This window comes from Taurulus bubalis (genome assembly GCF_910589615.1).
Source record: "Taurulus bubalis genome assembly, chromosome: 14".
NCBI lineage: Eukaryota > Metazoa > Chordata > Actinopteri > Perciformes > Cottidae > Taurulus > Taurulus bubalis.
In genome coordinates this window covers 5,532,217-5,604,305 of record NC_136602.1, presented here as the reverse complement: position 1 = coordinate 5,604,305, position 72,089 = coordinate 5,532,217, and the positions used below count along the sequence as shown (strand labels likewise).

Here is a 72,089-nt window from a genome sequence, read left to right as displayed (position 1 = left end):
GCTGTGGCTTAGTTGGTTAAAGTGCCTGTCTAGTAGACAGGAGATCCTGGGTTCAACTCCAAGCAGCACCTCAATCTGCAGATTGTGTATTTAAATGTAAAGGTTTCATAGGTATGGAATAGAAAAGACCTTAACATGTCTGATAAGAGCTTTTGCAGAGGCTCTTTGTCTTCGTTAGTTGAAGTGCCTAATTTGTAAAGAGGACATCATTGTTTCAAACCCCTGCAGTTCATCCTATGGAGATTGTAGTCTTCTATTTAATGATTTCATATTTTTGGAAAAGAACACAGCTTAAAAATGTGTGAAAAAGGACAGTTCAGAGGCACTGTGGCTTAGTTGGTCAAAGTGCCTGTTTTGTAAACGGGAGATCCTGGGTTCAACTCCCAGAAAATACCTGAAAAATGTGATTAAAATAGAAAAAGAGAGGTGCTGTGGCTTAGTTGGTTAAAGTGCCTGTCTAGCAAACAGGAGATCCTGGGTTCAACTCCCAGCAGCACCTCAATCTGCAGATTGTGTATTTAAATGTAAAGGTTTCATAGGTATGGAATAGAAAAGACCTTAACATGTCTGATAAGAGCTTTTGCAGAGGCTCTTTGTCTTCGTTAGTTGAAGTGCCTAATTTGTAAAGAGGACATCATTGTTTCAAACCCCTGCAGTTCATCCTATGGAGATTGTAGTCTTCTATTTAATGATTTCATATTTTTGGAAAAGAACACAGCTTAAAAATGTGTGAAAAAGGACGTTTCAGAGGCGCTGTGGCTTAGTTGGTCAAAGTGCCTGTTTTGTAAACGGGAGATCCTGGGTTCAACTCCCAGCAGCACCTCAATCTGCAGATTATTTATTTAAATGTAAAGGTTTCATAGGTATGGAATAGAAAAGACCTTAACATGTCTGATAAGAGCTTTTGCAGAGGCTCTTTGTCTTCGTTAGTTGAAGTGCCTAATTTGTAAAGAGGACATCATTGTTTCAAATCCCAGCAGTGCATCCTCAGGAGATTGTAGTCTTCTATTTAGTGATTTAATATTTTTGGCAACGAACACAGCTTAAAATATTGTGAAAAAGGACATTTCAGAGGCACTGTGGCTTAGTTGGTCAAAGTGCCTGTTTTGTAAACGGGAGATCCTGGGTTCAACTCCCAGCGGTGCCTTTTGAAGGACATAGGAGACTTCTCTTTTATGCTTTAGTAGTTGTGGCAAAGAAAATACCTGAAAAATGTGATTAAAATAGAAAAAGAGAGGTGCTGTGGCTTAGTTGGTTAAAGTGCCTGTCTAGTAAACAGGAGATCCTGGGTTCAACTCCCAGCAGCACCTCAATCTGCAGATTATTTATTTAAATGTAAAGGTTTCATAGGTATGGAATAGAAAAGACCTTAACATGTCTGATAAGAGCTTTTGCAGAGGCTCTTTGTCTTCGTTAGTTGAAGTGCCTAATTTGTAAAGAGGACATCATTGTTTCAAACCCCTGCAGTTCATCCTATGGAGATTGCAGTCTTCTATTTAATGATTTCATATTTTTGGAAAAGAACACAGCTTAAAAATGTGTGAAAAAGGACAGTTCAGAGGCACTGTGGCTTAGTTGGTCAAAGTGCCTGTTTCGTAAACGGGAGATCCTGGGTTCAACTCCCAGCGGTGCCTTTTGAAGGACATAGGAGACTTCTCTTTTATGCTTTAGTAGTTGTGGCAAAGAAAATACCTGAAAAATGTGATTAAAATAGAAAAAGAGAGGTGCTGTGGCTTAGTTGGTTAAAGTGCCTGTCTTGTAAACAGATCAACAGATCCTGGGTTCAACTCCCAGCAGCACCTCAATCTGCAGATTGTGTATTTAAATGTAAAGGTTTCATAGGTATGGAATAGAAAAGACCTTAACATGTCTGATAAGAGCTTTTGCAGAGGCTCTTTGTCTTCGTTAGTTGAAGTGCCTAATTTGTAAAGAGGACATCATTGTTTCAAACCCCTGCAGTTCATCCTATGGAGATTGTAGTCTTCTATTTAATGATTTCATATTTTTGGAAAAGAACACAGCTTAAAAATGTGTGAAAAAGGACGTTTCAGAGGCGCTGTGGCTTAGTTGGTCAAAGTGCCTGTCTAGTAAACAGGAGATCCTGGGTTCAACTCCCAGCAGCACCTCAATCTGCAGATTATTTATTTAAATGTAAAGGTTTCATAGGTATAGAATAGAAAAGACCTAAACATGTCTGATAAGAGCTTTTGCAGAGGCTCTTTGTCTTCGTTAGTTGAAGTGCCTAATTTGTAAAGAGGACATCATTGTTTCAAATCCCAGCAGTGCATCCTCAGGAGATTGTAGTCTTCTATTTAGTGATTTAATATTTTTGGCAACGAACACAGCTTAAAATATTGTGAAAAAGGGCATTTCAGAGGCACTGTGGCTTAGTTGGTCAAAGTGCCTGTTTCGTAAACGGGAGATCCTGGGTTCAACTCCCAGCGGTGCCTTTTGAAGGACATAGGAGACTTCTCTTTTATGCTTTAGTAGTTGTGGCAAAGAAAATACCTGAAAAATGTGATTAAAATAGAAAAAGAGAGGTGCTGTGGCTTAGTTGGTTAAAGTGCCTGTCTAGTAAACAGGAGATCCTGCGTTCAACTCCCAGCAGCACCTCAATCTGCAGATTATTTATTTAAATGTAAAGGTTTCATAGGTATGGAATAGAAAAGACCTTAACATGTCTGATAAGAGCTTTTACAGAGGCTCTTTGTCTGAGTTAGTTGAAGTGCCTAATTTGTACACAGGACATCATTGTTTCAAATCCCAGCAGTGCATCCTCAGGAGATTGCAGTCTTCTATTTAATGATTTCATATTTTTGGAAAAGAACACAGCTTAAAAATGTGTGAAAAAGGACGTTTCAGAGGCGCTGTGGCTTAGTTGGTCAAAGTGCCTGTCTAGTAAACAGGAGATCCTGGGTTCAACTCCCAGCAGCACCTCAATCTGCAGATTATTTATTTAAATGTAAAGGTTTCATAGGTATGGAATAGAAAAGACCTTAACATGTCTGATAAGAGCTTTTGCAGAGGCTCTTTGTCTTCGTTTGTTGAAGTGCCTAATTTGTAAAGAGGACATCATTGTTTCAAATCCCAGCAGTGCATCCTCAGGAGATTGTAGTCTTCTATTTAGTGATTTAATATTTTTGGCAACGAACACAGCTTAAAATATTGTGAAAAAGGGCATTTCAGAGGCACTGTGGCTTAGTTGGTCAAAGTGCCTGTTTCGTAAACAGGAGATCCTGGGTTCAACTCCCAGCGGTGCCTTTTGAAGGACATAGGAGACTTCCCTTTTCTGCTTTAGTAGTTGTGGCAAAGAATATACCTGAAAAATGTGATTAAAATAGAAAAAGAGAGGTGCTGTGGCTTAGTTGGTTAAAGTGCCTGTCTAGTAAACAGGAGATCCTGGGTTCAACTCCCAGCAGCACCTCAATCTGCAGATTGTTTATTTAAATGTAAAGGTTTCATAGGTATGGAATAGAAAAGACCTTAACATGTCTGATAAGAGCTTCTACAGAGGCTTTTTGTCTTAGTTAAGAGTTAGTTGAAGTGCCTAATTTGTAAACAGGACATCATTGTTTCAAATCCCAGCAGTGCATCCTCAGGAGATTGTAGTCTTCTATTTAATGATTTCATATTTTTGGCAAAGGACACACCTTAAAATATTGTGAAACAGGACATTTCAGAGGCGCTGTGGCTTAGTTGGTCAAAGTGCCTGTTTCGTAAACAGGAGATCCTGGGTTCAACTCCCAGCAGCACCTCAATCTGCAGATTGTTTATTTAAATGTAAAGGTTTCATAGGTATGGAATAGAAAAGACCTTAACATGTCTGATAAGAGCTTTTGCAGAGGCTCTTTGTCTTCGTTAGTTGAAGTGCCTAATTTGTAAACAGGACATCATTGTTTCAAATCCCAGCAGTGCATCCTCAGGAGATTGTAGTCTTCTATTTAGTGATTTAATATTTTTGGCAACGAACACAGCTTAAAATATTGTGAAAAAGGACATTTCAGAGGCACTGTGGCTTAGTTGGTCAAAGTGCCTGTTTCGTAAACAGGAGATCCTGGGTTCAACTCCCAGCGGTGCCTTTTGAAGGACATAGGAGACTTCTCTTTTATGCTTTAGTAGTTGTGGCAAAGAAAACACCTGAAATATGTGATTAAAAAAGAAAAAGAGAGGTGCTGTGGCTTAGTTGGTTAAAGTGCCTGTCTAGTAAACAGGAGATCCTGGGTTCAACTCCCAGCAGCACCTCAATCTGCAGATTTTTTATTTAAATGTAAAGGTTTCATAGGTATGGAATAGAAAAGACCTTAACATGTCTGATAAGAGCTTTTGCAGAGGCTCTTTGTCTGAGTTAGTTGAAGTGCCTAATTTGTACACAGGACATCATTGTTTCAAATCCCAGCAGTGCATCCTCAGGAGATTGCAGTCTTCTATATAATGATTTCATATTTTTGGCAAAGGACACAGCTTAAAATATTGTGAAACAGGACATTTCAGAGGTGCTGTGGCTTAGTTGGTCAAAGTGCCTGTTTAGTAAACGGGAGATCCTGGGTTCAACTCCCAGCGGTGCCTTTTGAAGGACATAGGAGACTTCTCTTTTATGCTTTAGTAGTTGTGGCAAAGAAAATACCTGAAAAATGTGATTAAAATAGAAAAAGAGAGGTGCTGTGGCTTAGTTGGTTAAAGTGCCTGTCTTGTAAACAGATCAACAGATCCTGGGTTCAACTCCCAGCAGCACCTCAATCTGCAGATTGTGTATTTAAATGTAAAGGTTTCATAGGTATGGAATAGAAAAGACCTTAACATGTCTGATAAGAGCTTTTGCAGAGGCTCTTTGTCTTCGTTAGTTGAAGTGCCTAATTTGTAAAGAGGACATCATTGTTTCAAACCCCTGCAGTTCATCCTATGGAGATTGTAGTCTTCTATTTAATGATTTCATATTTTTGGAAAAGAACACAGCTTAAAAATGTGTGAAAAAGGACGTTTCAGAGGCGCTGTGGCTTAGTTGGTCAAAGTGCCTGTCTAGTAAACAGGAGATCCTGGGTTCAACTCCCAGCAGCACCTCAATCTGCAGATTATTTATTTAAATGTAAAGGTTTCATAGGTATAGAATAGAAAAGACCTAAACATGTCTGATAAGAGCTTTTGCAGAGGCTCTTTGTCTTCGTTAGTTGAAGTGCCTAATTTGTAAAGAGGACATCATTGTTTCAAATCCCAGCAGTGCATCCTCAGGAGATTGTAGTCTTCTATTTAGTGATTTAATATTTTTGGCAACGAACACAGCTTAAAATATTGTGAAAAAGGGCATTTCAGAGGCACTGTGGCTTAGTTGGTCAAAGTGCCTGTTTCGTAAACGGGAGATCCTGGGTTCAACTCCCAGCGGTGCCTTTTGAAGGACATAGGAGACTTCTCTTTTATGCTTTAGTAGTTGTGGCAAAGAAAATACCTGAAAAATGTGATTAAAATAGAAAAAGAGAGGTGCTGTGGCTTAGTTGGTTAAAGTGCCTGTCTAGTAAACAGGAGATCCTGCGTTCAACTCCCAGCAGCACCTCAATCTGCAGATTATTTATTTAAATGTAAAGGTTTCATAGGTATGGAATAGAAAAGACCTTAACATGTCTGATAAGAGCTTTTACAGAGGCTCTTTGTCTGAGTTAGTTGAAGTGCCTAATTTGTACACAGGACATCATTGTTTCAAATCCCAGCAGTGCATCCTCAGGAGATTGCAGTCTTCTATTTAATGATTTCATATTTTTGGAAAAGAACACAGCTTAAAAATGTGTGAAAAAGGACGTTTCAGAGGCGCTGTGGCTTAGTTGGTCAAAGTGCCTGTTTAGTAAACAGGAGATCCTGGGTTCAACTCCCAGCAGCACCTCAATCTGCAGATTATTTATTTAAATGTAAAGGTTTCATAGGTATGGAATAGAAAAGACCTTAACATGTCTGATAAGAGCTTTTGCAGAGGCTCTTTGTCTTCGTTTGTTGAAGTGCCTAATTTGTAAAGAGGACATCATTGTTTCAAATCCCAGCAGTGCATCCTCAGGAGATTGTAGTCTTCTATTTAGTGATTTAATATTTTTGGCAACGAACACAGCTTAAAATATTGTGAAAAAGGGCATTTCAGAGGCACTGTGGCTTAGTTGGTCAAAGTGCCTGTTTCGTAAACAGGAGATCCTGGGTTCAACTCCCAGCGGTGCCTTTTGAAGGACATAGGAGACTTCCCTTTTCTGCTTTAGTAGTTGTGGCAAAGAATATACCTGAAAAATGTGATTAAAATAGAAAAAGAGAGGTGCTGTGGCTTAGTTGGTTAAAGTGCCTGTCTAGTAAACAGGAGATCCTGGGTTCAACATGTCTGATAAGAGCTTTTGCAGAGGCTCTTTGTCTTCGTTAGTTGAAGTGCCTAATTTGTAAAGAGGACATCATTGTTTCAAACCCCTGCAGTTCATCCTATGGAGATTGTAGTCTTCTATTTAATGATTTCATATTTTTGGAAAAGAACACAGCTTAAAAATGTGTGAAAAAGGACGTTTCAGAGGCGCTGTGGCTTAGTTGGTCAAAGTGCCTGTCTAGTAAACAGGAGATCCTGGGTTCAACTCCCAGCAGCACCTCAATCTGCAGATTATTTATTTAAATGTAAAGGTTTCATAGGTATGGAATAGAAAAGACCTTAACATGTCTGATAAGAGCTTTTGCAGAGGCTCTTTGTCTTCGTTAGTTGAAGTGCCTAATTTGTAAAGAGGACATCATTGTTTCAAACCCCTGCAGTTCATCCTATGGAGATTGCAGTCTTCTATTTAATGATTTCATATTTTTGGAAAAGAACACAGCTTAAAAATGTGTGAAAAAGGACAGTTCAGTGGCACTGTGGCTTAGTTGGTCAAAGTGCCTGTTTCGTAAACGGGAGATCCTGGGTTCAACTCCCAGCGGTGCCTTTTGAAGGACATAGGAGACTTCTCTTTTATGCTTTAGTAGTTGTGGCAAAGAAAATACCTGAAAAATGTGATTAAAATAGAAAAAGAGAGGTGCTGTGGCTTAGTTGGTTAAAGTGCCTGTCTTGTAAACAGGAGATCCTGGGTTCAACTCCCAGCAGCACCTCAATCTGCAGATTGTGTATTTAAATGTAAAGGTTTCATAGGTATGGAATAGAAAAGACCTTAACATGTCTGATAAGAGCTTTTGCAGAGGCTCTTTGTCTTCGTTTGTTGAAGTGCCTAATTTGTAAAGAGGACATCATTGTTTCAAATCCCAGCAGTGCATCCTCAGGAGATTGTAGTCTTCTATTTAGTGATTTAATATTTTTGGCAACGAACACAGCTTAAAATATTGTGAAAAAGGGCATTTCAGAGGCACTGTGGCTTAGTTGGTCAAAGTGCCTGTTTCGTAAACAGGAGATCCTGGGTTCAACTCCCAGCGGTGCCTTTTGAAGGACATAGGAGACTTCCCTTTTCTGCTTTAGTAGTTGTGGCAAAGAATATACCTGAAAAATGTGATTAAAATAGAAAAAGAGAGGTGCTGTGGCTTAGTTGGTTAAAGTGCCTGTCTAGTAAACAGGAGATCCTGGGTTCAACTCCCAGCAGCACCTCAATCTGCAGATTGTTTATTTAAATGTAAAGGTTTCATAGGTATGGAATAGAAAAGACCTTAACATGTCTGATAAGAGCTTCTACAGAGGCTTTTTGTCTTAGTTAAGAGTTAGTTGAAGTGCCTAATTTGTAAACAGGACATCATTGTTTCAAATCCCAGCAGTGCATCCTCAGGAGATTGTAGTCTTCTATTTAATGATTTCATATTTTTGGCAAAGGACACACCTTAAAATATTGTGAAACAGGACATTTCAGAGGCGCTGTGGCTTAGTTGGTCAAAGTGCCTGTTTCGTAAACAGGAGATCCTGGGTTCAACTCCCAGCAGCACCTCAATCTGCAGATTGTTTATTTAAATGTAAAGGTTTCATAGGTATGGAATAGAAAAGACCTTAACATGTCTGATAAGAGCTTTTGCAGAGGCTCTTTGTCTTCGTTAGTTGAAGTGCCTAATTTGTAAAGAGGACATCATTGTTTCAAACCCCTGCAGTTCATCCTATGGAGATTGTAGTCTTCTATTTAATGATTTCATATTTTTGGAAAAGAACACAGCTTAAAAATGTGTGAAAAAGGACGTTTCAGAGGCGCTGTGGCTTAGTTGGTCAAAGTGCCTGTCTAGTAAACAGGAGATCCTGGGTTCAACTCCCAGCAGCACCTCAATCTGCAGATTATTTATTTAAATGTAAAGGTTTCATAGGTATGGAATAGAAAAGACCTTAACATGTCTGATAAGAGCTTTTGCAGAGGCTCTTTGTCTTCGTTAGTTGAAGTGCCTAATTTGTAAAGAGGACATCATTGTTTCAAATCCCAGCAGTGCATCCTCAGGAGATTGTAGTCTTCTATTTAGTGATTAAATATTTTTGGCAACGAACACAGCTTAAAATATTGTGAAAAAGGGCATTTCAGAGGCACTGTGGCTTAGTTGGTCAAAGTGCCTGTTTCGTAAACAGGAGATCCTGGGTTCAACTCCCAGCGGTGCCTTTTGAAGGACATAGGAGACTTCCCTTTTCTGCTTTAGTAGTTGTGGCAAAGAATATACCTGAAAAATGTGATTAAAATAGAAAAAGAGAGGTGCTGTGGCTTAGTTGGTTAAAGTGCCTGTCTAGTAAACAGGAGATCCTGGGTTCAACTCCCAGCAGCACCTCAATCTGCAGATTGTTTATTTAAATGTAAAGGTTTCATAGGTATGGAATAGAAAAGACCTTAACATGTCTGATAAGAGCTTCTACAGAGGCTTTTTGTCTTAGTTAAGAGTTAGTTGAAGTGCCTAATTTGTAAACAGGACATCATTGTTTCAAATCCCAGCAGTGCATCCTCAGGAGATTGTAGTCTTCTATTTAATGATTTCATATTTTTGGCAAAGGACACACCTTAAAATATTGTGAAACAGGACATTTCAGAGGCGCTGTGGCTTAGTTGGTCAAAGTGCCTGTTTCGTAAACAGGAGATCCTGGGTTCAACTCCCAGCAGCACCTCAATCTGCAGATTGTTTATTTAAATGTAAAGGTTTCATAGGTATGGAATAGAAAAGACCTTAACATGTCTGATAAGAGCTTTTGCAGAGGCTCTTTGTCTTCGTTAGTTGAAGTGCCTAATTTGTAAAGAGGACATCATTGTTTCAAACCCCTGCAGTTCATCCTATGGAGATTGTAGTCTTCTATTTAATGATTTCATATTTTTGGAAAAGAACACAGCTTAAAAATGTGTGAAAAAGGACGTTTCAGAGGCGCTGTGGCTTAGTTGGTCAAAGTGCCTGTCTAGTAAACAGGAGATCCTGGGTTCAACTCCCAGCAGCACCTCAATCTGCAGATTATTTATTTAAATGTAAAGGTTTCATAGGTATGGAATAGAAAAGACCTTAACATGTCTGATAAGAGCTTTTGCAGAGGCTCTTTGTCTTCGTTAGTTGAAGTGCCTAATTTGTAAAGAGGACATCATTGTTTCAAACCCCTGCAGTTCATCCTATGGAGATTGCAGTCTTCTATTTAATGATTTCATATTTTTGGAAAAGAACACAGCTTAAAAATGTGTGAAAAAGGACAGTTCAGTGGCACTGTGGCTTAGTTGGTCAAAGTGCCTGTTTCGAAAACGGGAGATCCTGGGTTCAACTCCCAGCGGTGCCTTTTGAAGGACATAGGAGACTTCTCTTTTATGCTTTAGTAGTTGTGGCAAAGAAAATACCTGAAAAATGTGATTAAAATAGAAAAAGAGAGGTGCTGTGGCTTAGTTGGTTAAAGTGCCTGTCTTGTAAACAGGAGATCCTGGGTTCAACTCCCAGCAGCACCTCAATCTGCAGATTGTGTATTTAAATGTAAAGGTTTCATAGGTATGGAATAGAAAAGACCTTAACATGTCTGATAAGAGCTTCTACAGAGGCTTTTTGTCTTAGTTAAGAGTTAGTTGAAGTGCCTAATTTGTAAACAGGACATCATTGTTTCAAATCCCAGCAGTGCATCCTCAGGAGATTGTAGTCTTCTATTTAATGATTTCATATTTTTGGCAAAGGACACACCTTAAAATATTGTGAAACAGGACATTTCAGAGGCGCTGTGGCTTAGTTGGTCAAAGTGCCTGTTTCGTAAACAGGAGATCCTGGGTTCAACTCCCAGCAGCACCTCAATCTGCAGATTGTTTATTTAAATGTAAAGGTTTCATAGGTATGGAATAGAAAAGACCTTAACATGTCTGATAAGAGCTTTTGCAGAGGCTCTTTGTCTTCGTTAGTTGAAGTGCCTAATTTGTAAAGAGGACATCATTGTTTCAAACCCCTGCAGTTCATCCTATGGAGATTGTAGTCTTCTATTTAATGATTTCATATTTTTGGAAAAGAACACAGCTTAAAAATGTGTGAAAAAGGACGTTTCAGAGGCGCTGTGGCTTAGTTGGTCAAAGTGCCTGTCTAGTAAACAGGAGATCCTGGGTTCAACTCCCAGCAGCACCTCAATCTGCAGATTATTTATTTAAATGTAAAGGTTTCATAGGTATGGAATAGAAAAGACCTTAACATGTCTGATAAGAGCTTTTGCAGAGGCTCTTTGTCTTCGTTAGTTGAAGTGCCTAATTTGTAAAGAGGACATCATTGTTTCAAACCCCTGCAGTTCATCCTATGGAGATTGCAGTCTTCTATTTAATGATTTCATATTTTTGGAAAAGAACACAGCTTAAAAATGTGTGAAAAAGGACAGTTCAGTGGCACTGTGGCTTAGTTGGTCAAAGTGCCTGTTTCGTAAACGGGAGATCCTGGGTTCAACTCCCAGCGGTGCCTTTTGAAGGACATAGGAGACTTCTCTTTTATGCTTTAGTAGTTGTGGCAAAGAAAACACCTGAAATATGTGATTAAAAAAGAAAAAGAGAGGTGCTGTGGCTTAGTTGGTTAAAGTGCCTGTCTAGTAAACAGGAGATCCTGGGTTCAACTCCCAGCAGCACCTCAATCTGCAGATTGTTTATTTAAATGTAAAGGTTTCATAGGTATGGAATAGAAAAGACCTTAACATGTCTGATAAGAGCTTTTGCAGAGGCTCTTTGTCTGAGTTAGTTGAAGTGCCTAATTTGTACACAGGACATCATTGTTTCAAATCCCAGCAGTGCATCCTCAAGAGATTGCAGTCTTCTATATAATGATTTCATATTTTTGGCAAAGGACACAGCTTAAAATATTGTGAAACAGGACATTTCAGAGGTGCTGTGGCTTAGTTGGTCAAAGTGCCTGTTTAGTAAACGGGAGATCCTGGGTTCAACTCCCAGCGGTGCCTTTTGAAGGACATAGGAGACTTCCCTTTTCTGCTTTAGTAGTTGTGGCAAAGAATATACCTGAAAAATGTGATTAAAATAGAAAAGAGAGGTACTGTGGCTTAGTTGGTTAAAGTGCCTGTCTAGTAAACAGGAGATCCTGGGTTCAACTCCCAGCAGCACCTCAATCTGCAGATTGTCTATTTAAATGTAAAGGTTTCATAGGTATGGAATAGAAAATACCTTAACATGTCTGATAAGAGCTTTTGCAGAGGCTCTTTGTCTTCGTTAGTTAAAGTGCCTAATTTGTAAAGAGGACATCATTGTTTCAAACCCCTGCAGTTCATCCTATGGAGATTGTAGTCTTCTATTTAATGATTTCATATTTTTGGAAAAGAACACAGCTTAAAAATGTGTGAAAAAGGACGTTTCAGAGGCGCTGTGGCTTAGTTGGTCAAAGTGCCTGTCTAGTAAACAGGAGATCCTGGGTTCAACTCCCAGCAGCACCTCAATCTGCAGATTATTTATTTAAATGTAAAGGTTTCATAGGTATAGAATAGAAAAGACCTTAACATGTCTGATAAGAGCTTTTGCAGAGGCTCTTTGTCTTCGTTAGTTGAAGTGCCTAATTTGTAAAGAGGACATCATTGTTTCAAATCCCAGCAGTGCATCCTCAGGAGATTGTAGTCTTCTATTTAGTGATTTAATATTTTTGGCAACGAACACAGCTTAAAATATTGTGAAAAAGGACATTTCAGAGGCACTGTGGCTTAGTTGGTCAAAGTGCCTGTTTCGTAAACAGGAGATCCTGGGTTCAACTCCCAGCGGTGCCTTTTGAAGGACATAGGAGACTTCTCTTTTATGCTTTAGTAGTTGTGGCAAAGAAAATACCTGAAATATGTGATTAAAAAAGAAAAAGAGAGGTGCTGTGGCTTAGTTGGTTAAAGTGCCTGTCTAGTAAACAGGAGATCCTGGGTTCAACTCCCAGCAGCACCTCAATCTGCAGATTGTTTATTTAAATGTAAAGGTTTCATAGGTATGGAATAGAAAAGACCTTAACATGTCTGATAAGAGCTTTTACAGAGGCTCTTTGTCTGAGTTAGTTGAAGTGCCTAATTTGTACACAGGACATCATTGTTTCAAATCCCAGCAGTGCATCCTCAGGAGATTGCAGTCTTCTATTTAATGATTTCATATTTTTGGAAAAGAACACAGCTTAAAAATGTGTGAAAAAGGACGTTTCAGAGGCGCTGTGGCTTAGTTGGTCAAAGTGCCTGTCTAGTAAACAGGAGATCCTGGGTTCAACTCCCAGCAGCACCTCAATCTGCAGATTATTTATTTAAATGTAAAGGTTTCATAGGTATGGAATAGAAAAGACCTTAACATGTCTGATAAGAGCTTTTGCAGAGGCTCTTTGTCTTCGTTTGTTGAAGTGCCTAATTTGTAAAGAGGACATCATTGTTTCAAATCCCAGCAGTGCATCCTCAGGAGATTGTAGTCTTCTATTTAGTGATTTAATATTTTTGGCAACGAACACAGCTTAAAATATTGTGAAAAAGGGCATTTCAGAGGCACTGTGGCTTAGTTGGTCAAAGTGCCTGTTTCGTAAACAGGAGATCCTGGGTTCAACTCCCAGCGGTGCCTTTTGAAGGACATAGGAGACTTCCCTTTTCTGCTTTAGTAGTTGTGGCAAAGAAAATACCTGAAATATGTGATTAAAAAAGAAAAAGAGAGGTGCTGTGGCTTAGTTGGTTAAAGTGCCTGTCTAGTAAACAGGAGATCCTGGGTTCAACTCCCAGCAGCACCTCAATCTGCAGATTGTTTATTTAAATGTAAAGGTTTCATAGGTATGGAATAGAAAAGACCTTAACATGTCTGATAAGAGCTTCTACAGAGGCTTTTTGTCTTAGTTAAGAGTTAGTTGAAGTGCCTAATTTGTAAACAGGACATCATTGTTTCAAATCCCAGCAGTGCATCCTCAGGAGATTGTAGTCTTCTATTTAATGATTTCATATTTTTGGCAAAGGACACACCTTAAAATATTGTGAAACAGGACATTTCAGAGGCGCTGTGGCTTAGTTGGTCAAAGTGCCTGTTTCGTAAACAGGAGATCCTGGGTTCAACTCCCAGCAGCACCTCAATCTGCAGATTGTTTATTTAAATGTAAAGGTTTCATAGGTATGGAATAGAAAAGACCTTAACATGTCTGATAAGAGCTTTTGCAGAGGCTCTTTGTCTTCGTTAGTTGAAGTGCCTAATTTGTAAAGAGGACATCATTGTTTCAAACCCCTGCAGTTCATCCTATGGAGATTGTAGTCTTCTATTTAATGATTTCATATTTTTGGAAAAGAACACAGCTTAAAAATGTGTGAAAAAGGACGTTTCAGAGGCGCTGTGGCTTAGTTGGTCAAAGTGCCTGTCTAGTAAACAGGAGATCCTGGGTTCAACTCCCAGCAGCACCTCAATCTGCAGATTATTTATTTAAATGTAAAGGTTTCATAGGTATGGAATAGAAAAGACCTTAACATGTCTGATAAGAGCTTTTGCAGAGGCTCTTTGTCTTCGTTAGTTGAAGTGCCTAATTTGTAAAGAGGACATCATTGTTTCAAACCCCTGCAGTTCATCCTATGGAGATTGCAGTCTTCTATTTAATGATTTCATATTTTTGGAAAAGAACACAGCTTAAAAATGTGTGAAAAAGGACAGTTCAGTGGCACTGTGGCTTAGTTGGTCAAAGTGCCTGTTTCGAAAACGGGAGATCCTGGGTTCAACTCCCAGCGGTGCCTTTTGAAGGACATAGGAGACTTCTCTTTTATGCTTTAGTAGTTGTGGCAAAGAAAATACCTGAAAAATGTGATTAAAATAGAAAAAGAGAGGTGCTGTGGCTTAGTTGGTTAAAGTGCCTGTCTTGTAAACAGGAGATCCTGGGTTCAACTCCCAGCAGCACCTCAATCTGCAGATTGTGTATTTAAATGTAAAGGTTTCATAGGTATGGAATAGAAAAGACCTTAACATGTCTGATAAGAGCTTCTACAGAGGCTTTTTGTCTTAGTTAAGAGTTAGTTGAAGTGCCTAATTTGTAAACAGGACATCATTGTTTCAAATCCCAGCAGTGCATCCTCAGGAGATTGTAGTCTTCTATTTAATGATTTCATATTTTTGGCAAAGGACACACCTTAAAATATTGTGAAACAGGACATTTCAGAGGCGCTGTGGCTTAGTTGGTCAAAGTGCCTGTTTCGTAAACAGGAGATCCTGGGTTCAACTCCCAGCAGCACCTCAATCTGCAGATTGTTTATTTAAATGTAAAGGTTTCATAGGTATGGAATAGAAAAGACCTTAACATGTCTGATAAGAGCTTTTGCAGAGGCTCTTTGTCTTCGTTAGTTGAAGTGCCTAATTTGTAAAGAGGACATCATTGTTTCAAACCCCTGCAGTTCATCCTATGGAGATTGTAGTCTTCTATTTAATGATTTCATATTTTTGGAAAAGAACACAGCTTAAAAATGTGTGAAAAAGGACGTTTCAGAGGCGCTGTGGCTTAGTTGGTCAAAGTGCCTGTCTAGTAAACAGGAGATCCTGGGTTCAACTCCCAGCAGCACCTCAATCTGCAGATTATTTATTTAAATGTAAAGGTTTCATAGGTATGGAATAGAAAAGACCTTAACATGTCTGATAAGAGCTTTTGCAGAGGCTCTTTGTCTTCGTTAGTTGAAGTGCCTAATTTGTAAAGAGGACATCATTGTTTCAAACCCCTGCAGTTCATCCTATGGAGATTGCAGTCTTCTATTTAATGATTTCATATTTTTGGAAAAGAACACAGCTTAAAAATGTGTGAAAAAGGACAGTTCAGTGGCACTGTGGCTTAGTTGGTCAAAGTGCCTGTTTCGTAAACGGGAGATCCTGGGTTCAACTCCCAGCGGTGCCTTTTGAAGGACATAGGAGACTTCTCTTTTATGCTTTAGTAGTTGTGGCAAAGAAAACACCTGAAATATGTGATTAAAAAAGAAAAAGAGAGGTGCTGTGGCTTAGTTGGTTAAAGTGCCTGTCTAGTAAACAGGAGATCCTGGGTTCAACTCCCAGCAGCACCTCAATCTGCAGATTGTTTATTTAAATGTAAAGGTTTCATAGGTATGGAATAGAAAAGACCTTAACATGTCTGATAAGAGCTTTTGCAGAGGCTCTTTGTCTGAGTTAGTTGAAGTGCCTAATTTGTACACAGGACATCATTGTTTCAAATCCCAGCAGTGCATCCTCAAGAGATTGCAGTCTTCTATATAATGATTTCATATTTTTGGCAAAGGACACAGCTTAAAATATTGTGAAACAGGACATTTCAGAGGTGCTGTGGCTTAGTTGGTCAAAGTGCCTGTTTAGTAAACGGGAGATCCTGGGTTCAACTCCCAGCGGTGCCTTTTGAAGGACATAGGAGACTTCCCTTTTCTGCTTTAGTAGTTGTGGCAAAGAATATACCTGAAAAATGTGATTAAAATAGAAAAGAGAGGTACTGTGGCTTAGTTGGTTAAAGTGCCTGTCTAGTAAACAGGAGATCCTGGGTTCAACTCCCAGCAGCACCTCAATCTGCAGATTGTCTATTTAAATGTAAAGGTTTCATAGGTATGGAATAGAAAATACCTTAACATGTCTGATAAGAGCTTTTGCAGAGGCTCTTTGTCTTCGTTAGTTAAAGTGCCTAATTTGTAAAGAGGACATCATTGTTTCAAACCCCTGCAGTTCATCCTATGGAGATTGTAGTCTTCTATTTAATGATTTCATATTTTTGGAAAAGAACACAGCTTAAAAATGTGTGAAAAAGGACGTTTCAGAGGCGCTGTGGCTTAGTTGGTCAAAGTGCCTGTCTAGTAAACAGGAGATCCTGGGTTCAACTCCCAGCAGCACCTCAATCTGCAGATTATTTATTTAAATGTAAAGGTTTCATAGGTATAGAATAGAAAAGACCTTAACATGTCTGATAAGAGCTTTTGCAGAGGCTCTTTGTCTTCGTTAGTTGAAGTGCCTAATTTGTAAAGAGGACATCATTGTTTCAAATCCCAGCAGTGCATCCTCAGGAGATTGTAGTCTTCTATTTAGTGATTTAATATTTTTGGCAACGAACACAGCTTAAAATATTGTGAAAAAGGACATTTCAGAGGCACTGTGGCTTAGTTGGTCAAAGTGCCTGTTTCGTAAACAGGAGATCCTGGGTTCAACTCCCAGCGGTGCCTTTTGAAGGACATAGGAGACTTCTCTTTTATGCTTTAGTAGTTGTGGCAAAGAAAATACCTGAAATATGTGATTAAAAAAGAAAAAGAGAGGTGCTGTGGCTTAGTTGGTTAAAGTGCCTGTCTAGTAAACAGGAGATCCTGGGTTCAACTCCCAGCAGCACCTCAATCTGCAGATTGTTTATTTAAATGTAAAGGTTTCATAGGTATGGAATAGAAAAGACCTTAACATGTCTGATAAGAGCTTTTACAGAGGCTCTTTGTCTGAGTTAGTTGAAGTGCCTAATTTGTACACAGGACATCATTGTTTCAAATCCCAGCAGTGCATCCTCAGGAGATTGCAGTCTTCTATTTAATGATTTCATATTTTTGGAAAAGAACACAGCTTAAAAATGTGTGAAAAAGGACGTTTCAGAGGCGCTGTGGCTTAGTTGGTCAAAGTGCCTGTCTAGTAAACAGGAGATCCTGGGTTCAACTCCCAGCAGCACCTCAATCTGCAGATTATTTATTTAAATGTAAAGGTTTCATAGGTATGGAATAGAAAAGACCTTAACATGTCTGATAAGAGCTTTTGCAGAGGCTCTTTGTCTTCGTTTGTTGAAGTGCCTAATTTGTAAAGAGGACATCATTGTTTCAAATCCCAGCAGTGCATCCTCAGGAGATTGTAGTCTTCTATTTAGTGATTTAATATTTTTGGCAACGAACACAGCTTAAAATATTGTGAAAAAGGGCATTTCAGAGGCACTGTGGCTTAGTTGGTCAAAGTGCCTGTTTCGTAAACAGGAGATCCTGGGTTCAACTCCCAGCGGTGCCTTTTGAAGGACATAGGAGACTTCCCTTTTCTGCTTTAGTAGTTGTGGCAAAGAATATACCTGAAAAATGTGATTAAAATAGAAAAAGAGAGGTGCTGTGGCTTAGTTGGTTAAAGTGCCTGTCTAGTAAACAGGAGATCCTGGGTTCAACTCCCAGCAGCACCTCAATCTGCAGATTGTTTATTTAAATGTAAAGGTTTCATAGGTATGGAATAGAAAAGACCTTAACATGTCTGATAAGAGCTTCTACAGAGGCTTTTTGTCTTAGTTAAGAGTTAGTTGAAGTGCCTAATTTGTAAACAGGACATCATTGTTTCAAATCCCAGCAGTGCATCCTCAGGAGATTGTAGTCTTCTATTTAATGATTTCATATTTTTGGCAAAGGACACACCTTAAAATATTGTGAAACAGGACATTTCAGAGGCGCTGTGGCTTAGTTGGTCAAAGTGCCTGTTTAGTAAACAGGAGATCCTGGGTTCAACTCCCAGCAGCACCTCAATCTGCAGATTGTGTATTTAAATGTAAAGGTTTCATAGGTATGGAATAGAAAAGACCTTAACATGTCTGATAAGAGCTTTTGCAGAGGCTCTTTGTCTTCGTTAGTTGAAGTGGCTAATTTGTAAAGAGGACATCATTGTTTCAAACCCCTGCAGTTCATCCTATGGAGATTGTAGTCTTCTATTTAATGACTTCATATTTTTGGAAAAGAACACAGCTTAAAAATGTGTGAAAAAGGACATTTCAGAGGCACTGTGGCTTAGTTGGTCAAAGTGCCTGTCTTGTAAACAGGAGATCCTGGGTTCAACTCCCAGCAGCACCTCAATCTGCAGATTGTGTATTTAAATGTAAAGGTTTCATAGGTATAGAAAAGACCTTAACATGTCTGAAAAGAGCTTTTGCAGAGGCTCTTTGTCTTCGTTAGTTGAAGTGCCTAATTTGTAAACAGGACATCATTGTTTCAAATCCCAGCAGTGCATCCTCAGGAGATTGTAGTCTTCTATTTAGTGATTTAATATTTTTGGCAACGAACACAGCTTAAAATATTGTGAAAAAGGACATTTCAGAGGCAGTGTGGCTTAGTTGGTCAAAGTGCCTGTTTCGTAAACAGGAGATCCTGGGTTCAACTCCCAGCGGTGCCTTTTGAAGGACATAGGAGACTTCTCTTTTATGCTTTAGTAGTTGTGGCAAAGAAAACACCTGAAATATGTGATTAAAAAAGAAAAAGAGAGGTGCTGTGGCTTAGTTGGTTAAAGTGCCTGTCTAGTAAACAGGAGATCCTGGGTTCAACTCCCAGCAGCACCTCAATCTGCAGATTGTTTATTTAAATGTAAAGGTTTCATAGGTATGGAATAGAAAAGACCTTAACATGTCTGATAAGAGCTTTTGCAGAGGCTCTTTGTCTGAGTTAGTTGAAGTGCCTAATTTGTACACAGGACATCATTGTTTCAAATCCCAGCAGTGCATCCTCAGGAGATTGCAGTCTTCTATATAATTGTATTTCATATTTTTGGCAAAGGACACAGCTTAAAATATTGTGAAACAGGACATTTCAGAGGTGCTGTGGCTTAGTTGGTCAAAGTGCCTGTTTAGTAAACGGGAGATCCTGGGTTCAACTCCCAGCGGTGCCTTTTGAAGGACATAGGAGACTTCTCTTTCATGCTTTAGTAGTTGTGGCAAAGAAAATACCTGAAAAATGTGATTAAAATAGAAAAAGAGAGGTGCTGTGGCTTAGTTGGTTAAAGTGCCTGTCTAGTAAACAGGAGATCCTGGGTTCAACTCCCAGCAGCACCTCAATCTGCAGATTGTTTATTTAAATGTAAAGGTTTCATAGGTATGGAATAGAAAAGACCTTAACATGTCTGATAAGAGCTTTTGCAGAGGCTCTTTGTCTGAGTTAGTTGAAGTGCCTAATTTGTACACAGGACATCATTGTTTCAAATCCCAGCAGTGCATCCTCAGGAGATTGCAGTCTTCTATATAATTGTATTTCATATTTTTGGCAAAGGACACAGCTTAAAATATTGTGAAACAGGACATTTCAGAGGTGCTGTGGCTTAGTTGGTCAAAGTGCCTGTTTAGTAAACGGGAGATCCTGGGTTCAACTCCCAGCGGTGCCTTTTGAAGGACATAGGAGACTTCTCTTTTATGCTTTAGTAGTTGTGGCAAAGAAAATACCTGAAAAATGTGATTAAAATAGAAAAAGAGAGGTGCTGTGGCTTAGTTGGTTAAAGTGCCTGTCTAGTAAACAGGAGATCCTGGGTTCAACTCCCAGCAGCACCTCAATCTGCAGATTGTTTATTTAAATGTAAAGGTTTCATAGGTATGGAATAGAAAAGACCTTAACATGTCTGATAAGAGCTTTTGCAGAGGCTCTTTGTCTTCGTTAGTTGAAGTGCCTAATTTGTAAAGAGGACATCATTGTTTCAAACCCCTGCAGTTCATCCTATGGAGATTGTAGTCTTCTATTTAATGATTTCATATTTTTGGAAAAGAACACAGCTTAAAAATGTGTGAAAAAGGACGTTTCAGAGGCGCTGTGGCTTAGTTGGTCAAAGTGCCTGTCTAGTAAACAGGAGATCCTGGGTTCAACTCCCAGCAGCACCTCAATCTGCAGATTATTTATTTAAATGTAAAGGTTTCATAGGTATAGAAAAGACCTTAACATGTCTGATAAGAGCTTTTGCAGAGGCTCTTTGTCTTCGTTAGTTGAAGTGCCTAATTTGTAAAGAGGACATCATTGTTTCAAATCCCAGCAGTGCATCCTCAGGAGATTGTAGTCTTCTATTTAGTGATTTAATATTTTTGGCAACAAACACAGCTTAAAATATTGTGAAAAAGGACATTTCAGAGGCACTGTGGCTTAGTTGGTCAAAGTGCCTGTTTCGTAAACAGGAGATCCTGGGTTCAACTCCCAGCGGTGCCTTTTGAAGGACATAGGAGACTTCTCTTTTATGCTTTAGTAGTTGTGGCAAAGAAAATACCTGAAATATGTGATTAAAAAAGAAAAAGAGAGGTGCTGTGGCTTAGTTGGTTAAAGTGCCTGTCTAGTAAACAGGAGATCCTGGGTTCAACTCCCAGCAGCACCTCAATCTGCAGATTATTTATTTAAATGTAAAGGTTTCATAGGTATGGAATAGAAAAGACCTTAACATGTCTGATAAGAGCTTTTGCAGAGGCTCTTTGTCTTCGTTAGTTGAAGTGCCTAATTTGTAAAGAGGACATCATTGTTTCAAATCCCAGCAGTGCATCCTCAGGAGATTGTAGTCTTCTATTTAGTGATTTAATATTTTTGGCAACGAACACAGCTTAAAATATTGTGAAAAAGGGCATTTCAGAGGCACTGTGGCTTAGTTGGTCAAAGTGCCTGTTTCGTAAACGGGAGATCCTGGGTTCAACTCCCAGCGGTGCCTTTTGAAGGACATAGGAGACTTCTCTTTTATGCTTTAGTAGTTGTGGCAAAGAAAATACCTGAAAAATGTGATTAAAATAGAAAAAGAGAGGTGCTGTGGCTTAGTTGGTTAAAGTGCCTGTCTTGTAAACAGGAGATCCTGGGTTCAACTCCCAGCAGCACCTCAATCTGCAGATTATTTATTTAAATGTAAAGGTTTCATAGGTATGGAATAGAAAAGACCTTAACATGTCTGATAAGAGCTTTTGCAGAGGCTCTTTGTCTTCGTTAGTTGAAGTGCCTAATTTGTAAAGAGGACATCATTGTTTCAAACCCCTGCAGTTCATCCTATGGAGATTGTAGTCTTCTATTTAATGATTTCATATTTTTGGAAAAGAACACAGCTTAAAAATGTGTGAAAAAGGACGTTTCAGAGGCGCTGTGGCTTAGTTGGTCAAAGTGCCTGTCTTGTAAACAGGAGATCCTGGGTTCAACTCCCAGCAGCACCTCAATCTGCAGATTGTGTATTTAAATGTAAAGGTTTCATAGGTATGGAATAGAAAAGACCTTAACATGTCTGATAAGAGCTTTTACAGAGGCTCTTTGTCTGAGTTAGTTGAAGTGCCTAATTTGTACACAGGACATCATTGTTTCAAATCCCAGCAGTGCATCCTCAGGAGATTGCAGTCTTCTATTTAATGATTTCATATTTTTGGAAAAGAACACAGCTTAAAAATGTGTGAAAAAGGACGTTTCAGAGGCGCTGTGGCTTAGTTGGTCAAAGTGCCTGTCTAGTAAACAGGAGATCCTGGGTTCAACTCCCAGCAGCACCTCAATCTGCAGATTATTTATTTAAATGTAAAGGTTTCATAGGTATGGAATAGAAAAGACCTTAACATGTCTGATAAGAGCTTTTGCAGAGGCTCTTTGTCTTCGTTTGTTGAAGTGCCTAATTTGTAAAGAGGACATCATTGTTTCAAATCCCAGCAGTGCATCCTCAGGAGATTGTAGTCTTCTATTTAGTGATTTAATATTTTTGGCAACGAACACAGCTTAAAATATTGTGAAAAAGGGCATTTCAGAGGCACTGTGGCTTAGTTGGTCAAAGTGCCTGTTTCGTAAACAGGAGATCCTGGGTTCAACTCCCAGCGGTGCCTTTTGAAGGACATAGGAGACTTCCCTTTTCTGCTTTAGTAGTTGTGGCAAAGAATATACCTGAAAAATGTGATTAAAATAGAAAAAGAGAGGTGCTGTGGCTTAGTTGGTTAAAGTGCCTGTCTAGTAAACAGGAGATCCTGGGTTCAACTCCCAGCAGCACCTCAATCTGCAGATTGTTTATTTAAATGTAAAGGTTTCATAGGTATGGAATAGAAAAGACCTTAACATGTCTGATAAGAGCTTCTACAGAGGCTTTTTGTCTTAGTTAAGAGTTAGTTGAAGTGCCTAATTTGTAAACAGGACATCATTGTTTCAAATCCCAGCAGTGCATCCTCAGGAGATTGTAGTCTTCTATTTAATGATTTCATATTTTTGGCAAAGGACACACCTTAAAATATTGTGAAACAGGACATTTCAGAGGTGCTGTGGCTTAGTTGGTCAAAGTGCCTGTTTCGTAAACAGGAGATCCTGGGTTCAACTCCCAGCAGCACCTCAATCTGCAGATTGTTTATTTAAATGTAAAGGTTTCATAGGTATGGAATAGAAAAGACCTTAACATGTCTGATAAGAGCTTTTGCAGAGGCTCTTTGTCTTCGTTAGTTGAAGTGCCTAATTTGTAAAGAGGACATCATTGGTTCAAATCCCAGCAGTGCATCCTCAGGAGATTGTAGTCTTCTATTTAGTGATTTAATATTTTTGGCAACGAACACAGCTTAAAATATTGTGAAAAAGGGCATTTCAGAGGCACTGTGGCTTAGTTGGTCAAAGTGCCTGTTTCGTAAACGGGAGATCCTGGGTTCAACTCCCAGCGGTGCCTTTTGAAGGACATAGGAGACTTCTCTTTTATGCTTTAGTAGTTGTGGCAAAGAAAATACCTGAAAAATGTGATTAAAATAGAAAAAGAGAGGTGCTGTGGCTTAGTTGGTTAAAGTGCCTGTCTAGTAAACAGGAGATCCTGCGTTCAACTCCCAGCAGCACCTCAATCTGCAGATTATTTATTTAAATGTAAAGGTTTCATAGGTATGGAATAGAAAAGACCTTAACATGTCTGATAAGAGCTTTTACAGAGGCTCTTTGTCTGAGTTAGTTGAAGTGCCTAATTTGTACACAGGACATCATTGTTTCAAATCCCAGCAGTGCATCCTCAGGAGATTGCAGTCTTCTATTTAATGATTTCATATTTTTGGAAAAGAACACAGCTTAAAAATGTGTGAAAAAGGACGTTTCAGAGGCGCTGTGGCTTAGTTGGTCAAAGTGCCTGTCTAGTAAACAGGAGATCCTGGGTTCAACTCCCAGCAGCACCTCAATCTGCAGATTATTTATTTAAATGTAAAGGTTTCATAGGTATGGAATAGAAAAGACCTTAACATGTCTGATAAGAGCTTTTGCAGAGGCTCTTTGTCTTCGTTTGTTGAAGTGCCTAATTTGTAAAGAGGACATCATTGTTTCAAATCCCAGCAGTGCATCCTCAGGAGATTGTAGTCTTCTATTTAGTGATTTAATATTTTTGGCAACGAACACAGCTTAAAATATTGTGAAAAAGGGCGTTTCAGAGGCACTGTGGCTTAGTTGGTCAAAGTGCCTGTTTCGTAAACAGGAGATCCTGGGTTCAACTCCCAGCGGTGCCTTTTGAAGGACATAGGAGACTTCCCTTTTCTGCTTTAGTAGTTGTGGCAAAGAATATACCTGAAAAATGTGATTAAAATAGAAAAAGAGAGGTGCTGTGGCTTAGTTGGTTAAAGTGCCTGTCTAGTAAACAGGAGATCCTGGGTTCAACTCCCAGCAGCACCTCAATCTGCAGATTGTGTATTTAAATGTAAAGGTTTCATAGGTATGGAATAGAAAAGACCTTAACATGTCTGATAAGAGCTTCTACAGAGGCTTTTTGTCTTAGTTAAGAGTTAGTTGAAGTGCCTAATTTGTAAACAGGACATCATTGTTTCAAATCCCAGCAGTGCATCCTCAGGAGATTGTAGTCTTCTATTTAATGATTTCATATTTTTGGCAAAGGACACACCTTAAAATATTGTGAAACAGGACATTTCAGAGGCGCTGTGGCTTAGTTGGTCAAAGTGCCTGTTTAGTAAACAGGAGATCCTGGGTTCAACTCCCAGCAGCACCTCAATCTGCAGATTGTTTATTTAAATGTAAAGGTTTCATAGGTATGGAATAGAAAAGACCTTAACATGTCTGATAAGAGCTTTTGCAGAGGCTCTTTGTCTTCGTTAGTTGAAGTGGCTAATTTGTAAAGAGGACATCATTGTTTCAAATCCCAGCAGTGCATCCTCAGGAGATTGTAGTCTTCTATTTAATGACTTCATATTTTTGGAAAAGAACACAGCTTAAAAATGTGTGAAAAAGGACATTTCAGAGGCACTGTGGCTTAGTTGGTCAAAGTGCCTGTCTTGTAAACAGGAGATCCTGGGTTCAACTCCCAGCAGCACCTCAATCTGCAGATTGTGTATTTAAATGTAAAGGTTTCATAGGTATAGAAAAGACCTTAACATGTCTGAAAAGAGCTTTTGCAGAGGCTCTTTGTCTTCGTTAGTTGAAGTGCCTAATTTGTAAACAGGACATCATTGTTTCAAATCCCAGCAGTGCATCCTCAGGAGATTGTAGTCTTCTATTTAGTGATTTAATATTTTTGGCAACGAACACAGCTTAAAATATTGTGAAAAAGGACATTTCAGAGGCAGTGTGGCTTAGTTGGTCAAAGTGCCTGTTTCGTAAACAGGAGATCCTGGGTTCAACTCCCAGCGGTGCCTTTTGAAGGACATAGGAGACTTCTCTTTTATGCTTTAGTAGTTGTGGCAAAGAAAACACCTGAAATATGTGATTAAAAAAGAAAAAGAGAGGTGCTGTGGCTTAGTTGGTTAAAGTGCCTGTCTAGTAAACAGGAGATCCTGGGTTCAACTCCCAGCAGCACCTCAATCTGCAGATTGTTTATTTAAATGTAAAGGTTTCATAGGTATGGAATAGAAAAGACCTTAACATGTCTGATAAGAGCTTTTGCAGAGGCTCTTTGTCTGAGTTAGTTGAAGTGCCTAATTTGTACACAGGACATCATTGTTTCAAATCCCAGCAGTGCATCCTCAGGAGATTGCAGTCTTCTATATAATTGTATTTCATATTTTTGGCAAAGGACACAGCTTAAAATATTGTGAAACAGGACATTTCAGAGGTGCTGTGGCTTAGTTGGTCAAAGTGCCTGTTTAGTAAACGGGAGATCCTGGGTTCAACTCCCAGCGGTGCCTTTTGAAGGACATAGGAGACTTCTCTTTTATGCTTTAGTAGTTGTGGCAAAGAAAATACCTGAAAAATGTGATTAAAATAGAAAAAGAGAGGTGCTGTGGCTTAGTTGGTTAAAGTGCCTGTCTTGTAAACAGGAGATCCTGGGTTCAACTCCCAGCAGCACCTCAATCTGCAGATTGTGTATTTAAATGTAAAGGTTTCATAGGTATGGAATAGAAAAGACCTTAACATGTCTGATAAGAGCTTTTGCAGAGGCTCTTTGTCTTCGTTAGTTGAAGTGCCTAATTTGTAAAGAGGACATCATTGTTTCAAACCCCTGCAGTTCATCCTATGGAGATTGTAGTCTTCTATTTAATGATTTCATATTTTTGGAAAAGAACACAGCTTAAAAATGTGTGAAAAAGGACGTTTCAGAGGCGCTGTGGCTTAGTTGGTCAAAGTGCCTGTCTAGTAAACAGGAGATCCTGGGTTCAACTCCCAGCAGCACCTCAATCTGCAGATTATTTATTTAAATGTAAAGGTTTCATAGGTATAGAAAAGACCTTAACATGTCTGATAAGAGCTTTTGCAGAGGCTCTTTGTCTTCGTTAGTTGAAGTGCCTAATTTGTAAAGAGGACATCATTGTTTCAAATCCCAGCAGTGCATCCTCAGGAGATTGTAGTCTTCTATTTAGTGATTTAATATTTTTGGCAACGAACACAGCTTAAAATATTGTGAAAAAGGACATTTCAGAGGCACTGTGGCTTAGTTGGTCAAAGTGCCTGTTTCGTAAACAGGAGATCCTGGGTTCAACTCCCAGCGGTGCCTTTTGAAGGACATAGGAGACTTCTCTTTTATGCTTTAGTAGTTGTGGCAAAGAAAATACCTGAAATATGTGATTAAAAAAGAAAAAGAGAGGTGCTGTGGCTTAGTTGGTTAAAGTGCCTGTCTAGTAAACAGGAGATCCTGGGTTCAACTCCCAGCAGCACCTCAATCTGCAGATTGTTTATTTAAATGTAAAGGTTTCATAGGTATGGAATAGAAAAGACCTTAACATGTCTGATAAGAGCTTTTGCAGAGGCTCTTTGTCTGAGTTAGTTGAAGTGCCTAATTTGTACACAGGACATCATTGTTTCAAATCCCAGCAGTGCATCCTCAGGAGATTGCAGTCTTCTATATAATTGTATTTCATATTTTTGGCAAAGGACACAGCTTAAAATATTGTGAAACAGGACATTTCAGAGGTGCTGTGGCTTAGTTGGTCAAAGTGCCTGTTTAGTAAACGGGAGATCCTGGGTTCAACTCCCAGCGGTGCCTTTTGAAGGACATAGGAGACTTCTCTTTTATGCTTTAGTAGTTGTGGCAAAGAAAATACCTGAAAAATGTGATTAAAATAGAAAAAGAGAGGTGCTGTGGCTTAGTTGGTTAAAGTGCCTGTCTAGTAAACAGGAGATCCTGGGTTCAACTCCCAGCAGCACCTCAATCTGCAGATTATTTATTTAAATGTAAAGGTTTCATAGGTATGGAATAGAAAAGACCTTAACATGTCTGATAAGAGCTTTTGCAGAGGCTCTTTGTCTTCGTTAGTTGAAGTGCCTAATTTGTAAAGAGGACATCATTGTTTCAAATCCCAGCAGTGCATCCTCAGGAGATTGTAGTCTTCTATTTAGTGATTTAATATTTTTGGCAACGAACACAGCTTAAAATATTGTGAAAAAGGGCATTTCAGAGGCACTGTGGCTTAGTTGGTCAAAGTGCCTGTTTCGTAAACGGGAGATCCTGGGTTCAACTCCCAGCGGTGCCTTTTGAAGGACATAGGAGACTTCTCTTTTATGCTTTAGTAGTTGTGGCAAAGAAAATACCTGAAAAATGTGATTAAAATAGAAAAAGAGAGGTGCTGTGGCTTAGTTGGTTAAAGTGCCTGTCTTGTAAACAGGAGATCCTGGGTTCAACTCCCAGCAGCACCTCAATCTGCAGATTATTTATTTAAATGTAAAGGTTTCATAGGTATGGAATAGAAAAGACCTTAACATGTCTGATAAGAGCTTTTGCAGAGGCTCTTTGTCTTCGTTAGTTGAAGTGCCTAATTTGTAAAGAGGACATCATTGTTTCAAACCCCTGCAGTTCATCCTATGGAGATTGTAGTCTTCTATTTAATGATTTCATATTTTTGGAAAAGAACACAGCTTAAAAATGTGTGAAAAAGGACGTTTCAGAGGCGCTGTGGCTTAGTTGGTCAAAGTGCCTGTCTTGTAAACAGGAGATCCTGGGTTCAACTCCCAGCAGCACCTCAATCTGCAGATTGTGTATTTAAATGTAAAGGTTTCATAGGTATGGAATAGAAAAGACCTTAACATGTCTGATAAGAGCTTTTACAGAGGCTCTTTGTCTGAGTTAGTTGAAGTGCCTAATTTGTACACAGGACATCATTGTTTCAAATCCCAGCAGTGCATCCTCAGGAGATTGCAGTCTTCTATTTAATGATTTCATATTTTTGGAAAAGAACACAGCTTAAAAATGTGTGAAAAAGGACGTTTCAGAGGCGCTGTGGCTTAGTTGGTCAAAGTGCCTGTCTAATAAACAGGAGATCCTGGGTTCAACTCCCAGCAGCACCTCAATCTGCAGATTATTTATTTAAATGTAAAGGTTTCATAGGTATGGAATAGAAAAGACCTTAACATGTCTGATAAGAGCTTTTGCAGAGGCTCTTTGTCTTCGTTAGTTGAAGTGCCTAATTTGTAAAGAGGACATCATTGTTTCAAATCCCAGCAGTGCATCCTCAGGAGATTGTAGTCTTCTATTTAGTGATTTAATATTTTTGGCAACGAACACAGCTTAAAATATTGTGAAAAAGGGCATTTCAGAGGCACTGTGGCTTAGTTGGTCAAAGTGCCTGTTTCGTAAACAGGAGATCCTGGGTTCAACTCCCAGCAGCACCTCAATCTGCAGATTGTTTATTTAAATGTAAAGGTTTCATAGGTATGGAATAGAAAAGACCTTAACATGTCTGATAAGAGCTTCTACAGAGGCTTTTTGTCTTAGTTAAGAGTTAGTTGAAGTGCCTAATTTGTAAACAGGACATCATTGTTTCAAATCCCAGCAGTGCATCCTCAGGAGATTGTAGTCTTCTATTTAATGATTTCATATTTTTGGCAAAGGACACACCTTAAAATATTGTGAAACAGGACATTTCAGAGGCGCTGTGGCTTAGTTGGTCAAAGTGCCTGTTTCGTAAACAGGAGATCCTGGGTTCAACTCCCAGCAGCACCTCAATCTGCAGATTGTTTATTTAAATGTAAAGGTTTCATAGGTATGGAATAGAAAAGACCTTAACATGTCTGATAAGAGCTTTTGCAGAGGCTCTTTGTCTTCGTTAGTTGAAGTGCCTAATTTGTAAAGAGGACATCATTGTTTCAAACCCCTGCAGTTCATCCTATGGAGATTGTAGTCTTCTATTTAATGATTTCATATTTTTGGAAAAGAACACAGCTTAAAAATGTGTGAAAAAGGACGTTTCAGAGGCGCTGTGGCTTAGTTGGTCAAAGTGCCTGCTTCGTAAACAGGAGATCCGGGGTTTAACGCCCAGCGGTGCCTTTTGAAGGACATAGGAGACTTCTCTTTTATGCTTTAGTAGTTGCGGCAAAGAAAACACCTGAAAAATGTGATTAAAATAGAAAAAGAGAGGTGCTGTGGCTTAGTTGGTTAAAGTGCCTGTCTAGTAAACAGGAGATCCTGGGTTCAACTCCCAGCAGCACCTCAATCTGCAGATTGTGTATTTAAATGTAAAGGTTTCATAGGTATGGAATAGAAAAGACCTTAACATGTCTGATAAGAGCTTTTGCAGAGGCTCTTTGTCTTCGTTAGTTGAAGTGCCTAATTTTTAAACAGGACATCATTGTTTCAAACCCCTGCAGTTCATCCTCAGGAGATTGTAGTCTTCTATTTAATGATTTCATATTTTTGGCAACGAACACAGCTTAAAAATGTGTGAAAAAGGACGTTTCAGAGGCGCTGTGGCTTAGTTGGTCAAAGTGCCTGTCTAGTAAACAGGAGATCCTGTGTTCAACTCCCAGCAGCACCTCAATCTGCAGATTGTTTATTTAAATGTAAAGGTTTCATAGGTATGGAATAGAAAAGACCTTAACATGTCTGATAAGAGCTTTTGTAGAGGCTCTTTGTCTTCGTTAGTTGAAGTGCCTAATTTGTAAACGGGACATCATTGTTTCAAATCCCAGCAGTGCATCCTCAGGAGATTGTAGTCTTCTATTTAATGATTTCATATTTTTGGCAACGAACACAGCTTAAAATATTGTGAAAAAGGACATTTCAGAGGCGCTGTGGCTTAGTTGGTCAAAGTGCCTGTCTTGTAAACAGGAGATCCTGGGTTCAACTCCCAGTGGTGCCTTTTGAAGGACATAGGAGACTTCCCTTTTATGCTTTAGTAGTTGTGGAAAAAAAAAAGACCTGAAACATGTGCCTTAGTTGGTCAAAGTCTTGTAAACAGGAGATTCTGTGATCAACTCCCGGTGGTGCCCTTTGAAGGAGATGGGAGACTCCCCTTTTATGCTGGGTTAAAATCCTAGCGGCGCTTCTATTTGGTCAAATCCTAGCAGAGCCATACTTAGGATGCTATATTCATGTTTCGTAGTGGAAAATAAAATAAAAACATTTTAATAGACAAAAAAAGTTATTACAACAAATGTTTTTACGTGCTCAATTTATTCAACTTGCAACACATATATTCATCAAATATTTAAAACCTGTTCACAAATGTAGTAAAAGCAGCTGTATCTCCAACAACCATGAGAGAGTCTTTACTTCAGCTTCAATCCTTCCTTAATACTGTGGCATTAACAATGTTTCACTTAATAGCTCGACATCAAAAACACTCTTATCAATGTTAAACAGTGACGCAGTCACAGCAACACTAACCAATACTGACGTTGACTCGCTTCACATGCTGTGACAAGCTGTGACGTTCTGCATGCCTACATTCATCCTCTGAAAAAACACACAAACTGTATAAAATACTCAAATTAAAAAATGTACACCAGCACACAAACACATCACAACAGTCCGAGTGAGTGTGTGCCAGTCAGACAGACAGATCAAGGAGTGGCCTAAGGCACAATACACTGCAGGGAGTATGAACAAGCATCCCCACATACACTTGTGTGAAAGTAATTTTAAATTAATCTGAAAAACACATATTTATTAAACTAAAAAGTCTTCCCCTTTAAATTATGTATTCAGTGTACCTCAGGCTCCGTTCACACTGTAAGATCACAGGATGTGCTCAAACTCCATCATAAAAGTGAACCAGGCAGTTTCATTTGTATATTTATTTTTACCTTTGACAGAGCATCATTCAACGTACTTTGAGCAAACAAAGAACAGATCTGAAATGGATCATGCTTTATGTTGCAGTTCGTTGAGTTGCAGTTCTTCTAACGGCCACTAGATTTAGCTAAAAACACTATGCTTGTATGAGGTGAATGGAAAACCCGCCCAATTTCTCTCTAAAAATACAAGGCAATAACAAGTTCAGCTCCCAGGCAATATCACCTCTTCTAAATACATCTGAGTGGAGATTTTGGAAGTGGCTGCTCTATCAAACAGGCTTAAAACACCTGTCCAGAAAATTAAAATGACATCTCAATTACAGATATTGCCCTAAGAAGTTGGTCAAGACCAAAAACAGAGCTAAAAGAGAGTGAAGATTGTACGCACATTCATCAGGTGGACACAAACATCCTTCGCTGGCCCAGAAGTTACATTGTTTTCAATCTTGTGTGTACAAGATAAATTAAATAAAATCTATAATCTGTTGGGACTTCAGGGCCCTCATAGTATCCTGTAATAGTCATTGAATAATACAGTCTGAAGGCCTCAGGTGTGAATGGAGCCATGCATGAAGTTGCCTTGTCGTGAAAAATGTCACCGTAATAAACTTTCAAGCTCTAACAGTTCAGGACAACAACAAACATGAACACAATAAATACACTAAATAAAGACTAAATCATCACAATTCACCTGGTGATGCCAAACATCCAAAAGACGAACGAAACAATTAATAATTTGATGAGCACTGAACACAGCAGTGATAATATATTAGCTCTTAAATAAGTATATTAATATGAAATTCAAGGTTATTTGTTGCACAGTAACACCTACTGTACGTGAAGTCAGAGAGGGATTAGTGACTACACACCATCCACACTCTACAACAGCCAGGGGTTCACCTGGAAAAACAAATGCACTGAAATACTGTGCAAGAGCAGGAAATACGTCCAGACAGCATACATAAGTACATTTGTGTCTCTTTGTAGTTGTTTTCTGACTCTTTGTGGTCATTTGACATCTCTCTGTGGTTATGTTGTGTCTCTATGTAGCGGTTTTGTGTGTTTTTTTTTTGTTTTGTGTCCCTTTGTGGTCGTTTAGCAGCTATGCGGTCTTTATGTGTGCCTATGGAGTCGTTTTGTGCCTATTTGTGGTAATTTGGGGTCTTTGTGGTCATTTTGTGTCTGGGTACTCTCACAGTATCATTGTGCACTTGTTTTTCATTTTCAACCACACAGGTGAACCTGCTGGAATGAGGAAACACCTGGTTGTGTTACATTTACTGCCAGTCTCACTTCTAACCACATGTTAGATAAGGCTTCTTCATGGGCTGCACCAAGGTTCATTTCACTGTCATACAGCTGCAGGAAATAAACAGTTTTTAAATGTAAAAGTAATGCTTCAGTGGTTTGTCTGCTAATCTGAGTAAACAATGAACTGAAGTTTGAGAGCATTTTAGTATATATATATACTGTGATTTATATTTTAAAATAGTAGTGAACTGAACCAAACATTAATAAAACAGTTGTGTTAGTTTAGTTAAGTGAAAAAAAGCATTTCAAATACCTAAAAAGGTCTAAATCAAAATAGGCACATTATTGAGTCAAGTCCAAGATATGATGAGAACAATATTCTGGAGATAAACTACCGATTTATAGTTCAAGCTTATGGAGTCTTGAGTGTGCCATAAGAACAATCATATAATTTCCCAGGATTCATGTGATATAATCAAATTATGAATGTATACATCTAAAAAAACAATTGGAAATAAATGTATTTAAAATGTAATTAAAGCATAACAAAACTCAAAACAAAAGATATGTTTTAATTATATCTAGCAAGCAATAATTTTTTGACTTATTTTGTCTATAAAAAAATAAAATGATAATTTTAATTAGCTTTTGTCCAAATGACGTACAATCCGAACTACAAATGATTAAATCATTACTATTTATATTTCATGTAATAATATCTGTGTATTATTCATCTTTTTTTAATTGTCAATTTAGTTACAAATATGTATTTTACATTTCACAGTTTATTAACTGATGAGAATATATAAAAGTGATTTAACTTGGCACACTCAAGACACCATACAAAAAAGTACATTTCTGAGCCGAACGGCACAGCGGTCACATCGAGTAGTTTCTGTTAGAAAATATAAGAAAATTAAAAGAACATAATACAGTGGGTTGGATGGCCAACAGCAACAACAACACCGTGACTTCTTTTTCATTCTCTTCAGGCAGCGTCATTTTAATCAATACTATTAATGCACAAAAAGAAAAAACAATGTATTTTGCATAAAGAGCATCTGCACACACATCTTGCATCTTCTTGTCGTCGACTTGGGTTCGTTTTCCACGGCCGGCAGTGTTGACCCCGGTGGCGTCCGGAGCAGCAGGTCTCCATCTTTTTGGTCTACACATTGATGGCGTGAGCGTGCTTCTTGCACAGAGGTTTGTCTTTCTTTGAGTAGAAAGGCTGACCCTCAAGGTTCACATTGCAAACCTGCAGGTACAACAAATATTGCAAAGTTGTGCAAATTAATTTCATAGTGTGTTACTTTCTGGACAACACATAACAATACAGTTTTCAGAAGGACTTTTTCTTGGGCAGAAAGATGTTCTAAAAATAAAAACTATTTTGTGATATCTGTGTATTATCAACAAAGACACTGTTTCTGGAAAAAGATGCTGAATTAAGTAAATGAAATATTTCCAAAACTGTGAGTGCCACAGATTTAACTCCACCCACCTCCATCATACTGATGTGGAAGCAGAAACTAATTTCTCAAAACCTGGAGAAATAAAACCCAATCTATCTGCCTTTATAAATTCTGTAGAGGTAATAGAGAGATGATGCTTTGACTAATTTTCAGGGTGAAATTGTGCATTTGTTTCTCTTTCTTACCGCACAGACGAAGCAGGTGTCGTGCCAGGTTTGGCCCAAAGCCTCAATGAACTTATCACCCGCTTCAACAGGGAAGTCACAGCCATGACACTTAGTGCTGAAGAGTGAGATGTAATCTGAAAAGAGAGAGAGAGAGAGAGAGAGAGACAGAGACCACAGAACATAAAAATTCAATCTGAACAGTTTATAGCCCGACCTCGCACCGCTGACGTCAGAACAGTGTGAACATCGCTGTACCTTTCTCGCAGTACGGCTCTCCGTCCTCCATGTGGAAGAGGCTGTTTCCGAAGGCTTTGCCGCAGGCCGCGCACACAAAGCAGGTGGTGTGCCACGTCTGCCGAAGGGCGTGCATCACTTCCTGTAACACACGACACAACATGTCAGACAGGCTGAAGTAGTATGTATATGTGTGCAAAAGTGGACATATTATCTGTCCTCTATTTGATTTGTATTGTATTCTAAGGGCCCTTCCAGTGTCTTATCATGTTTTAACCATTTGCTACAAATCATATATTATTTCCATTACTGTTAACCCGATTGCTGTACCGCGATAGATTATGAGTGGGAGGGAATGTCAGATTGCACTGCAGGCGGACAGTTATGAAGGTGGAGCATCTCACCCCCATGATCTTGGTGCTGCAGCGGGCACAGGTCGGAGCGAAGAACTCCTCGTAGCAGTTCTCGCAGTAGACGTTGTTCTGCTCCTCCACGAAGCTGACGTCAGCCAGTGACATGTGGCAATAGTGACAGTGAAACTCCTCGGGGTGCCAGGACCGGCCGAGGGCCACCAGGAAGGGGCCCCTGGAAACACCAACAACAACAGGCTCAGTCAGTTTGAGGTGACATGCTTGTATGATGTTCTCACTCACTTGTCCACAGTGATTATAATTCATATTAAGATCATATAAATATTCATATACTGTGTAAATTACCTGATGACGCTGTTACAGGACCCACACAGAGGCGTGCGGTTGCTGGCGGCAACCCTCTCCGCCCTTTGGGCCACACCCCTTGCCACAGGTGCAAATGGGGCAGTGTTTGCTGTAACGGGGGCGGGGCTAGGAGCTGCAGGTGCAGAGTGAGAGGGATTGGGGTTGTATGCTGGAGGAGGAGGGGCGCCCTGGGGCAGCGGCTGCATCTTCATGGTGGTCGTCATCTTACTGGGGTCAAACTTGTCGGCGAAGTTGGTGTCGGACACCCATGGGGGTCGGTTAGAGGAGGCGGGGCCACCTGGAGCCGGGGCCGAGGCAGCAGCTGGAGGGCGGGGCTGAAGTGGAGCAGGAGCAGGAGGTGGAGCTGAAGCTGGAAGAGAGAAACATGATTTGTGTAAAAGCTTTCAATCAAGTGGAATCACAACAACAACCGTTTTACAGCTGTTCTCACCTGGCTGCGATGGGTAGATGCAAGCGGTGCTGACCACCTTGGGAGGGGCGGAGCCAAGAGGGATCTGAATGGAGCTCTGCTGAGTGGGCGGGGCCTGTTGTGTGGGGGGCTGCTGGTACTGCTGTGGGATTGGCTGCTGGTACTGCTGCGGGATTGGCTGCTGGTACTGCTGCGGGATTGGCTGCTGGTACTGCTGTTGGATTGGCTGCTGGTACTGCTGTTGGATTGGCTGCTGGTACTGCGGTGGGATTGGCTGCTGATACTGCTGTGGGATTGGCTGGTACTGCTGCGGAGGCGGGGCTTGTGGGCCCTGATGCATGGCAGGATGCTGACCATATTGGCTGGAGAGGGATGAAAAATAGTTTATTCATCATCACGTCGGTTTTGAGTCTCATGCAACTAAAAACTAATTAAAGAGCCCAAGTTGTAGTTTAAACATTTAACATGTGCACAAATACTTACCTGACTTTCTTCCATAAATCAGGCACCGATTTGTTAATTTGCAGGTCAAAAATGGTCTCAGATACATAAAACCTTTGTTTCCCTCGTATTAAAATACGGCTATATGTAATCTACATGTTTCTACTTTTCAACTTCATCGTTTGACCTGCAAATCACCAAATCAGTGTTTACTTGGTTGTATAAATCTTAGTTTGGCATACAGCAAATAAAGACACAGGATACTTAAAGGTTAGTGGAAGTCTTAATAAAGAAAGCTGAGGAAAACCAGCCTGTAAGATATGAATGTCAGTATATTTCCAATTAAGATAAAGATGTAAATGTAACAGCTGGACTGTCATTGGTCAGAGCCAGTTAGAAGAGATTCAGCATGTTATTCAGCTGATGATCCGATGAAGTTGTTACTTGACAGTTAAAAAGTGGTCCTGGACTGAGCGATGCACCAACACTTTCAGGGTTAGGAGTTCAAATCCCATCAGGGTCATCTGTTTTAAAATAAAGGCCTCAGTCGGCTTCAAACTAAGTGCTTGTTGGATCTTCTAACAGTGTCTGAAACTCTCTTTATGATGGCGGAATCAGGTAACTGGCATTTTTTATCCCTATTTTCCTATGTTTTTGTAACGAAGTAACAAATGGGGACAACAATTTTAGAAATTTCTCCAGTATTGAGCGAGAATGCTGCAGAGTGCAGCTGCCAAAGGGGGTGCAATGTAATTGCTCGACACAACTCCTCATCGTCAATGTACGTCCACTAAAAAGGCTAGTTTTTGTCACTGACTAAGATTTATATTATAAGTGTTAAATTACATAAAGAATCCTACAGATAAATATAACTTTTTAACCTTTTGCCTCATCCGGTCTGTTTGCACTTTCAGTGAACGTGTATTGACGGTGAGGAATTACCCGATATGATTCCATTGCAGCCCGTTTAGCAGGTTCTTCCTGGAGCAATGTCAAAAATTCTTGTCCCGATCAGTCACAGAAACATGATGAAATAGGGTTGAAAAACACAAAAAATACCCTTTAAGGTTGTGCTCATTTGAACTCCTTTATATACTGTTGGGCAGTTTAATCTACAGCAATGCATCATATTCTACAAGAGATATTTTCAGCTTTCTGACGATGCATTTTCCAGATGATCCAAGAGGCTTTTTAAATAGTTTATTGAGCTTAAGAAGTAGGAGCCAAGCCGAATCGAGTATTTTCCCAGACCAAGGTATAAAATAGCATAAAAGACTTTGAGGAGGTCGGGCGACATCATACACGACTAGCTAACGTGAAGCATACTGAGGCCTGAAGTTCACTCATGGTTCTGCAAAGGAGTTTTAGATGAAGAAGCCTCCGTTGGATGGCGGATGTTGTGTTACGTAGCGTATAGAAGAGGCGGCGTGAAGTGAAATAAAAAAGCTGGCAGCATATGGACTTGAGCGCTGGATCCCTGCAGGTGTCGGTACCTGGAGACTGCAGCTCTGTGCTGGGCGCCATAACCAGCGGCAGACTGTCGCTTTGGGCTGCAGGTGTAGAGACAACAACAAGCAGAGGTCACCGTGACGATCTGCATCCTGAAGATCACCAGGGTTACGCCTACTGCTGAAGATGCATCAGCGGGCTGTTTTCTAACCACAGCTGCCTTTTTTAAGATTGTGTTTGTTATGTTTCTCAGCCTCTAACACGTTATCAGGTGTATCTGCTGCCCCAAAAACAGCCTGAGATATAACAACAAAATATGTTTCACTCAGAACATCATCAGCACCATCAAAGAGCCAACACACAAACACATAAAAACACTTTGACCTCATTTAGATGACATCCTGTGAATCCCAGGATGTCCCACCAGCACATGAACGCAAGACACAACACTGAATCCTCCAGTAGAACAAATCTGAGATTCAGATCAAAAAAGGGTCAATATCTGCAAACAGACATGTCACTTCATCGCTGTATCCTCAGCACATTGTGCCATTTGTTTAAAATAATGTTAACGTAGATTTTGACTTCATTTGACTTTATAAGAAGAGCTTTGTGATATTTTATCAATTTTGTTTTTATTTCTTTACAACTTGTATTCCTCATTCCCAATTATTCTATTCAATATTGTAATTTTAATTTAATGTTACTGAAATCTATGTTAAATTCTTTTCATGTTTTTTTTTCTTTCTTACTTGTTGGAGTCAAACCACATGTTCGTCGGTCTCTCAATACTTTCTGACTTCCTGTCTGTGGCTCCAAGCTCCGAGGTAAACACACGATACTTGATTTATAATGTTGGCGTGAGACTGCACATATGAACCAATAAAAAGCCCACAGCTGATTGGTTACCTTTGAGGGGCGGGGCCAGGTGAAGCAGGGTTCAGAGGCTGCAGGGCGGCGGAGCCGGCAGAAGCTGGAACATGCTCAGTAGGGCTAAAGCACAGGAAGCGTTAGGAGCAACAGTGAGAGAGAGCAACACAGAGCTGAAATCATAATATAGACAGCATACGCTGTACATTTACAAAATATATTTAAACATGCAGGCGTTACAACCCTGCTTGCACACATATATACATACTGTTTAGATCAAATTAGTCATACTTCAGATCAGATTAGTTAAAGCATAGAAAGAGAAATTGATTGTTGAAAAGTGTTGTTGTCTCATGCAAAAAGCTCGATATTGCTCAGGTTAAAAATGTGATGTTTAGTTTAGTTTCCTTTGAAAAAAAATATTTTCTCATCAGAATGAGGAGAGGTGGAGGAAAATGTTAATAAACTAGACATCCATGTTGGGGACGTACAGAATACAAATACTAGAACAATCAAATTAAATTTATATCCCCAAAATCGCTGAAAAACATCTGTACATATGGGTGCATCTGGGGAGACGACTTAAAACAAATATTTCTTTGTGTTTTATCGTTCTGTGAGTCACGTCTGAGCTGCTCCCTTCAGGATGATTTAGAGACAAAAGGGAAAAACCACAGTCTCTTTATTGGCAGGTAAAAGCTTGACCTCCGCTCCTATTGATTCACGTTGAGTCATTGCACGGCGTACACAGGCTGACGGGAGGGGGGTGGAGGCAGCAGGGATCGATTGTGCGTAATGGAGGGATGATTAAATAAGTGTGCGGAGCGGAGAGAGCTCCATCCATCAGTGCTCAGGGTGGAGGAGGGGTGGAGGGTTAAAAGCTTTGTCCGTCCTCTCAGAGACTGAGCAGACGTCCACGCTCTGATATACAGCGGCTGATTCTCCGCCGGCTCGGCTTCTATTTCACAAACACTTTGACAACAGCAGCAGCTAAAACACAAGGAGAACAAGCTGAGAGAGCAACAGGAGACATGGAATGAAAATCCTTATTTAGCCAGAAACTCCAGATACTTGGTCCAAATGTATAGACAGACTTTATTTATATCTTCCGCCGTCGCAGGATGTTTTATACAACCTCGCGGTTACCTCTTGGAAAGATCTGTTGAGTTTTTACATTCTGAAATGTTTCCTTAAATCTTTAAATTCCTCATAAAGTCATGTGTTGTCATTTGGTTTTAAGGCGTTAAGATGTCTGCTGGTTTTTGATATATATCTGTATTTTGGACTGGATTTATGACTGACAATGTTGTTGAAGTGTTGCATGGTTGTTTTGTTTTCTTATTTTTACTTATTTACCTGCTTAAACATTTTTTTATTTTAGTTTTCTTTCTTTATGGTCCTACTTGGCCAGATGCAAGGTTAATTTCTTATATTCGTTCTTACTTTTGAAGGTTGTATTTCTTGTTAAACTGTAAAAAATACCTAAATAAAATATAAAGTATAAAAAAAAGATGTCTTTTGGGAACTCACAGTCTTTATTTCAACGTTCTTCATTAATCTGCTGCATAACAAAACACATGTCATAGTGTTTATTGTCTGCTCTGTTACAAGTAAAAGACCAGCTACTAAATATCAGTAATGGTGGAAAGTATTAAGATTCTTTACCTAATTAAAAGTACAAATACCACACGTATTACAGTTAAAAGTAAACCTCAACATTATTACTAATACAACACATTTCTTAACATTATGACAGCATGTATTTGTAGTACCTCGCATTAGTACTTGATTTACAGAAAATGTATGTGTGGACGTGTAGTTTAGCTTTGAGTCTCACTACTGTGTTTCAATCCCAACTTTCAGGCCGTGAATAATAAAACGTTTGTTTGAGAGCTGTGACCTCTCTGATAAAGGTTTGTGATCAAGGAATTCAAATCTATTATTTATGTAAATGTGACTGGAGTGGAGGATTGTGCTCTTCATACTGGAGACTCTTTCCCCTCTTATTGTTCCCCTGGTCACAGTCACAAACATACCAAAATGCTCTAATGCTCTCTTTAATCAATCAATACAAGTTTGATCAATATAAAAAGGACTCCATTCATGTGATCTCATGTCAGACAGAGAAACCTTTGTGTTTGTCAGTCCCACTGCTCCCCCTTCTGGAGAAACCAGCTCCTTCCATGGGACTAATAACTAATCAATACCTTACTATGAATCTGCTGACGTGACAAATCTCCAACCTGCAAACATCTGAATCATTGTATGATTTGTTAATGTTGACTCCAGCTTAATTTCAGTGATGAAACATTTTCTACTTGTGGTTTAAGATTAGGATAATACATATGTAATTCGGATATATTGATTTAATCACAATTAAGAACAAAGAAATATGCTGAATATTAATTAAAAGTATTAATACCAGTAAAATACTGTACAATCTGCGCTGAAAATATTACTTACTACAATTATAAAAGTACTAGCATCAAAACATACTTAAAGTATTACAAGTTAAAGTAATATTTTGTCTACAAACAATATCATTATTATTATTAAAATGATTGTTGGTGGAGTTGATTTTAATTAAATACCAGACTTGATACAAGGCAATATTTTGTATTTTAACCCTATTGACATTAACATATTGTTTTTAAAAACTCATTTTTGGTTTTATGTGTAAAGCTTTAAGTAACTAAGCTGTCAGATAAATGTAGTGGGCTATAACGCACAATGTTTCCCCTCTGACATGTAGAGTAGTTGAAGTATAAAGCAGCAGTACTTGAGCATTATGTACTTTCCACTACTGCTGCATTTCAAAATAAAGGTCTAATAGAAAAGTCCAAGATGAGTTTACCTGAATGTTCAGGATCATTTTAAGACAGAGGTGACCTATAGGGGCAGTGTGAAGAGGTGAGGGGCGGGGCCAGGTGTTCAGGGGCGGGGCAGAGTGTACAGGTGAGCAGCCGGGGGGTCAGCAGCTGTCTAATGGAGCTCTGCTGCCTACCTGCTCCTCCTCAGAGCCTCCTCCTCATCCTCCTCCTCCTCCTCTCCTTGTACTGCAACAGACAGAAAACAAAGCGGAGAGCAGACGTCAGTACTTACTAAATTTCCCCTTGGGGATTAATAAAGTATATATTCATTCATTTTATTTTATTCATTCAGTGAGCATTCTCAGTTTAAAGTGGACATACACACTATTGTGGCAGGTAGTTCAACTTTAATAAAAACATAAATTATTATTATAACTTAAATAAATGCACCGCTGTGGTTCAATAATGATTGATGTTCACTTGTGCTTTTTGGATAGGAAAACAAATTCAAAATCTGTGTTTAAACCGTCTTCTTTCATACAACACTGTGGGGACGGTGACTAAATTAGTGGCTGGATTATACATCTACACTCAAATAAATGTAAACAGGAGACTTACAGGACTCTGTGCCGGTCATGTGCGCCAGGACCCGGAAGGACTTGGACTGCATGTTGACTGACGCGCTGCGGCGGCCCCATTCGCCCAGGTCCTGGTCCTTCTCTGCACTCTGGACGGCCTGATAGACCGGGGAGTCGCTGTCTACAAGACCATCTTTAACTGGGAGAGGACTGCAACCCCCCACCCCCGACACCAAACCAAGTCAATACCGAGGCACTACAGCTCGAGTGGACTTTTAGGAGTGTTTATATTTTGTCTGGAAGGGGGTCAAGTTTGTGATGCCCTGCTGCCTTTTCACTCAAATTTGGAAAATGCTTTTTTAATGTTGACGGTGCACGAGGTGACGAAAGAAAAAGAAAAGGAGAATCAACTTGTATTGATTTGATTATGAAATGAAAATGAAAATAAAGTAATAGAAGACAGTGTATGCAAATGAGAGGAAGAGCAAAATACGAGATTCAGGATGAGATGTTTGTTTGTTTGTTAGACACAGAATGAACAGATGTAAACCACTACAAGAAGTAGAAAAGGGGTTCAGAACATTCAATTTGTGACCAGTAACACCAGTTTGACTTATTGTCTTCAGTCTTCTCTTTTTTTTAAATTTCTTCTACCCAGTTTAGTTTTGTATTCTGACGCTGTTTCTCAGCAAACGAGAGTTTGATGGAAGTGTAAGACACAATAATGTAATTGGTTTTCCAGTGAAGGTCGACTTCTGTACGGCTGGATGGTTTTAATTCAGACTAACATTACAATAAAAGCTCGTTGTAAAAGTAGGGCATGAAGAAGGAAAAAAAAACGTGTGTAGATGTCCGGAGCAATTTCATGTTTTTGTTCTCTCAGGGGAGAAAAAGAGAGAGAGAGACATTTTTCATGCACACAGTGCAGCACACTGCATCGATTGGTTATGTGAGAAGAGGAAGAAGAACACACAGCAGTATTTTTCTCCATGATTGCCACAACACACAACACACACCGCAACAACAACAACAACAACAACAATAGATGGAGCAATGGAATGCTTCAGAGAGTAAAACTGAAAATAAATGTTTGAAAAACCCAACTTAGTAGATTTACTTTTTTATTTTAGGCTGGTCTCAAATTCTGTGTCTTGTTTATTATATTTTGTATTATTATGAGACAAAAACTGTCTTTTGTTCTTTTATAAAAATACTCTTTTGTTCTTTTATTAAAAAAAAGACCTCATTTGTCTGAGGTTTGAAAACGCCTGAGGCTTGATTAATGCGAAGGATGAACACAACAAATAAAATCAGAAATGATCTTGAAATGATCTTGAATTTAAGGACTTTCTTTTAATTCACTCAAATGCATTTTGTATCTCTAATGATGAAACATATTTATTTGTATAATGAATGTGCATTTTTTTATTTGAGATTCAACAGTTTATATTCAGTCTTAAATGAGTGTCTGTATATGATGTGACAGTTAGTGTAACGTAGCCCACACTGCACTCAATGAGCTGTTATTGACATGCAGACCATGTTCAAGGGACACCGCGCTTCAACCACAGATTTAATCTGCAAGCAAGTCTAGAAAATATCCATTTAACATCGTTGCTATCTGAGGTTATGAATAACATTTCCTATTGGAATCCTGTATGTGAATGTGTGGCTGCTCAGAGACTCTGTTAGTGACTCAATGCTTCAAATACTTCAAATCACACGTTCAATACATGAACACAAACACTGCAGCAGCACCAACAACCAGAAACGCACCACGAGCAAACTGCTTTAAAAGCTCCAATAATCATATAAACCAGAACGCTGCAGAAACATTTGTATAATCACTGTTTTCTTCTTTCTAACCTTCAGAAATCACCAAGACAATAAGAATGAAGAAGAGGAAGAGGAGAAGGAGAGGACTGTGCAATGACAGGAGTGTTTGTGATTAACTATGTTAATATCCACCATCTTAAAAGGAAGAAGAAATATAAAGGCAGACGGAGAAAAGGGGTGATGAAGAGGAGGGAATACAAGAAGGAGGAAAGAGAGACAACCTTGAAGTAAATACATACAACTCTTTTGTTTTGCCAAATATGTTTTTCAAGGAAAACATAACTGCTGACTGGAACAGGTTTAATATGTTTAAAGTGAAGGAAGTGTGACGTGTTTGTAAATAAGTAGTATTTAAACATTAAACACATTGAGTGTTCAGTAAGGAGGAAGATGATCTTGTTGGAATATACACTCACTAAACACGACATAAAGTACTGTGAATAGAAATGGTCATTTGAAATTTCTTAAAAATTAACTATAAATGATGTGTTTTGCAAAATTCCTCAATGTCGGCCAATTATTTCTTGGAAAATTGGCCATACATAAAATGTAAATTTGCAGAGGAAGATGAGAAAGTAGAAAAATTAACTATAAATGATGTGTTTTGCAAAATTCCTCAATGTTGGCCAATTACTTCTCGGAAAATTGGCCATATATAAAATGTCAATTTGAAGAGGAAGATGAGAAAGTAGAAGCAGCTTGAAGTATCGGGAAGAAGTAAAAGGAGGCAAAGGAAGAAGGATGGAACTTTGGTGAGGAAGAGGAGTTGATGGAATGACGGTGAGGAGTGGAAGTAAAAACAAACAGAAGAGAATAAAAAGGACGACAGTGGAAGAGGAGGATGACGAGGAAGAGGAGGTGTTCTTACCCGCCGTCGTGCCCCTTCCCCTGCGTCTGCCCTGCGATGACGTCCATGATGGCGTCCTGCGAGTACATGCTGATGGGCGTGTTGTACTGGGCGTGGATGATGGTGGCCTTGCCGCCGGGGCCCTTCACCTCTATGGGCTTATGGGTGGGGACGGGGGCGGCGGGGTTGAAGCCGGCGCTGTTGTTGGCAGTGGGGGGGGGGAGGGCGACGGAGAGGGAGGAGAGGACGGAGGAGGACGGAGATGTGGAGGAAAAGGGAGAGGGACGTTTGTGAGGGAAGGAGGGCGACGGAGTTTGTGTTAAAAAGAAGAAACGGCAAACACCCCGTCAGATATCATCTGATGCAACAATTTAATACTGTTCTCATCACTAAACTCTCATCGCATTTATTTAAAAAACTACATGAGCCTGTCCACACTAAATCCCAAACCTTCGTACTTTGGGGTGCATTGCAGAACAACGTTACCGATAATGTGAAATATTCACAAACTGGTTATTCCAAACTAATCAAGGTTTCTTATTCAAGCTACTGTATATGAAATAAACACTCCCTCTAATCTCACCATGCAGATAACGTCTGCATTGGACTCTGGTTACAGTAGATTTACGCAGCAGCTTAAACAAGTCGCTTCTATTTTAGACTCCATCTTGTGCTACTTTCAGCAGCCTGACGTCGTCTCTGTGGTTTCTGTTGTAACTAAAGCTTGAACATATGTTGTCCATTACCGTTTCAACCTTTAGAAAGTCCATTCATTCGATTTATGAATGTTTCCTCATTGTCTGCCATGGATCAACTTTAACTGTAAGCATCAAACCAACCAAGCACACCAGAACATAAGCATTCAGTTAGAGATTATAAATCAGATTTTATCTGTTGTGTTCATCCTCCACATTAATCAAGCCTCATGCATTTTCAAACTGATCAACAGGAACCTCAGACAAATGTGTCAAACTGTGACCTTTACTTAAATGCCAAAGAGACGTAACATAGATGATTGTATCAGTCCAGAAACACAGCAGGGATTCAATCAATTATACCCCCCGTCCATTATTAAAAAACGATATGACTGTCAGACTGTGTCTCAGGATGCATGCAGAGCCAATCAGCACACCACAAACACCAGAGGGACATTAAAACATCCACAAAAACTCAGACGGGGATTCTGAAAGCTAAATAACTCACTGCTTCTTAATTAGCTGGAGACTCATTTGCCTCTTTATTTTAAAGGAGCCATCACTCTTTTGGTAATGAACAACAACAACAACTTTTCAGCCTGAAACACACAGCAAACCATGACGATGCACATTCACTCTGCACTGACAGCAGAAACTGTCCAAAAAACAGACATGCCTTTTGTAGAAAACGCTTGGTGCTTGTTAGCAAGCCCGTCTTTCAATCACAGGGTCTGTGGTTCGAACCCCGGCTCTGCTAGTCCAAGTCGTTGTGGCCTTGAGCAAGACACTTAACCCCTAATTGCTCCACGTTGCTGTGTCTACGGTGTATAGAGCAAACATGTAAGTTGCTTTGGATAAAAGCCTCAGTGTAATGTAACTTGTGTGGAGTCCCAGGTGGGTTTAAGGCATACTGCCAAGTTATAGTGTATACCTCAGATTTGAGAGAGAAACTAAGAGGATACTTGAGGAACTCCATCAATAATGACCCCAACCAACATGTCAGGCTTATGCTACGTTCTTCATCTTCTCTTTTTTCGAGGAGGAGTCTGGAACCTTCTCCTCATATATGTCAAACATCCGACGACACTTCCAGAAACCGACTAGCTGATATTCACAGACACACACTGTGATTGTTCAGCTGTGTGGAGATGTGAAGGAAGGCCTTTGCTCTCTTTTTTTATTGTTTCATTCTGAAATTGACTATGCAAACTGAGCCGATATTATCTGACACTGGATCAGTTTACAGCATGAATCAAGTAGAGGGCAATATTCTATATGGGGCAGGGAAACAACCGGGGCTGATGGGAAACGTTGTCTTCATTTGTAGGTTGGAGGCCCCGACTATTCCGACCATGGTTTTCATTTCCTCGTAATTTTACCCAGTTGTCTATTATTGGACAATGATGCACTGATGATTAAAAAGGCCACAGGCATCGCTTCATCCCAACAGGGAACAAACAGACACCCACAGAGCCAAACCATGCCTTAAAAGGACCAAACGACACAAGATGCACTCAGCAGGAGAGGATACTAACTTGGGAGCAGCTGGGGAGAAAACCTTGTTTGACCGCCATTGAAAGGACAGAGGAAAGAGAAGATGAAGCCATTAGAAAACACGTTCACACGTTTGTTTTGGGAGTTATGACAGCAGGACAACTTCCGCTACAGAGAGGAAAGAAATAAAAGGTCAGAGGTCAGAGATGAACCCAATGTTTGTGCACGACCATCGAGGCTGAAGAGCTGTCAGATCTGTGAGCGAAGAGAGATTCTTCATGAAGAGACAATAGGAGGGAAACATCTTCTCCACTTTATAGCAGTGACAGTAATAATAGTAAAAGAACAACCAGTCTTCTTCCTTCTGATTTATAAGCCGTAATATTTATTTTGCCCTGTGATAAACTGGCAAACTGTCCAGGTGAGAGATTTTCATTCGTTCAAATATACGACAGAAAACACACACTGGCTCTTTAGATCGTCACTTTAGGACTTGTGTTCGCCACTCGGTTCTCATGTCTACTGTAGATACTGACTGTGTAGCACAGCAGCTTTTGCTCAGAAGTAAGACAAGGGCACCCACACATACGTGTGTGTGTGTGTGTGTGTGTGTGTGTGTGTGTGTGTGTGTGTGTGTGTGTGTGTGTGTGTGTGTGTGTGTGTGTGTGTTGAGAAGGTTCCCTGACCTTTAACAGTAGCCAGAGGAACAAACAGGTGTTTGGCCTCTTTAGTGACACTGTAACCAAATCAATCTGTGAACTGAGGAAACACCAAAAGCATGCTGGGTAACAGTGTGTGTGTGTGTGTGTGTGTGTGTGTGTGTGTGTGTGTGTGTGTGTGTGTGTGTGTGTGTGTTTGATAACGAATAGGTATGGTAACAGTTAGAAGTAAAAGTACAAAAGTTTTAGCATACAAATATACTTACGAATTAAATTATAGTTGTTGCAGCAATTATGTATTCATCACTTTAATATGAAGGTGTAGCTAGTTTTCTTTATTTTATATTCAGCTGGTTAGTGTAATCTAATCTATCAGTTTATTATAGTTTGTATATTTTGTTATTCTTAATACTGCTGTGAGTCTTCTTCTACTTCATGTTTTACAGCACAACATGAACATTTATGTATCCGACCTGTTATTATTTATAGTTGCATTCAGGTGCAGCCCACGTTTTGTTTTCAGGAGACTTAGAGACACTGAATGTCCTGATGAGCCCACTTTTCTCCTTCTTCTCGGGGGTTAAAGGTCAGCAGAGCAGAAGTTTTAGAGGAGTCAGTTATTAATCTCTAATCAGTGTGGAATATTTATCCGACAATCTCTCAGGTGTGACATGTTGGTCAACATGGCAGCATGATGCTGCTAAGAGGTAGCAGAGATCTCAGAGGAGGAGCTGCTGTTCAGGTTCAGAGAAAGCCGAAGAACCAGTTTGTCGAAGAAACGAAATGACGTAGAATGTAAAATATAAACAAATAACATGAATCTCTTGGCTGAGTTTAATAAACGAACTAACTGACATTACTAGACTTCGTAGCTGATGTTAGCATCTGTTCTCGTTTCTCATCGAGTGAGAATATCTCGGTGAAACACATTGACATCCTGTTGACAGAACTTGGAGACGTTTAATGTGTTCAAAAGTCTGCATCCGCATCATGCAGAGCTGGAGTCAGGATGTGGTTAGCCTAGCTTAGCATTAAGCACGACTCTGTTAAAAGTTCCAAAATACACCTACCAACACCTCTAGGGGCCTTTTTAAACCGGTCCAAACCAAGATTGATGTTTTTGTTACATTGTTTAGATTTGATTCGGTTAGTTTTTGCACATCTAAAGAACTCTACATGGCTCACATGTAGAGTTCAGCCTCAAACTTAACTCAGGACAGTGAATTAACGCTGAGCGTCGTGGCAGCCTGACGAACGATGAACGGCGATGCGTTCACTTGACCACTTGACGTTGTACGTACAAAAGCGTCGATGTCGTTTATCTTGGAAAAAAGTGAAGAGACTACAAATTCAGCGATGTCAAATCAAATTAAATTAAATTAAATTAGCAGCTTTATTAAAACGTGGCTCTTCAGCTCCTCACTCCCTCCTACAGCAGCAGCTCTGCCTCCGAGAACATGTTCATCCCTCCTCTTCGTCTCTACGTACCCAGCAGGCCGACCCGCCTGAACGGCCTCCATCTCTCTCAGAGTCTCCTCTGAGTACAGGCCGAGTGGTGAGTTATACTGCTTCCTCTGAGCGGGGCTGACCGCCGCCGACCTCCTCCCGGGAGAGTCTGCCTCTGCAGGCCCGGAGGAGGCACTGCAGGCCGACAGGCGGCCGTTGACCTGCACTGCCTGAGGCTTCAGGCGGAGCAAGAGGTGGGAGGAGACGGGGCGGGGAGGGAGCAGAGAATGTTGGGCAACAACTATCAATATCTGATCAATATTTTTTGACAAATTATACTGTAAATGCTGTAAAAATGTCTTATTATAGGAACCTTAAATTAAAACTCTCAACACTTCAGCATCGTGTTTTTTTGCATTCTTTTTTTTACTATTACAAAATCAAGTCAATTAGTTATTTTTATATTTTATTTTTGAAATTATAATCATTGTATATTATCTTTTGTCAACATTTCAGGGATTTAAGATATTTTTTATTTAATTTTTAAAACCAAATGTCTTCAGGTTGACCCAGTGGCTTTTGAGAGGTTTCCATTAGAACAAACATCAGAGTGTGTTGTGTTTATGGTATTTTTTGAGACAACATGGATGAAGTGCATGTTTTTCTTCCTGCAGCCACCAGGAGGTGACAACTCATTATGTTGAACTCGTGTGACTCAAACTGAGACGATGGAGTGACCAGTCTGGACGTCCAGATTTAGATGCTTATAAGGAGAGAAAATATATCTATGCATGTGCTGACAAAACTCCACATTTAGCTGGATTAGAAACACATACAGATTAAAACAGTTAAGAAACAAGGAACATACAAACAATCTAAAGATAAAAGAAATTTGATGTGAAATTATTTTAACAACAGTGCTGACTGACTTGATTTCCACATCAGTTTTCTTAATATGATACAATTAGGTTGTGCTCTTAGAATGAATTTCTGCCATGACTGAAAGTAAAACTGTATGCTATAATATTGTGATCAATACCAGATTGCAGCTGTTCAGTTTCACCACAGTATCCAGCAGACATCTACTGTACAGCTATGTGCAGCTGCAGAAATGCATTATGGGTAAAGTTACCTGTTGGTGTGGGATCATGGGGATAGAGGTGTCCATTCTCTGCATTGGAGCGGGACGTTTGGCCCTAAAAGACGAAAAAGAAAAACAGAGAGGATGATCTGCATGTGAGATGACTTCTGATTCACTTTTTGGTTTGCTTCGCTTTGTCGTCACCATTCAGATCCATTCAACATTATGATTTATTTGTTTACTAACTAGAGCATAACATAGTTTACAATAGCACAATGTTTTTTTTAAATATATTTAACCTCTTAATTTTGCTCTCAAAGTGCACAAAATTGATGCATTTTATTTTTTTTGACATACATTTTTGAGGCACCAAGTCAACCTATCACAGTCTCACTAAATCTTGTGGGACACCCTGGGTTATCAAACCCCCCAAAATTAAATGATATACAAATAAATTACACATTTTTAAATACTGATATAATGAGTCCAGATTCCCACCAGTCACCCAAAAAAAACCTCTTAAACCAACAACAAAACTGTACAGATGTGAGCTCTAAACACTGAATGTGTGTGTGAAACATGTTCCACCAGTATTACCGATTACACAATGTTGTGTCATATAGAGCTTTGAGTGGATTATAAATAATCAAACATCTCTTTGAGTATAAGTGCTGTTTTACAGGTATTGAATAATACATTTCATGTTGCAATTTAAGGCAATCTTTGTTTGCTAATTTTCCCCCCACTCAGATTGCTTGAGCCCAATCATCTCAAACTGCACAACGTTTGAAACACAGAGGACTGCGTTGTGTAAATGTAAAACCAGGGTGCATTAAGAGATCAGTTTGCAGGCATTTCATTTCATCCTTCAGTATGTGGGTCACTGTGATGGAAACGTTCTGTTTACTGATCAACAGAAGGACGCTGAGAGAAAGCAAGCAGTACAACTGTGTCAACGTCTCTTATCCACCTATAGAACGAAGGCAGCAATAGAAAAACCTTCAAGGAAAAGAGTCTGGACCAGCTCGGCAAATAAGGAGGGGACAATGGACAATTTTCTCTAGAAGGCGTTATGTACACCAAAATAAAACACATATTCTCCAATGTGTCTGTTTTAGCAGGTATTCTCTAACACACAACCCAAAGCAAAAAGATGTATTTATAATGTTTATGAAACCTTTGGTTTACATTTATATTGTTATACTGATCGCATCGGAAAGCAGCAGCAGATTGATAGAGAATATTGTCAGATAGTTATAGATACAGGTAAAGAAAACAAACGTACTATTCGGCACTGAAATACATCACTTAGAAAAATAATTACAAAATCATTTTGGAGAGAAGTGAAGGACGAGGTGGTCACCTTAGTTGGACGTGACTTGGCGCTATCACAGCTATCACAGGTTGGAATACTTTTGTTATAGCAAAAAATACTATTCTCAAACTTCTATGGACTTCCCTGCACTGGCCGATTGTATAAGGAAATAATGAGAATACTCCCTCTGGAAAGGCTGACCTAAGCTCTTCATAACAATGTTGAGCGATTTTATTAAAATATGGCAACCAGTCTCGGACTCAGTGGACCCCACTGGGACTGGGTCGGGACCTGCAGGTGGGTTGCAAGAGATTTTTTTATGGTCGGCAAAAAAATTAGCAGAATTTGTTCCAGTCTTTTGTTACATTTCTATCTGCAGTATAACTTAGATTCACCTTTATTTTCTGACCTTTGTGTGCCACAGTCCATCATAGAACTCAATGTCCACACAAGTGACGTGAACAAATGACGAGAAAAGGCTCCTCATCCTCAGCCCAACGTTGTATCTTCATCACCCAGAGGGTTTGTAGTTATGAAACTCTGCTGTGAACCAACTTTCATTTCCTCGCCAAGCTTATCAGATCTCCTCTGTAAGACACCTTCAGGTTAGCAGAAGGGTGGTTTCACTGAGTGACACCAAACCAGCCTGATGTTCAACATCTGCAGCAGACATCTTTTCCCTTTGTTTACCCTAAACTTAGCATTTAAGACGCACAGCAACCTCAGAACTATCTATCTATAATCCTCCATTATTAGTATATTAGACCAGGAGTGGAATGTAACCAAGTATGTGAGGTACTTGAGCGTTTTCTACTTTACTGCATTTATCTAACAGCTTCAGTTACTTGACAAATTAAGATTTTTAGACACAAAACATATGCAGAGTTTGTAAAATATGATGTTTTTTTCAGAATTAAACCCCCAATACAGAAAATGTATTGAAAACTACTTTGATGGTTGAAGTCATATTACATGCAACAAATATTTAGTTTCAAGCTTCACAAATGTGAAATGTTCATGCCTTTCCTTTTAATCATGTTAATAATTGTGATGTATTAGTAATAATGTTGAGGTTTGGAATGTTGGTTGTAACATTTTCAATGCAGAACTTTTACTTGTAACAGAGTATTGCTACAGTGTTGCATGAGTACTTCTCCTGAAGTAAAGAATCTGAGTACTTTCTCCGCCCCCGTATTAGAGACACTGGTCCTTGGCCATAATTTTATCAGGTGACACAACATCTCTTTCCATGCTGATGACACAGAGCTTTAACTGATCTAATTAACTCTAACTAATTGAATTAATAGTAAATTTGTTTGGAAAAGCAGAAGAGGAATATCAAGTATTACAAACTATTTCTTGTTGAGTCGATGAAGTAACTGGAAGTAGAGTCATTAGTTTCGGCCCTTACTTGGTCATGGTGAGCGTCAGGTTGTAGGTCGCCATCTTGATCTTGTTCTGGGCCTCCAGGTGAGTCATCCCGTCGGTGCCGACGCCGTCAATGGCAACGATGACATCACCCTGGACCAGGTTAACCTGCGCCGCTTTGCTGCCCGGAGTGATCTGTCCAAACACAAAGACAAAGACATCTAGATCTCATGTTTGCTCTGAGAATCTTTCATCGGACACATGATGGGACGACACAAACAAATTAAGAAGAAACGTGCACAAAAAAAGTGCACTATGGTTTAAAAAGCAAAGAGCAAAAGGTTAAATTGATGAGTAAACATTTCCTGCCTTTACGTCATCTTTCAGAGATATGCTGAATGTAGGTTCAAGTTACACGACTGATCAGCGCACACGTCAATCTGTGTCCTTCAATCACTTAATCACGATAAGCTGGATGGAGAAAGGTTCACTGTTTCACAGGAAACAATCAATCAAATGGGAACATAATTAATCAATATGTTAAGGATTAATATGTCTGCATGCTAAAGTCCCTTTAATCTAAAAATCCACCTCAGGAAGGGAGTTTTTACCCTCATTCACAGCACAGTACCACAAACAAAATGGTCGACAAGTGTGCGTTAAAATTAAACTGTTTAAATGTATTAAACTCTAAAATCTAGAGACTTGGTCGATTTTTTAACGCTGTAAATCCTATGTACATTTTTTCACTGAAAACATCTGGAATTTGTTTCAAGAAGAAAACCAAGTGTGTCTTGAGAGGATCACCGACTGGGAGATCAGATGTCATCCTCAAAAAGAGACACTGCAACACCAACGAGAGTCCATGAACTCTTTTCATATATTTTTATTCCCGTCGGTCTGCTCACAAGATTTCACCGAAACATGTGACAAATTAGCATGAAAGTGCATCTGTGATTTCTGAGAAGTTAATCAAGTAGTTGGCCTGCTAACATTTGCTTTTTATAAGAAATCACAAAGTACAGCTGAGGCTGAAAGGAATGTAATTAGTTGTGCAGATATTTGGTGATTAACCAAAGTATTGGACAAATGTTGACCAGAATGACGATGGAGAAAAAGCCAGAGGATCACCAAAATTGTTACAACTCATCCTAAAGGTTTTAGAATGAATGCATGAACCACATTTCGGATGGACGGACAGATGCTGCTAGCGTGGCTAAAAATAGTGAACAACCCTTTTAAAAGAAAGTGAGAAGTTTCCTCCATCAGATAAAGAGAGAGACTCTAAGCAGGATGGAAACATTTGATCGTGTTCACCTCGTGACCTTTAACTCACAAAGTCTGTGTTGCCTCGAACACAATGCCGGGGCACAAGTGTTCATGCCTGAGTGTTAAACTCCGGACAGCTGTCTGTACACCGATAACCCCCGCTGAGGCACAGCCACTCACTCTGATTAACTTCTTCATAATTCCCATTCACAGGGGTTATAATATCTCCAGTCTGAATAGTGTGACCTTACACCTCTACACCTGTGGGAGGAGGACGTGCAGGACCATGAGGACGGGATGGTGGAGGTACAAGCTGATGGTTGGTAAAGAGAAGGACCGTGGAGGAATGTAGCCCATTAAAAGTACATTTACTCAAGGACCATAAGTACATATTTGAGGTATTTTTACTGCACTTTACTTGAGTATTTCAGTTTTATACAAAATTACACATGAGATAAATATTGTACTTTTTACTTCGCAAATTATTGTTTTTCATTCCCTTCCTGTCCAGTGAAATTCACGTATCTCCAGATGTGTTGATGTTGAACATTTGTGATAAACTGAAGGATGAAGCGTTCCTTTATGTGCCGAGAAAATAAATAAACTCACTAAAAAGCATTTTCAAAAGGCATTTTCGAAAGACAGCGACACTACAAACATATGCTAATCTTATAATCTTATAGAATATGAAGCATTGCTGTAGATTAAACATCAATATTCAGTTTAATTCCACAAAGGAGTAAAAGAAACCAGATAATTAAGAAGCTGGAATCAAAGAATGTTGACTACATCTTCTTAAATACTTACTCTCACTGATTGATAGATTATCAAAATAGTTCACGATTCATTTTATCGTTGAAAACAACTTTATTATTCCTTGCAAATTTCAAAATATGTACGTTTGCTTTTTAGCATTTGTCTTGTGAGAAGAGTCTGAACAGATTGCTGAGAAACAGCAGATGTTTGCAGGATTAACTGGAAACACACACACACACACACACACACACACACACACATATATATATATATATATATATATACACACACAGTCAGTGATAAAGTTTAAATAGCGCTGTGACACTTAGCTGCAGCTCCTATCTCGCTCTGACTCATCTGGCTGACATTTCCACTGAATGAGGCTAACGTGGCGTGAATGAAACATCGCCCCCTGGAGACGAGTTGTTAGCTGCCACTGATGGTGATGGGCAGCAGGGAGCCTTCCCCAGTTTACACTCTGCTCAGCTTACTGGTGCGCTTCCAGTTGGAAGAATTCCTGCACACCGATCACTGAATGAATTCAGCAGAGCTCAGAGCTGAAGGGAACTTTAACACAGCAGGATGTGCTCTGAATTGAGAGGTGCAACATTTTCTTTAATGTGTTTGCAAATAAACCAAAGTTATGTTTACATGCTGTGTTTTTCACCAAAACTCCTCGAGGTTTACCAAACATGTTGAATCCATTTCCTTCCTTAAAAAATACTTGCAAAGTCAAGTTTTTTTCGTGTTTGAATGCAGCATTGTTTACATCCATCATGTTTTCTAGCTCACTGTCAGCTCTACCTTGGCACGTTGCCACCTGCAGGTCAGTAGAAAACGGTGTATTGCAGCACATGCATGACAGAAATATGATAGATGAACTTGCATTTCATGGAGGGAAAAGTAAAATCAAGGTGCTGCTGGGATTTGAACCCAGGATCTCCTGTTTACTAGACAGGCACTTTGACCAACTAAGCCACAGCACCTGTGTGCTGATGCCATATGAGGTTTCCAAGACCAGCATGGTGATGAACACTGCACTTTGGATCATTTTCAAGCCTCTGTAACTCTAGCTGAGGTGAAATTACAAGAAGAGTTCACCTTTTAAAAATCAACCTATTTTTAGGCCCTTTGCTCAAAAATTGCATACCCAAACTAAAAAGGGTGTATCTCTGCAACCACTAGGGCTATTTGAATAATTTGGGTGTTATAATAAAAGGTACACATGTGAGATTTTATTCAGATGTGTACATATGTGTTTATGTTACTGGTTAAGAGTAAATGAAGATGACACAGAAAAAAAGCACTTTCAGGATGATTATTTCTTTGAAATGTTGCAGCTGTAAGGTCCAACTCCTAACCCAAATCATGTGAACATTCTCTCTGCAAAGGTTGACTTTGATAAAGTGAAGCAGAACAAAGTGAGAGAGCGTTTAGTACAAAGACAATTCATTTGTGCACATCTGTGACATTTTAATTTAATTCTCACCAAACCATATATTTAACTTTTTAAAAGGAGACCGAAACTATTTCAAAACAATGTTTTTTTGTAATGTAACGTTTTTCTCTTTTAACCAGAATTCATCAATTTGGATAAGTATATAGGTATTTCAAGTGTATTCCTCTATACTTTAAAGTGTATTTCTTGTCCCAATAGAGCATGATTATTTACCCATCGTCTGCTAACTATCAGTTTTATTCAACAACAATCAACGTATTTAATATCAGGGAGGAAACCACTCTTTGCTGTGGCTTAGTTAGTCGTCAAGTTGCATCTCTCATAATCATTAGATCCTGGGTTCAAATCCCACTGCAGTCAGATAACTTCCTACTGGAAACTCTGTTGCATCATGTTGAAGCCTCCTGTTTGCTGACTCTATCTGATTTCAGCTACCAGATTATTTCATCACCGCCGCTTTGGATTAAAGTGAACAAATGTTTGGAGATTTTGTCTCACTGAGTTTGAACAATGTGAGTCCTGTCCAGGCTGCAGAGCGGCCTACTTTCCCTCTGAGCCATTGACCCACATACACTGTACACACGTCCTCTGTTCACACCACATCGACTACATTTTCAACATGTAACCGGCTCTACGGGATCAACTGGACAGTTTTCATAACAAAGCCGCTAAGAATGTGAAATTCTTTATGTTCAGCACAGTGATGACGTCATCTCTACGGTCGCCAACAACCTGGATTCTCCATCCAGAGTTAAAAATATGATCCTGGACTTCATTGAACACACTGACCCGACAGCAGTGACTCTGTATGTCTGTAACAGTAGAAGAGCTGATAAGACGTGTATGTGTGTGTGTGCGTGTGTGTGTGTGTGTGACCTTCAGAGGCTAAAAACAGCCTTCTGCCTGTCAGCAGCCACAGACGCCCACTGCCACTCTGCAGGCCTCAGTATGCTGCTGCTAGAAGTGTCCGTGTGCTGTAGGAGCAGTGAGAAGTGCAACTAGTGGAAGCAAAAACTTCACGTTGTGAATAAATGATGTTCACTCACATATTTACTGCACAGATCACCTGGAAAATTGCAATTTTCACAGTTTTTGGGTAGAATGAACTACTCATACAGGGTTGCTTTATTTCCCTTTTAAGTGTTTAGTGTCTCGTTGTGGTCCTTTAGCATATTAGCGTATATTTTAAGCCATTTAGCATGTCTTTTTGTCCCTTTAGCATTTGTAGTTGTTTTGTATTTTTGCATCTCTTTTGGATGTTTTGCATCACTTTCCAGTAATTATGCATTTCTTTGTCTTTTTATAGTTAATAATTTTACAGCCTTTTTGTTGTTGTTTTGTGGTCGTTTAGTGGCACTTTGTCGACATTTTGCGTCTTTTCGTGCCCGTCTGATTACGTTTTTCACAATAAATGTTAATAGTCACGTCAGAAAAAGGATCTGGCCCAGCTGGGGTGCCCCTGAGCCTTTGGGAACATGGTGCCTGAACCCTGTATGCCCGCTCAGTAATCAGTCCATGCCTGCAGACCCTGATAACAAGCATAGTCTGTCTTTCTGAAACAGAAGTGTATTTTGGTTGGATTGATGACATAATGTCCCAAAAAGATATGTAAAAACTATCCAGATCAGACCTGGATCATATTTGGGGTTCCCTGATGTGAAACTGTTTGGGATCCCCTGATCTGTAACAGGATGCTTTGGGATGAAGAGCTCACTGAGGGCTGAGTCAGCTCCATGTGTCACTGCAGGAGTCCAGTTACCTGAGAGCTCGGCTTTCACACAGACTGTAAAACTTTATTTAAGAAGCTCAGAGCGACGCTCAACTGTACGAAACGCAGAGAACTAAAAAAGTACACACCAATGTCTGCAGGGGGGCATTTAAAAAAGGTTTAACAGGGTGAAAATAAATCATTCAAAAACGCAGGCACACATAACTGAATGTGAAGGTTAATTTAAAAATAAGTTACTATCGTTCAGTGGCTGCAAACTCTAAGAAATATTCTTGTATTTGATCCATTATTCATCAAATTATTTTATATTAATTTGTGGCAGCTAAACAATAAATCAGCACAGTTGCATAGATGCAGCTGCTCCACAGACATTAAACATAAATCATAAAAAACAGATAGCTACATAATATTGAATAATGCTTTCAAATTCAACCTGATCATCTGGACTAAAACAAGAGATACAGGACCTTGAATATACTTTCAGAATTTCTATTAATTTCTTTGTTCTATTCATTTCATCTATTACATTTTTAAACTGAAAGTAATCTGAAGGCCGAGGTCAGGTGTTGTTGTTCCAACATCACTCTTTAGTTTCCTCCATGAACATTCCTCCTGTTCTTTATTCTTTATTGTGTTGAAAGTTGCGTTCAGTTTCTTTCATAACCAAATAAAGCTCTCCTGCCTTGTCCGTCGGCTCTTAGGGGAAAACGTCAGTCTGCTTTATTGCAGAGTTGAGAAATGCAAAATAAAGGTTTCTGAACATCCATCATGCCAGAGGGAAAAGCCAAGAGACCTGCAAAAACCTGCCGGGACATCTGAGGTCGTCCATGTCTTACCGAGTTCACATGAGTGAAATGAATCATTTTAAAATGTAAAGACGTTGAAACAAAGGAAACCCCTATGAAGCTTTTTCAATGTTTTTCGAAAAAAGAAAAAAAAAAACATCAAAATTTGAACTTGCTCACACTAACTCAAACTATCTAAGCCAAGAGATCTTTTCAATATCAGCCAATTGCTTTTAAATCTCAAAATTTTTGGATGAACTCACAAAAAGAGCTGTAACTCTTGTGAGACTATTAACTGGACGACATCTGCTTGCTTTGGCCTAGTAGCTCTACAGGAGCTGTTGAAACCTCACTGACTGCATGTTGAGAGGTGCTTCATCGTAAATCTTTAAAAACACACACACACACACATGATATATATATATATATATATATAAAGAGTCATCAGTATTTACTAAAACAGCTGCTCTCTGTAGTTTTTAATCACACAAACAGAAGGGAATAGTGCATTTGTTGGTGACTATTTTCAGCGACGGATTAATCCACATTTGATGCTCTAGTATTAGAGAGAGTATTTGTGGCAGCAGGACGATGTGTGATGGATTGAGTCAAAATAAACTACAGTGCGTGTGTGTGTATGTGTGTGTGTGTGTGTGTGTTTATGGTGATGAAGGAAATTGTCAACCAGTGCAGCAGTGAGGCACTGAGGAAGAAGATATCAGGCTTTGATACACACGCAACACTTGTTAGGTTCGAGTCTGAACATGAAGAAAAGTATATAATATCACCAGTTATCCGAAAGAAATTTGACGGATAGAAAACAAAACATCCACCTAAATATTGTTAAGAATCCAGCAGATTGGGACCACTCAATCTTCATCTGTTGGTTTATCCCACTGCATGCTGCTCTGACCTCTGAACCTGAGGAGACAAAGAACCACCGAGCCCAGCGGGATGATGGAAAGCGGCTGCTGTCCCTCTCTCATCCAGAAATTCTTTGGCATCCAGTTAAAAAAAAGCCATCAGTGCCAGAAAACGCAGCGTAAATCCAATTCAAAGAGAACGTCTGCTGTCACACTGACGGCGGATTATAGCCACATGTCACCGCACGCTGAGATGGAGATATTTTCCCCCAACAAAGCTCAGGGTTTGTGTGTTGTTATCGGTGTGTGGGCTTGTGTTTATTTCCGCAACATGGGTACATTTGTAGTGAAAGCGGATTTATGCGTGTCTAACAGGCTTTTCGGTTCCACACACACACACACACACATATTTACAGTTTTACATTTGCAAAAAGGTACAGGACAAATCGGAGGCGGAGGGAGTATTTTTAAATAATTTGAAGCAACAAAATGATTGTCTTTGGGACTTTTTTCATGGCAAAATTGCAACGAATGAACGAATAAGGAGGTCTAGTGCAATGCATACAGACTGCCGGGTGTGGCAATAAATATGATCTCAGCTGGTCACATTATTAACAAATAGAGAGTGTTTCTAAAATAAATCATGTTGTCTGAAGGGTCCAGAGCTGCACGATGTGAATTCGAACATTAGAAGAACGATGAATGAAGGAAATCGTAACATTTTCTAAAGAAGCAGTTTATATATCACTAATCTCATCCATATGCTTAATTTCTTAACTTTTTAACTCTTATATAGTGGAGTAGAAGTAAAGTACTTTCAAAATTGTACTCAAGTACAGAAACTGAGTAAATGTACTTGTTATTTTCCACTGCCAACTACTAATCTATGACATTACCTACTACAGATGCCGGCAGCTAGCATTACCACACAGTTAACTGAGGCTATAAACATCCATGAACGATTGGAACAGTGTATTGATTAGATCTAATCGATCAAACTAATCAGATCAGAGCACAATGAGTCCGTGACTTTTGGCTGAACGTCACGGTGAACCCACACAATGACATCCAGCAGCTGTCATACACACACACACACCACACACTAACAGCAGTCTCAGCCATTCAAGAACAGCTGACGAGGAGCTTCCCCTCGGTTTCTCTCTGAGCTTCATAATATGCCATGACGCCATCATGCGGCCATGTTGGAAGACAAACCACAGCTGTTTACAGTCCAACATGTTTTACTGGTCAGCAAAGGTGACATGGCAAGATGAATGCTGGATGGACGCTTGAAGCTTCCATAAGATCTCCGTTACGAGTGTGCAGAATGATCCATCAGCAGATCCCATTTGCAGTGAAGCCATGGATGTACAGACAATTATCATTGTGTTTATTTGACACTAAAGAAAACTTTAATAACATGGTGACGTTCTGCAGGAGCGTCCTTTTTCTATGACTTCTAAGATTCATGGATTTATTTGAAGTGCCTCTATTTCCTTTGTGCATTACACTGAGGGACAATAGTGTCCATAAAGAGTGTTTTGATGTACTCACTGACAGTTATGAGTATACTACTATATGTGAGTTTATGTGGACTTGTATTAAATAACATCTGCAGCTAACAGAGCGTGAGACATCTGCACCTCTGGTCTCGACGAGGATTTTCTTCTCTCTGCATTAGATATTTTCCAAGAATAAATATCGATGCTGTTCAAACCTTGAAATATATTTCCCTCCACTCTGGCCGATCTCCTTCTTCACTGAAGGCCGCCAGTCAACGAATCCGATCACACAGGTTTACATGTCTTGTTGGCTAAATCATTCATTCAAGCTGATACTATTCATCAACTATTTTGATAATCAATTAATAGTCTTTAAAAAAAAAAATGTCAAGCCGTAATAACAAATATTCATTAGTTCATGCTCCCTTTTGATGATTAACTGCTTTTGTCCATTTTACATAATAGGAAACCAGTGGTGGGCTGTCAGTGCTGGCTAAGCTTTCTCTGCTGGCCTAAACAGAATCACAAAGTTATTTTATCTTTTTCCCCTATTAGCTTATGTTATCATTGCACAGCTCCTGTCTTCCTCTGTTGCTCTGCTTCCAGCCTGCAGCGCTGATTCTAGTGCAGCTTGTTTTAAGGAGAGCTTTTATCCAATCAGATTTCACCTCCTATGTCTCTATGGAAGAAGAGCGGCCCGAGGTCTTCTAGCTGGCCTTTGCAGATTAAAGTACATGGGGACGTTCTTGTGATTGTCATAGACTTCAACCCAACAGATCTTTAGTTTGACATGCTGGGCGTATTCTTTGACGTACCAGGGCATGCGAGGTAGCCTGGAAGTACGTCAGCATTATGGTGCGCTGTGATTGGTCAGTGGGCCAGCGTGACTTTTGTCAACAGAAAGCTACCTAGCTGCTAGAAGAACTCAGTAGGAGTAAGAAGAGTTCAGGCTGAAACATAACATAAGTTATGACATTTTTTTTTTTTTGCTTGTGTAGTTTTTTTTTTTTTACATCTGCAGTAGCGTTGTGTTAATGTGTCTATGTTGTTGTTTTTATGATACAGTTAATATCGTTGCTTCTGATCGTGGCTCGCGCTCTTGAGTGTGCGGTGGTTTAGTGCTGTAGTTTTGTTGGATTGTTTTGTCATGTTTTGTTATAACTGAATGTGACTGGTTCTTGTGAATTTGTTCTTGTTAATGTGGACTACATGCATTGTCCGTTAATGACGCAGCATCCAGTCATGCGTGTATTTATGTAAACGATATCAGACGGCACAGAAGGCCCGGGTAGAAAATGCACGGCCCGCCACTGTAGGAAACTGAATATTTTCGGGCTTTGGACTGTTGGTCAAAACCATCAATTTGAAAGCTAAATCTTGGGCTGGGTAACAATCCCTGACATTTTGTACGTTAAATAATTTAACTTTATAGCATGCTGTTCCTTTCTTGTATAAACGGCCCAATTACAAATCAAGAGAGTAGAAGCAAAAGACCAGATTTGACAAAAGTCCAAATTATTGTGTCATTGGTGTCATACGCTCAATAACTTTGTAATGCATTCTGTAAAAACTTGCATTACATCCCATCCTGCATCTCAATAACCACGTTCATTGAGCTTTATTTGAACTTGCAGCTATCACGAACCACGAAGAGCTGCATCAACATGAAACGTCCACCTACTGCAAAGATCTGCAGAGGACAACCGGTCACAAGCATGACCGTCAAACAGCAAAAGATAATGTGACCGAAAAGCTTCAACACCTGAATCACCAACATGCAGCCAACAAGAGAGAAGTTCAAAAGGTCAGGGATCACAGCATCCTGACAACACATGCAGCCGATCCAGAGAGGTGGAGGAGGGTTCTCTCTCTCCGTCTCTGCTCTATTCAGAGAGACGAGGCTGTGAAACCAACACCGGCTCCAGTTTTAGGCCTCCGGCTCTGCTTTCGGCCTCCCTGACAAATCCTGGCAGCCGTTACGCCCCGCAGGTCTCACCCTGACAGGCTGCATGTGTGATTCAGAATCATCCCCAAATCACACTTTATCATCAAAACCCTTTTCTCACGTCACAGGAAAGAGCCGGAAACCAACGATCAACATGAAACAGGAAGCAGGTGACAGGTTCCCAGAGTAGATTTAAAGGAATTCTTTGCAGCTATTGGTTTTCATTCATTCAGGTTTGAAAATCAACTTGCAGAGACTTGGAAATCGCCACTACTGCCTAGATATATTGAGTTTCATTAAAACTCAAGTTATTGAACTTAGACAAAAATAAAATTAAAAGTTTCAAACAAATCACCAAAAGGGCAAAAGTCTACTTCATATGAAATCCATAATGTCCTTAAAAGTATTACTTTCCTATAACAAGTGAACAAATCTTCCAGTGTGATAAGAAAATGAAAATGTCTTCAGTGTAAATCCTCTTCTGTGACTATTGCATTCCTTCCTTTTTTAAATGCTGTTCTTATGCATTTTCTTGTCTCGTGGGAAACACTTTGAAGAGTTTGAAAGGTGCATACAAACAAAGCTGCATTGTTCTTTCTTTTAAGTATTTTTGGGAGGATCTTATTTTGATAGTGGACAGAAAAGAGATGACAGGAAATGACGACATGCAACAAAGGTTTCCTGCAAAACTCCAACCGGGGATGTTTCGATTACATGACCAGCGTCTTAAACCCTTTGGCCACCAGGAGGCCCGGCCTCAAGATACATATCAAATTATCTTATTTTGATTCAAACAGGTTGAGATATTCTTACTGCACCAACACATGTCTTGTTTTTGAAAAGTTAAGACTTTCAAAACTCAGACACAGAATATACTACAATATAATGTATTACTTGATAAAACTAGATGTTTTTTCCCCCCAATGTTGAAGATATAAAAACATTAAAATTGGTTAAACATGCAAAGAATACCGACAGTCAAAGCCGGCCAAACGGAAAGCAAACTGAACTCAGGTGTAGCTGCTGATGGAGGAATTACAGTTGAGATGAAAAAGAAAATCCTGAATTAAAAAAGCAGATTAAAAAAAATTGGTTTCTTACCCTGGAGATGGTCAGCGGCATGTTGAAGTCCTTGCCCCCCTGCAGCCTGAAGCCCCAGGGCCCGGGGCCGGGCAGCGACGCAGTGTAGGTGCTCATTGTTCCAGACGACTAAAAGATCCTCCGAAGTGGACGACGGTGATTAAACCAACTTTTTGTTTTAAAACCCCAAAGCTGCTGGCACCGAGTAGCCTCTAGAAGGAAACGGAGAAAAATATATTAAATGGGTGAAATGGTGAAGAACAAACTTGAAAATCCTTTTTCTTTTTTTTTTAAATGTGCGAAGTGCACGAACCAAAACTGTAAGAGAGAGAAAGAAAAATTTGAGAAAGGAGACAGAAGAGGACTTGCCTGCTCAGAGGAGCTGAAGTGACAGCCTAAGAATAGCCAGAGATAGCACTGTTGCATTGTGGGGGGTGGAGGGGTGAGGCGGGGTGAGGCAGGGTGAGGCAGGAGCGGGGGGGGGATTGAAGGGAAAAGGAGGGGGGGTGGACATATATGGTGTGAAAGGGGACACCCGGTATGCCAGGCTCGCCGTGATTCACCGGGGCCAATATAGACCCGGCGGCTTCTTCTAGACTCCCTCGCCCCCGCCCTGCCTCCCTCACCCCGTTACGCTCAGGGTCTCCCTTGGACCCAATCAGGGGTGATGCCAGGAAATGTCTCATTATCGTCGTGGTGATAAAACCGCAAACTGAAATGCCATGAGTTAAGTGGCACCGATAACTGAAAGGTCAGCAGCAGATGGGATATTACGCCGAGGTTGCAGGTTCAACTCCCCCGTAGGTCACCGCTTGAGTTCCCTGCAACAAAGCATCGAACCACAACCTCTCTACTGGATCTGTCACCAAATGGTATGACTGAACTATTTCATCTTTTTTAGATTGATTAAACTAGTGCACGTGCCGTTAGCGGCGTGGCTGTTCGAAACCCGTGCCTCTTTGCTCGGCTCCTGGTCCCAGATGTGCTGCAGGGGGTTGAGGAAGAGTTTGGTTCTAACATTAGCCTATCCAGCAGTAAAGGAGCCTGTAAAGCTCCTCGGCGGACGTCAGAGACCTGAAGTCCCACCCCCCACTGCTACGCAGAGCGCGGTTCGCTTGTTTATTCCAAGCGTATTGACATTGAACGTGCCGCTTGTCCAAATTGCACCAACTAAGCAACAAAGACACCAACCAAGTGTCAAGTAGATAGGATAAGCGGTTCAGGAGATATGCGAGGAACACACAGACATTCCTCGCTTTATAGTTGTATTATCTTTATAAGGCCATATTGCCATATCTGTAGAAGCAACCTTCCATCATGTGGACAAGTTATGTACGTCATCCCTAGAATCTGCACCGTTTTTTTATGAAAATGATCATAACGATTTTGCATCTTCATCTATATTTGAGCCACAGACACATTTTAAACTAGTTTTTTTTTTACAAGCATGCAAGATTGTAAAATAAGATCTAGGTACTGAATGACACTCCTAATTTGCTTTTAGGGGGTTATTTGTGTTTTATACAGATACTTGTATGGGTCACAGGCAGATGGAGCCGATCCCAGCTGACAGGCAGGGTTCACCCTGGACAGGTCGCCAGTTTATCGCAGGGCACATATGGAGACAGACAACCATTCATGCTCACATTCAGAACTATGGGCAATTTAGAGCCTCCAATTAACCTGAGCTGCATGTCTTTGGACTGTGGGAGGAAGCCGGAGAACAGGGAGAACGTGTAAACTCCACACAGAAAGACTGCCCGGATCGGGGATCGAACCCGGGCCCCTCGTGCCACTACACCACCGTGCAGCTCCCGCAATTGGACTATACTGGATAAATAAAAAACAAATAAATACATTTGATGCAACAAATAATCTGCAGATTTTTTATTTTCTCAAATAAATGATTCATCGTTGTGTTTATAAGATCAGATAATTGTGATAAAAATGGCCAAGATGACAATTTCAGTCTGAAGCATAAATATACTGACGTTTATTATCATACAAGTCAAATAAAAGCAGCAAAAACAGAGAATATGTTTGCTTGAAATATGACTGAACATGTTCAAATATCAACATAGTTGCAAATTATTTTCTATAAAACCAACAACGTGGTAAGGTGTCTCAATATGGTCTGGCTTCCTGTCTGTGACTATTTTCAACAGCAGATTAATCCACATTTGAGGCTCTTGCATTAGAGAGAGTATTTGTGGCAGCAGGACGTTGTGTGTGGGATTGAGTAAAAATAAACGACAGTGTGTGGTCTCGGTAATGAAGGAACATGTCACCCAGGGCAGCAGTGAGGCTCATTTAAGTGTTTTTTCTATTTTTTAGACAACAATGGAGCTCCAAGGCACAGAGGAAGAAGCTATTTCAAGCTTTATCTATCAGTATTTGAACTTCATAACATAATTTCTTAGTTTGACATTGTGGAGTTGTGATGACAAGTCGCACTAGAAACAGCTTCTGTCTGAAGAGTGACAAATGTATGTCGGGGTAATGGTCTTTTATTTTGGCAGGCACCAACAACAGGTGAGCATTCCCTGACACACACACACACACACACACACACACACACACACACACACACACACACACACACACACACACACACACACACACACACACACAGCTGAGCTGTCAGCATGTGTGAAGTTTCATGTAATGGCTACAGAAACCTTACTATGTTAATTAATTTGATTCAACTCACATACAAACACACTACCCATAATCGCTCTTGTTATTGCTGTCAATATTTGTGTTCATGTTCACTATTACTGGACTCAGAACCTGTCAATCATCTGTCAATCATCTCCTAAAAAGGGTTGTGGCAGTGGTGAAACCCACGTGACACAGATACAGGAAACTCTGTTTACTTCCTGAGCTGTCTCTGACACAACAGAACAGTCCCAAGTGGAGAAAGTAATGCAATATATTATAAACAAAGGTAAATAAATAACATTTTTGTAATGCTTTTCAGTAGAGTACACTGACATATGATCAACTTTTACGTTGATGTGTTGACCTTGTTTGTGTCCATCTGATGAATATAAGTCTAATATTCTCTCTCTTTTAGCTCTGTTTTTGATCTCCACCAACTCCTGAGGGAAATATCGGTCTCTTTAGCTCCTAAATGTTCCACTCTGTTCCCCAACTACATCTTTTTTCTTTGAAAAAGACACTATGAGAGCAGTGAGAGTGAACCAGAACAGTAAAATTGTCGGCCGGACAGATAAACAAACTCACTATAAAGCCGAGTGGAGCAGAAGATTCAGCTGATCATTCACTACCAGAGGCACCTTTCAAATATGCAAATATGTTCATGTGGCAAAGTTCATGAATGTAAGATGAGGGGGGCAGAGACTGACAGGCTGATCCCAGAGCAGCCTGATCTGCTCAGCCTGTTATATCACCGGCTATGTTTAGACGCCTTTGTCACAGAGAGGAATCTGATGGAGAGAGCTTTCCCAGGGTGCAACAGACCAATACTCCTCGCAAAAATTATTTCAGTTCTATATAAAAGTAAATAACCTTTAATGTTACTCCACAAAAAATACACATACAATTGTGTTGAATGCAATATTTCAATTTGTGCTTCATCTACTTCCATGTTAAGTAGTTACACATTCTTTGTAGATGCATCGCATGCTTTTAGTGACGCAAGACTTAAGTTCAGTACTTTGACTTACTTTCGATTGTTGTGTTTATAGTTTTTTATTTATTTATTTATCCACAGCACAAAAACACAGGTGATTTTAATGCAAAGTGGTAAACACTGCATGTGAATGCATGAATGGGCCGACCAGGCTCCATCTATCAGTAGCTCTGGGACGAGGCGATGATATTCAATGATTGTTCCCACATCCTCCTCCTTACTCTACAGCTGTCAGACTGAGCGATACAAAGTATGAGCACCAAGCATGCTTTACTTAAAGGGTGGTCCAATCTTGTTATAGAAACAACTTTTCGACCAAAGAAAAACGATATAGATACATAGCCTCAGGCTATCAAATATCAAATATAAAATATCACACACTTGGATTTGCAATGAACTGCAATAAAGTTGAGCTTCTGGGCTTTGATTACACGCTATAATACAACACCACCCTCTTTTTATTTTATAATGCCTATAGCTGGTTATTTTGGTGAAAGACACACACACACACACACACACACACACACACACACACACACACACATTGACCTTTAACTTAACAAGGCGGCTCAATTAAGAAATGACAAAGTATTCACAAGTGATCTGAGGTCAGTTATGTGCTGTTAATGCTAAGAGAGAGATCCACTATCACACCCAACCCCCTCCCACCGCCCCCCTTTTCATCACACACACACACACACACACACACACACACACACACACACACACACACACACACACACACACACAATTTAACACCCTCCTCATGTAGCTGTGAATTGTTTCGCTGCTGCTCACTGCTCTCTATGAGTAGTTGGCGGAGCTTGTTTTCTAAACTTGAATCTCCAAAATGTCGTGAACTGAAAACAACACTTAGGTTCTAAATTTGCACTAGCACCCCTTGTGGTGGAGGAAGTATTCACATCCTTTACTTCAGTAACATTATTAATATCACACTGTCAAAATACTCTGGTACAAGTAAAAGTCCAGCCTTTAGAATGTTACTTTTGTATAATCAGGAAAATGTAGTTACAGTATTATATGTAAAAATGTCCCGTGGCAGTTCTACTATTATATATTACATCAAAAATATTATTATTACATATGCATTAATGTAAAATTAGGATTGTTGTTATTGTAGTTGGTATAGGTAGAGCTAATATTGAACGATTAACTAATGATTATTTGTATTGTGAGTATTTTTTGCCATTAAGCTATTGTTGGGTTTGTAAAAATATGTTTTAAATAATTAAAATACAAAAATTGCCGTAACAGGCCAAAGTGACACCTTCACAATTTTTGTTTTGGCCAACATCCCAAACCTTAACATTATTGCTAATACATTACAATTGTTAACACTATTTAAAAAGGTAAAAGCAGAAAATCTTCACATTTGTAAAGATGGAACCATGATGTGTTTTTACATGAAAGACTTCAACCATCCAAATAGTTCCTGATCAATAATCTGTCAATCAGCTGATTGATTAATGGACTAATCGTTTCAGCTGTACTTTTAGGTTTAATTTATAATAAGACATTTATAATAATGTGCGTACCAAAATCTTAATTTGAAAGGCAATTTGAGCTAAGATAAATAAAGTAAACAAATAATTAAGCTGCCATGTAGTTTGTAGTGCATTCTGTATTTTGTTAAAAGTTTGTTCATTTGTCATTCTCATTTTTCAATGTCACAAAATGTGTTTAGTTAAAATATATCTGTGCACATTTGGCCCTTTTTCCCCCATTTGCTATTGTTATTATGTCTCCTCCATAGACGTGTTTTTTGTTGTGAATGGCCAATGCTCTTGTCCACAAACTGTTCCCATGTGATTCATGAATGGATGTGTTCACCTTGTGTATCTCAGGTGCTCTGCAGACAGACACCGCCCACCTGCTCCTGCTGCTTCCTGCACTGTGCTCCGCCTAGCAGGGCCGCTCCGGGCACGGTACTCAGTGCACACCCTGAAAGTACAACAACAACAAAAACGAAAATAAAACTTTTAACCTGGAGGAAAAAGAAAAGAAAAAAGCAGCAGCAGCAGCTTCAGCGGGTGGAAGTTGCCGGTGTGACCCGGGTTGAGGGAGCTGCGAGCCGGTGGGCGGGGCTGGTGCACCGGCTGCTGCTGCTGCTGCTGAAGATGTACAGCAGATGGGATTAGAGCGCAGTGAGTGGCGCGTGAGGGCGCAAACAGGTGGGTAAAAGTCTGATAGGTGAACAGCCTACCTGCCGCCGTTTGTCTCCCTGCAGCTTCTTGAACCGAACACACCGACCGTGACAGCCTGCGGCGCCCGGCCCGGGCAGAGAGCAGGGGAGGCCGCGGGGACGACGGGAAGGAGGGGTGTTAACGGTGGATTATCATGAGCGGGGTTTTTATTTAAAGAGACAGACAGACTGCTGATATATAGGTCCAGATAACACTACACAAATGTCCACAAAACAAGAATATTGCATTTACTGAACAACACATTTTCTTCATCTACCAAATAATAATAATGCATTTGTAAATTTAAGTTTAAATTTACAAATATTGTCATTTCTGATATCATTCATGGTCCTATTCTTCTTTTCATTGTTAGTCTTTATTCCCATGCTGTGTTGCATACTAGGAATCGGCTCGATACTATAGTGCAGTGGTTCTTCTTTTTTCAGTGATGTACCCCCTGTGAAATATTATATTTTTGCAGAGTACCCCCTGACCAGTGCAAATCATTTTTAGTTGAAAACAACAACAATGTAATACAAAGCACTGTGCCATCAGTATCTGATTTAATATGGAATATATACATTCAGTTTCTGAATTTACATTTATATTGTATTGTATATTTCTTAAATAACTGTTTTTAAAGGATTCTTTAATGGATGCTCATTTGAAATATATTGAAGAAAAAATATCTCACGGAGGGTCTTCACGTACCCCCATTTGAGAACCACTGCTCTAGTTATTAAACCCTTGAACCTTGAGGTGGGTTTTTAATTTGAAGCAGCCACATGAAAAGCAATGCATTTGTCAGAGTTTAGCGCTGACGGCTAGCGGTTCAATCCGAACGAAGCATAAAGCGTCAAAGTGATAATTTGCAGTTAAAATAGCCCATAAAACATGCAAATTGGCACAACGGTATGTATATGGGCACAAATAGAAGCATTCCACAATGAATACAGTGAATAATATATATTTATTTAGAAAAATAAATAAGACCAACATTGAAGATAACAGGAAACAAATCTACATATTCTCCCGTATTCCGACAAAATAAACTTTATTCCACCAGAACTAATATGACAAACAACTCCATTTATATTCAGTATCATTACTGATGTTTACTGGATCAAACTGTCGGGTACTTTCTTCTTTCCGATACTATAGGAGGAACGATTAGGACACTAGATATGCTGACATAGAGCTTTGTGTTACTACAGGCCTCAAAAAGAAAGTTTTAGATGTTCGAAGGCCTGGAAGTGAAACTGTGTTACAAAAGTTGTCAAAGCAACTTGAAAGTTGTGTGTGTGTCAAATCTTACCATAGCATTGGGTTCAGGTTACATCCTGCTTAAATTGAGCATGTTAAAGTGTTTTTAGTTTAGTTTAGCAGCTTCATCATCCATAGGCGGATGGTATAATTTAATGGTTTAATCTGTATGTTTAACATTAGCTAAAGGTGGGTTCACGAGGAAACCCGTTTGATAACAGCCGTTTAGCTCCTAAAATATTGACAAAAGCTTACTTTGGTTTAGTTCATTGTTCAGTTTAGCAGCTTAAACAGTTTGTTTTAATTTGGCTAAAGGTCAGTTTCCCAGGAACACTGTTGAACAGCCTGGTTTCGCTCCTAAAATATTTTTGCTAAAGATTAGCTCACGATTTTGCTGAGTTTTGTTCAGTTTAGCAGTTTAAACTGTTTTAAACCAATAAAAACTGTTAAACAGCCAAATTGTGCTCCTTAAACATTTTATTAAAGGTTAGCTAACAATGCAGTTTGGTTAAATTTAAGTTAAAATCTCCTCAAAACAGTTTGGTTCAGTTACAAACAGTCCAGTTTATCCCCTGAAGCCCTGTGATAAAGGTCAGCTAACTTTAGCTTAGTTCCACTTGGCTTATGGTTCAGTTACTTTCATCCACTTGAAATGATGCAAACGTGTCATGTGTTGTCTGTGTTATTCTGTGGAAACATTCAAATAGGCTCTTGAGGAATGCACAAATAACTTCAAACTTAAACCAACAGGTCAGATGGGCTTATCAAGAGCTGCTTTACAATCAACAAGTATATCCCTTTTCACCGCCGTGTACTAACACCAACAACATCACAATCACATTTCCTCTAAACTGTCCTTCAGCAAAATATACACTTTAAATACTCAATCAAGAAGAAAGAAAGAAACATGAAAAACACAAGCTGAACAACAGGCAAACATTTCAAATATCTTGTTCCTTAATAAAAGTGCAGTTGCAGGCCTCAGGGCTTTTAAATTTAAGTGAGATGAGGAGAAACATTTGAATTAACATGACGTTTTGAAAAAATCCAATTCATTTCTATCATACCAAGATACTGTCCAAAACTGGAATATAAATCAGTTCCATCACGGCAAGAGGATTCCCCACATTATCACGCAGTTACGCTCCTAGAAAAGTCATTTTAACTATTGCTGTTTTTCCTTTTCCAGGCTACTTCTACTTTGAAACAAGTTTTCTATTTGTTGGTTGTTTCTGTTTTTTATCTGGCTATTTTACCAGTTGCTCTTCATTTCGCATGACAGATTATAATTCATACCACATTTCAGTTACAGACTTCTCCCCGTGCACAACAGAATATTTAATCGTTAGCTAAGCCCTGAGCTATGATTTGGAGAAGCTCCGTTCAGGTGAGGGGATTAGCGAACGAGGCAATTGGAAGGCTTTTTGTTCTTCCAATTAAAAGTTGGGTTTTGAACTTCAGTTCTTGAATTTACAGAGACAAAATATGCTCAACCTGTCACGTAACACTGCAGAGGATTAAGCTGGAAACACACAGATACATGATTCAAAAGCAACAGACAACAAAAACACAAAAAGGTAACTTTTTTCGTAGAAAAATCGCACAGTGCACTGCAAAAAAAACTTTCACCTAAACACAAACAGTCGTCTCATATTAACAACTTTTCCTGAAACATGAAAACATGTTTGCTGAAGGGCCTTCATTTTGTCTCAGAGGAACTAAGACAAATACAACCAGTATGTCTGTTTGCATCCATCTGAAACGGAGACAAGAGATCAGGTGCAGGAACATGATTTTCTTTGGGTCAAAGAGTTTAGTTTCAGAACTATAAAAAATGTAATTTCTCACAGGTCTTTTCATTTAAATTTCCTAATTAGACCTCTTTCTCAAGACTGTGTGGACTCTCTTAGTACAGACACTTTCTATACACATGGGTCTAACTGTCTGTAGTATAAAGGTA

The 72,089-nt window shown here is 39.6% G+C and overlaps 1 protein-coding gene across 2 annotated transcripts; it reads right to left on the bottom strand.

The window, feature by feature from the left end:
* Nucleotides 1–30,424: 30,424 nt before the first annotated feature.
* On the bottom strand, nucleotides 30,425–63,131 carry LOC306747207 (LIM domain-binding protein 3-like). Of its 2 annotated transcripts, XM_079230232.1 has the most exons (12): nucleotides 63,029–63,131; nucleotides 51,663–51,814; nucleotides 48,988–49,051; nucleotides 45,792–45,814; nucleotides 43,583–43,759; nucleotides 34,752–35,092; nucleotides 34,530–34,670; nucleotides 34,301–34,433; nucleotides 33,989–34,169; nucleotides 33,606–33,726; nucleotides 33,369–33,484; nucleotides 30,425–32,966 (listed from the first exon to the last, which is right to left on the bottom strand). In XM_079230232.1, the coding sequence occupies exons 1-12, from the start codon at nucleotides 63,122–63,124 to the stop codon at nucleotides 32,877–32,879; spliced, it is 1,635 nt and encodes a 544-aa protein (XP_079086358.1). In that variant the 5' UTR covers nucleotides 63,125–63,131; the 3' UTR covers nucleotides 30,425–32,876. The 2 variants fall into 2 exon arrangements, with proteins under 2 accessions (XP_079086358.1, XP_079086357.1); XM_079230231.1 differs by having other exon boundaries at nucleotides 34,301–34,670.
* Between the last annotated feature and the right edge of the window lie 8,958 nt (nucleotides 63,132–72,089).

Bases quoted from the DNA above. Each gene is read 5' to 3' on its own strand.
- LOC306747207 (XM_079230231.1), bottom strand. From the start codon at position 63,124: ATGAGCACCTACACTGCGTCGCTGCCCGGCCCCGGGCCCTGGGGCTTC. The intron at 51,815-63,028 runs GTAAGAAACCAA...GTGTTTGGACAG, and splicing joins TGCCGCTGACCATCTCCAGG to ATCACTCCGGGCAGCAAAGC. The intron at 43,760-45,791 runs GTTAGTATCCTC...TGCCAACAACAG, and splicing joins TTCTCCCCAGCTGCTCCCAA to CGCCGGCTTCAACCCCGCCG.